The sequence below is a fragment of the Gossypium arboreum genome, chromosome 7, assembly GCF_025698485.1.
Source record: "Gossypium arboreum isolate Shixiya-1 chromosome 7, ASM2569848v2, whole genome shotgun sequence".
In the NCBI taxonomy this organism is placed as follows: domain Eukaryota; kingdom Viridiplantae; phylum Streptophyta; class Magnoliopsida; order Malvales; family Malvaceae; genus Gossypium; species Gossypium arboreum.
Window position 1 is genome coordinate 20319812 of NC_069076.1, and position 72089 is coordinate 20391900.

At 35.6% G+C, this 72089-nt stretch overlaps 1 protein-coding gene and 1 long non-coding RNA gene across 10 annotated transcripts; both read left to right on the forward strand.

The window, feature by feature from the left end:
• The first annotated feature begins 26817 nt into the window (after positions 1–26817).
• Positions 26818–28187, forward strand: LOC128295118 (uncharacterized). Its single transcript, XR_008285431.1, has 2 exons — positions 26818–27170; positions 27890–28187. It is a non-coding gene; the product is annotated as an uncharacterized LOC128295118 (long non-coding RNA).
• An 8051-nt stretch (positions 28188–36238) lies between these two features.
• Positions 36239–39891, forward strand: LOC108471058 (uncharacterized). 9 transcript variants are annotated; one of them, XM_017772630.2, is made up of 9 exons: positions 36239–36639; positions 37265–37293; positions 37422–37668; positions 38051–38122; positions 38220–38290; positions 38386–38536; positions 38799–38879; positions 38986–39081; positions 39473–39891. In XM_017772630.2, exons 3-9 carry the CDS (start codon positions 37423–37425, stop codon positions 39578–39580), a joined length of 825 nt encoding a protein of 274 aa, XP_017628119.1. In that variant the 5' UTR covers positions 36239–36639; positions 37265–37293; position 37422; the 3' UTR covers positions 39581–39891. The 9 variants fall into 9 exon arrangements, with proteins under 9 accessions (XP_017628119.1, XP_017628167.1, XP_052886873.1 ...); XM_017772678.2 differs by having other exon boundaries at positions 36239–36413; XM_053030913.1 differs by having other exon boundaries at positions 36239–36403.
• Positions 39892–72089: the final 32198 nt, after the last annotated feature.

The following is a 72089-nucleotide window of genomic DNA, read 5'->3' on the forward strand; positions in this document are numbered from 1 at the left end:
TACACTCCACCGTACCAGCCCTACACTCCATGTGGGAATAGCTCAACCCACCCACCCTACACTCCACGATTGCGATATTGTTTGCTCGATTATCGATATTGTGTGAGTCACAGATCTGAATATTGTGGCGAGCCACCGAATAGATATTTGTGGCATAGCCACTAGAAACAGATAATGTGGCAAAGCCACTTAATAGAATACGTGGCACAAAGCCATCGATAACTGCATTATGTTAGGCACATAGCCGTCAACTAGAGTAACATAACCCACACACGACCCTAGGTAAATGTGATCGACACAGTCGTCAATAACCATATATTGGCACATAGCCTTAGGCAAATCGTTTGGCACACATACCATAATCGAGTTGGCACAGAGCCATATATAGGTTGACACAAAGCCATAATCGAAGGCTTTAAGCCATCGGTAGCTGTATCATGTTAGGCACATAGCCATCAGCGACGGTAATATAGTCGGCACACAGCCTCGGGTAAATATGATCGACACTCACCATTGATCATCCACAGTCATCTTAGGCGACCCGACGACCTTATCAAATCGAGACGAATATCGGCTCTTAAGCCTTCGGTGGATCCACAGTCGTCAAGCAACCATGCGATCCTAACAGATCAGATCTTCCTCCGTACAAAATCCCAACCCATGCAACATGTTATGTATGCAGAATGTCGTGCCCATATTTGAATCAAACAATCACGATCAATTCATTCATATACCAACATATATTCACAATCAAATTAAATCAACCACACGGTCCAAGTTAGTCACTTGGCCACCAGGGCAAAACAGTCATTTAACACCTTAGGGGCAAAATGGTAATTTTTCCCCACAAGGTATCTCGGTAATTCTACCCTACAGGGGTATTTTGGTAATTCTACCCTACAGGGGTATTTCGATAATTCTACCCTATAGGGGTATTTCGGTAATTCTACCCTACAGGGGTATTTCGGTAATTCTACCCTACAGGGGTATTACGATAATTCTACCCTACAGGGGTATTTCTGTAATTCTACCCTATATTTCGGTAATTCCACAAATCAGGGGTATTTTGGTAATTTTACAAACTAGGGGTATTTTGGTAATTTTATTAATCGAGGGTATTTTTGGTAATTTTGTAAACCAAGGGTATTTCAGTAATTTTGTAAATCGTGGGTAAAATGGTAATTCTATAAATCGAGGGTAAAACGGTAATTCTGTAAATCAAGGGTAAAATGGTAATTCTATCTTACAAGAGTATTTCAGTAATTTTACAAATCGAGGGTATTTCAGTAATTTTGCAAACTGAGGGTATTTCGGTAATTTTACAAATCGAGGATATTTAGGTAATTTTATAAATCGGGGGTACTTTGGTAATTTTACAAGTCGAGGGTATTTCAATAATTTTACAGGTCGAGGGTATTTCAGTAATTTCACAAATCAAGGGTATTTTGGTAATTTTACAAACTAGGGGTATTTTGATAATTTTACAAACCATGGGTATTTTGGTAATTTTACAAACTAGATGTATTTTGGTAATTTGGTAAACTAAAGTATTCTAAACAGGGATAACAATACGAATGGGCCTAAAGCCTATTCTCGGCCCAAATGGGCCTACACACTCGTGTGGGCCTTTTAGCCCAAATCTAGCCACAAATATGAGATTCACCTAGCCTAGCCCAATATTTACTACACAATCAAACAACTTATCCAATTGGGCCCATAGGCCCATTAGGCCCACATGGCCCCTTTCGGCCCATCGCGACCCGAAGTAGCCATCCTACAGCTAGAGTAGTAAGAAATACACACCTGATTGGAGACTGGAGTTAATCCACGCTGCGAGCACTCTTAGCCGACGCCCAACCCAAACGAGCACGTCACAAAGCGAAAGGGATCAGCCAAGAAAGGTACCTTACTCTCCTCAAGGTTCTCTCTATTTAAAGCCAGCTTCGCATCCACTCTTATGTTAGCTTCCCGATGTGGGATCCCTCCATCATCAGAGTTTAAATTCAACACCAACTCTTGCTGCCCCCTGTTAGCAAAATAAATGCTCTTTGCTTGCCATGGGATTCACACCCATGCCTCCCCTTAAATGCTCCACACGCTACTTGCCACTAAGCCACAAGGCTTTTTGTGTCACAATTTCTCCAACAATATTCTTAAGGCCTACCTACTACACCCGTGGTTTGATTCACCTTAAACCAAAATTTTGCTAGAGTCCGTGTTTGAACCGGGACTTCTCCAACACTTCTCAAAGACACTTAACCACTAAAATAAGCCTTCAACTACGAAATTTTCACGTACAACAGAATATTATAAGTTGCCTTCAACCGCTCCCATGCTCAAGGCCCAAAACTTCTAGGCCCAAATTCAGGGTGTTACAATACCACATTTATTGCCATACACTTTAATCAAATTTCATCCATCACACTCATTATCACAAACAAGCATAAACACATTTGCATGCATGCATAACTAATTAGGGTTACAACCCAAATAATCAATATGAGCCACCTCTAATGGCCATATACAAAATGAATCACAATATCATCATGAGCCAACACACTTGGCTAATCAAATGACACATAATAAAAAGACCAAGTCCCTATACATGTCGTATTCAAGATGTTGAATCTAACTATATCAAATTTTCTAGTTGATAGTGAGATCAAAAACTCCGACGTCCTCCGATCCTTGAGCTAGCTTGGCGACACTATAAAAAGAAAGGAAGGGGGTAAGCTTTAAAGCCTAGTAAGTTCACATGCAAATAATAAGCAACATAATCATACAATTAACATAAGGCAAAGTTTCATAAATGTCATCAAGTCTCATAAGCATAACCTTCTCATATGCATCCTTGCCACATGTTCATAGCATACTGAGATCTTTAATCATGAGTTTCTGTACATACCTGTACCAACTTGCACATAATACTTGCTTTCTCGTCTTGACATGTTCATTAAGATTACCCATGGAACATCTGTGACAGCCCTAAATTGACCCTAGTCGGAAAGTGGTTTCAGGACCGCTAAACCAAGTCATAAAAATAATTAACTGTCATAGTTGATGCTCATTATATGTACATATGCATGTGTGAAACTTTCATGTTTGGATTTTGTTAATTGTAAGTGAATTTTATCAAATAGGACTTGTGTGAGAAAATTTAGAAATGTGCTAGGCAAATGTAAAGTGGTCTATTAATGCATGTTGTGAAAATGATGGGTTTGCATGTCAATTTACCCAAAATTTAAGCATGGTGGCCGGCCATGCTATGAGTGGAAACATGTTGCAAACATGTTGGGTTAGTGGTTATGTTAGAAAGAATAAAATAATGAAAAAAAGGAATATGATGAAAACAAAGGAAAAAAAAAGTGTCCATCCTTTTCACATTTTTCTTCCTTGGCCGAATGTTCTAAGAAGAAGGGGGGGGAGAGCTTGAGAAAATCATCTATGGTAGTTTGCTAGACTAAGGTATGTTTGATGTTGTCCATGAGATTCATGCATGTTTTTAGTTGTTAGTTTGAGTTCTACCTAGCCCATGGTTTAAATCTTTGCTATGGGATGGAGATGATATTCGGCCATGGGTGTTGTCTTCTTGGTTGATGTTTGATGTTGTGGTGATGAGGCATGAAGATGAGTTAAGTTTGGCTAAGGTGGATTTGTGTTGATGTCATTTGCATGCTAAGTGTGAAGCTTTGTAATGATACATGTGTATGGTGCTTTTGATGTTGTGAATGGAAGTAGTGGAAAAGTAAAAGAAAATTTATGTAGAAATGTGGTATATGTGGATTTGTAGGATGTTATAAATATATGTGAAGCCATGTTAGGTTAGGAAGAATTCGGTCAAGTGTTCATGAGATGAAATTTTGTGTTTAGGTGAATTAAAGATGATAGTATAGTTGATATCATGTATATATGTATGCATATTCGGCCATCAAATTAAGAGCATATGTGATGTTGAGTCTAAGCTTTGTACATTCGGCCATATATATATAAATGCATGTGTGATTGAATTATTGATAGTAGGGCGATAGCATATGGTTATTAGTCGAATAGCTCAAAAACATATGGTAGGAAGATAAGAATTAGTCATGTGTCTCCTATGATATGAAATCATTAGTATTTTGATATAAATATTTAGAAAGACGGTTAAACTAGTTAATTTGTTGATTAAGCTCAAGAAGTTAAAGGAGGAGAATCAAGCAAAGGCAAAGGAAAGGACATCGAGTAGCTGAGTTAGAACCGTTTTACCCAACACAAGGTAAGTTATTAAGCATATATTTTGTATTGATATAAATAATCATAATACCTATGTACTTATGCCGAATGGAATGATATATAAATGCATGAAGTGACAAAATTTATCGAGTGAAAAAAAAAGAAGTGAGATGAATTGAGTTGCTGATTTTGGCACTAAGTGTGCGGGTATAAACGTTTACTATAATGAGATTGGCACTAAGTGTGTGAGTTTGAATTGTATAGCACTAAGTGTGCGGGTTTGAATATTAAGCACTAAGTGTGCGGACTTACTGTATATTTTCGAATAATCATTAACGTTAAGTGTGTGACTTTATCGAGTAGATGTTATGTTTATATTTGGAACTGAGCTTGGTAAGTCTTGAACCTATGTGGTGATTATATTTGAAGTAGGAACATAATATTATTGTGGAGTAGATGAAATGCTATTATTAGTATAATTTAAATGAAGATAAAATGATGTGTGGAGATGCATCAAATATCATATCGAATATCATACGAGATGTCAATGGAGGCTTGGCTAGTTGAGAGCATGTAATCATAAATGTGCGTGAAATTATGGCATAGTCGGTATGGATGAAGTACCTAATCTTGCATTATTTGATTTCTTTTATGATATTTTATAGATGGACAGTAGTGTAATGCTTATGACTTCTGAGTTATATACTCATTCGGTGTGTTTATTTGTCACTTGTTTAGGTTCCTTTGATTCATTTTTGTGTGCTCGGGACCATCGTCAAGTCATCACACCGACTTGCAACTTTTGGTATCTTCTTCCTAGTTGGTCTAAGAGAACATTTCGGCATGTATAGGCTATTATGTTTTGTTTGAACTTTGGTATGTAAAATTTTGGATAGCCATGCGAAAATGGCTTATATACGTTTTGAGCATAATGTTATAGTCATCTTGAATGTATATGTTCATTAAGAGGCATGGAAACTATGTAATAGGTAAAGTCTACCTTAAAAATGGATGCTGATAGCAGCAGTGGCGTGGATGTGAAAAATCACTAAAAATAGTAGGAATGAAATTAAATAGTGAATAAATTATGTAATCGAACCTTGATGAATCTATTTTCATAGGAAAGTAACGAAATGATCATATGAACAGTATATTAGGAGATATTTAAGTTTTCGCGAAACAGGGCCAGGACGGTTTCTGGATTCCCTGTTCCGACTTTGGAAATTCATTATAAATTAACCAGAGATAATTAGAAGTTTTTCCATATATTTACAGATTCCTTTTCGAGTCTAGTTTCTATATAATCAAACGGCATCAGTATTGAAGCCCTGTGCAGGGAGATATCCAAGTCGTAATGCCTGAAGGTCAGTGTGGTCGAACCCTGAAACAGGGGAGACTTTAACTAATAAACTATACTAATTGGCTCAACCAAAAATTCTAGAAAAACATTTTTAGATGGATATATGAGTCTAGTTTCAGGAAAAATTTACAGAACTGGTTTTCAAATTTTGGAACTCGAGATATGATTTTTAAGGTGACAGTGACGCAGTTAGCCAGCTCGTCTGGAAATTTAAAATGGACTGTGCAATAAGTGATTTAAGTCTGCGAACCCCTCGTGTCTGAATCCGGCAACGGTCTCGGGTACGGGGTGTTACAACATCTCTTTGAACTACCTGTTGAACACTTGAAATACTACCGAATACATTAGAATCTCACACCTAAGTCCCCATATGTAGACAACGCTACCTTATATCACATATCACATGTTGCTCACTTTCGAGCTACTCACGGGTCTGCTCTTACAAGCTGACGGTCAGGATATAGCTACATGGGCTACTCACACAAGCTGTCAGGTATCCGCAACACGTGCCAGACTACCCAGCCACCGGTAGAACATACAAGACCAGTACCCGGAACGCCAAAACATGTGTAAAATTTATCATGAACTCAAACCATAACTTATGAGCTCAGATCACATAGTTCCTAGTGACATGTTACTTGTATTCTAAGCTATTCCTAGGGTTCAAACGGGATTCTTCGATACCATATTTCTATTGAGCTTGCTCGTGATGTCGATTTCAATATCCATAGCACCAATCACATACTCATGGAATAATCAAAGCATAATTCATAATAAACTTAAGCATTAGCACATGATACAACATCACATTAATTATATATATACTTACCACACATGCAATATTAAAGCATTTAAAGTATGGTACATGTTGCATAATTTGCAAATGAACTTACCTTGGTACAAAATGATGGAAACGAGCTTAATTCTCGTAAACTTTGTTTTTCCCCCGATCAAGACCCGAATCACGTTTTTCTTGATCTATAATGCCAAATTTAACTTGTTCAATACATACATTGTTTGAATTGACCCATAATTTATACTTTGGTAAAATTACCTTTTTGCCTTTAACTTTTCACTTATTTACACTTTAGTCCCTAGGCTCGTAAAATGAAATGCACGCATTTTCTTGGTTAGCCAAGCCTAGCCGAACCTATACCATGCTCATATCAGCACACATTTTCCTTTCTTTCACATTTTTTACTACTTATTTTTACAACTTTTACAAACAAGTCCTTTTTAGGTGTTTTCACTAAAAATCACTTAGTAAAAGATGTTCATCACACATCAAACTTTCATAATCTTCCATTAATCATCAAAATACAAACATTTCACACATGGTTCAAATTTCATACATGAACCCTAGCTTAGAATATGGTTAGAAATGGTTAGATCATGCTTCAAGGACTTTAAAAATGCAAAGAATATAAAAAACGGGGCTTGGGAGCACTTACAATCAAGCTTGAAAAGTTGAAAACACTAGCTATGGAACCCTTGCAAATTTTGGCACACTAGAAGGAAGATAGACACAATTTTTGACTTGTTTTTTCCCTTTTTATTCTTTTATTTACCAAATGACAAAAATGCCCTTTAAGCCTTTCTTTCAAAATTTTCCTATTCATGCCCATTTTTGTCCAAAATTTTAGAACTTGGTGAAGTTGCTATTTAAGGACCTCTAATTAATGATCCAATGCAATTTCTTGATTGAAGCTTCTAGAACACAAGTTTTACAACTTATTTAATTTAGTCCCTAAAGTCAAATTTGTAACACCCCTTACTCGTATCCGACGTCGAGACAAGGTTCAAGGCGTTATCAGACTTAAACATTCACAAACATGGAAAACCGAGTCACAAAATTTTGCCCAAAATTAAAACTTTTCAAATATATGTATATCGTCCCTTATACGAGCCTTCGAGGCCTAAAACATACATCGGGGTGATTCAGGACTAAACCGAGAACTTTCGATGAACTTGGACAACTTAACAAATTTTCTTGCTTTGGAGAGTCACACGCCCGTGTGGGTTGGGCCGTGTGGTCACACACGCCCGTATCCTCAGCCCATGTAACTATCTGTTTGTGACGTCAATAAAACAGTTTGAACCACATGGCCAGGCCATACACTCGTGTGCTAGGCCTTGTCCTCCAGACGGCTGAGACACATGGTCGTGTCTCTACCCGTGTGACTAACACTTAGGCTATTTTCCAAGCCTTTTTGTTAGTTTAATCCTTCACATGCTTAAACACTTTATAGACACATACTATAAATTCAATTTGATGGTTTCATATCTGTTATTAAAACTCAAAGTAATATTCCTATGATTACATACATATGAATCACATACTCGTATAATATCTAGTCTAAACACACCCATTCATATTCTTTGGCTTTACCATTTTTATCACTCTCTATACTCTTACACCATGTTCAATAACATACCATTTACTCTCAACAAAGTAGCAATCATACATATCATGATATCATCTAATCATAGCAATCAAGCCAAGTCATATAACCACTTCATAGGGTAATATCACATAACTTGGATAATTAGGCTTACAAGGCATAACCATCATAAGCCACATCTCATGGCTATATACAATGTACTAATATAAGCCAACATCTTGGCCAAAACATCAGAGCACATATCAATAACTAAGTCCCTAAACATGCCACTCACTTGAAGACATTAAGATTCATCAATACTCCAAATGTGGTAGCTTGATAGTGTGATGTTGCCTCCGACGATCTCCAACCCCGAGCCGACCTGACAACACTAAAGAAATGGAGAGGAGGGAGTAAGCTTATAGCTTAGTAAGTCCATATGAAAATTGTAACACCCCTTACCCGTGTTTGACTCTGGAACACGGTACGAGGCATTACCGGTCTTAATCACTAATCATCGTATAAAAACCGATTCATAATTTCACTCTAATTTAAAACTTTTTCAAACACATTCAAGCTGTCCCTTAAAAGATTCAATATCTTTTCTCAAAATTTCTTAAACATCTCCAAACAAATTTTCTTCAAAAGCAGTACTTTCAAAATCACCTCACTATCAAATTGAAATCCAATATAACTAAGTTTCAACTCGGTATGACCTCTGTATTAATCAAAAACTATTTCCAATTCTCACATTTGCTTTCACTTTTTTTTAACCAAAACTCGCATTCACTATTAATACTGACTCAATCATTATTCTTACATCTAATTTTATTATTACTAAATCCACATTATCTCATTCACAATCAAAATTTATTTTTAAAAAGAATCCAGCAATCATATACTTTAAGCATCATACCTGGATGAGTTAATTAACTAAGTCTAATCTTTCTTTAACTGTAACATTTCAGAATTCAAAAAATCTTCATATTAACCTGACATCTTTTTTGCAACTGAGTTCATTTATTAAACCATTCTCAAATGCTATCACATTGTCAATTAATCTTATTGGAAGGGGGTGAGGCTGTAACACTTCTAACTTGCCTCTTATATATTCATGCATATAACTCAACACTCATCAATATATATATAATTTGCTTCAAATAACTCAATATGCATATTCATTTTACACAACCCTCCTATCATCTTATACAAACAAATACACTTATACATGCGTTCATAATTCTCAAATAGAATTACTCATAACATTCATTTAATTTCACAAGTTACACTCATAGCATCACACAATTGCCAATCAACATGTACACTTATCATATTATAAAATTTCCCTTCATCTCATCTTTCATATTCCAAGAGAAATTCTTATTCACGACTCATTCATTATCACATAAACATCATGAACTAGTACTCTTACCTTTTACGAGTCTCATTTCATCTTAATAATATCACAGTTATATAACTCACTTTAGACAGACTTACACACATATTAATATTTTAAAACAAATGCACTCAAACATACATTCCACAAATTTGAGTAAATATATTTATCACATTCACTTAGTCAAATAAGTTAGACACATAATATCATGTCAATGTCAAACGAACGTGGATGAGTTTATAACGAGGTAAACTTTCATTTCTTTTCACTTTTCTATATTTCTCCACCTATGTCTATTTCATTTTACACTTGATCTCACACATATCATCACAAGTCACCAAGATCAATTTAAGTACACCAATATATCCACCAAATTATACGGACTTACTTAACACCTTTTTACACTGTCGATGGTAGCTCGGTTGGAAAACACTTCTGTCTCAACAGAACTATTTCCAACTCGAGCTAACATATGCGACACTATAGGAAAAAGGAAAGGAAGCGAGTAAGCATTATAGCTTAGTAAGTAAGTATGTAAATATTAATAAACAATACATTATCATACTTTAAACAAAGTCACAATATGTTCCCGGAATATTACCATCACAAACACAGATACTTTCACTATTACAATCATAAACAGGTTCAAAATAAGCTGTCTAGTAGAGTACCAGCAAGTAAAGTATTTATTTCTAGAGCTACAGAACTCCAAATTACAAACCGTTAATTTTCCTTGAAACTAGATTCACATATATTCTTACCATAAAATTGTCAGAATTTTTGGTCTAGCCAATTGGTACAGTTTATTCATTGAAGTTACCCCTATTTCACTGCTCAACTGTTCTGACCACTCTTCACTACGAATCAATTTTCTCCTTGTAAAGAATTCAAAGGATGTTCTAATTTATTTCATTTGAAACTAGACTCATTAAGGATTTCAATAATATAAATTATATCCCCTAATTATTTTTTTACAATTTTTAATGATTTTTCCAAGTCAGAACAGGGGATCACGTAGGCATTCTGAACCAGCCTCTCAAAAACTTAAATATCTCATAATATAGAATTCCTTTTCTTGCTCTGTTTCTGTTATATGAAAATAGACTCATTAAGCTCTAATTTGATATCTCATTCAGTCTCTGATTCAATTTCTACTATTTTTGGTAAATTTTTAGATTCACATTACTGCAACTATCCAGAATAGTTTTATTGTCAATTTTGATCTTTCACACTTCAATTGTATTCATCACTTTCCCATAACAATCTTTCCAATTTCCAATCACATATCGAGCATATTTCTCATAAGTTACACACATATATACTTACACTTATCATCACAAAGTCATACACAATTTCATTTAATCAATTTCCCAGTTGAACGCTTCGGAATAATAACTGATACGCGATGGTATCACACACAGCCCACCTTTAAAATTGAAGCTCTCTTGTACACATAGTGGCCTTCACTTAGCACCACTCATGTGACCAAGCTCGATTGTACATATAATTTTGGCTTTCTTGTACACATGGTGAACACTTAGTACCACCCATGTGACCTAGCCAGTTTATCTCGTAGCTCTCTTGTCTACATGGTGTCCTTCATCTGGAACCACGCATGCGACCTAGCTACATATATCCCGTAGCTCTCTTGTCATGCTGTACACATAGTATCACCCATGCGACCTAACTACATCATAGTTGTAATGGCCTAAATTCAAGGTTATCGGAACAATGGTTTCGTAACCATAGATCCGATTTAAAGAAAAATTTATTTTAATATTTTTGCTTGAAAATTTATATGATAGGAAAATCGTATGAAAATATTGATAGGAAAATTTTATCGATTTAGTGATTAGTTCGAAAAAGAAATTATTGAAGAAATTGGGTAAAATAAGGTATCGGGACCTCTATCTCGTAAAACCGAGTCAAAAATAATTTTATAAATATTTATGAAATGTTATTAATGTGGTATTAAAATTTCGTTAGGAAATTTTAATGTTTGGGTAGTCAATTAAATGAAAAGGACTGAATTGTAATAGGTGTAAAAGTTGCTAGAGTGATTAAATAGCTTATTAGTCTAATGAGAAAGGATTTAAAGGTAATTAGACCCAAAAGTTATTTGGGCTGGCGGCAAGGGTATACAATCGCAGAAAAATTGATAAATTAAGGGTAAAATTGGAATATTGCAAAATTAACTAAATAAAACTAGGACTAAATAGGAAATATCTAGATTTCTCTTCATTTCTCTTCAATTCCAGCAGCTAAAAACGCCATAGGAGGGTTCTCTAAGCTGTTATTTCATAATTTTGCACCAAATCCAGAAGATTCAAATACGAAGCTAGATCGAGGAAAGGAAAAAGTTAGGGATTAATAGATTTTTACTTGTTTACAATCAAGTATCAAGGTAAATTCGTAACTTGAATTATATTCTTAAATTACTTGAGATTGTATGTTTTGATATGAATATTATTTGAATGTTCATTGTATGAAAATTTATGAAACATTGATATATTTGATAAAATGGGAAGAAATCCCGTTTGAATGAAAGGAAAATTCGATGGATTTACGAAAAGGAATTGACGGTAAAAGGATCTAGCCGGACGGGTGATCCTATCTGATATAGCCCTCCGAAGAATATGTGTAAAATGGATTTAGCCGGACGGGTAATCCGAATTAGGGTCTCAATTTAGCTTTGACTGTAATTCAGATCCAAGCTCATTAGAGTAATTGTCGTTGCAGGATTTAGCCTTGGTGGTAATCCCGACAATACTCTATAAGTTTATATTGCAGGATTTAGCCTCGACTGGTAATCCCACCGCAAGGTTGAGGTTCAGTGAGTGTGCTCTCTGAAATGGAAATGTGCGCACATGAATATGAATTGACAGATTTTAATTGTACACTAAAAGTGTACCTCGAAAATCCATTGAAATTCGATAAATTCAACGGGATAAATATGAAAATAATAAGGAATGAAAATCATGGTATTGATGAGTACATCAATCATGGTATATATATATATTATTGATACATGGAAATTATTGTACTAACTTGAATGTTGAGTTTGTGCATGTTAGGGTAATAATGCATTGAATGGATATATGAATGTTTATTATATTGTATTGAAAATATTAGGTAAGTATAATTCTTGTTACATGAGCTTACTAAGCACAAAGTGCTTACCCGCTTCCTTTTCCTGTTTTGTAGTGTTAAGAGCTCGGAGGTCGGATTTGGTGGGAGACACATCACATCATCAACTTGAGATTTCGGTATATAAAGAAACTTTATTTTGGAAATCAATGGCATGTATAAGCTAACAAAGTAAATGTTAACATGAAATGAATGTAAAGTTAGCCATTAGTATGGTTAACAAACCTGGTTATAGATATGTGATGACGTTATTTTATATAAATGCATGAATCTATCATAAAAATATGTTGAATTGATTTGGTTGATGTGGATTGGTCTCGATTTAATATTACAGGGAAGGTTAGATATTTATAAAAGGGCTATATTGAATATAAAAAAAAAATTAATTCGTAAACTCCGGTAATGCCTCGTACCCTATTCCAGCAATGAATACGGGTAGGGGTATTACATTTATTGGTATTAGAGCTACGATTTAGCTGGTTCTAGGACCGATGTAGCAAATACGGGATTAGCTATACATGCCATTTAAATTATTATTGATAGTGTGATATCTCCCGACCATTTAAAATGTGTTTTCTTATAGTAATGTCATCCGACCGAGCTCAATCTGAGGAAGTGGGAGTCATGCTAAACTTGAGACAAAGAGAAGAAACTAGCGAGAGAAGGCCCGAGAGCGGAGGGTCGAGGGAGGAGGCAAAAACAGCCTTCTTTCAAATGATGAATGAATGGTTTAATCAATACTTAAGAACTAACCTCAGAGTGCAGCAAGTTCAAGCTTCCTCCTGCTCCTTCACGGTTCCGAGATCCCACAAGGTAGAGGTCTTGAATCTGTCGAAAAGGAAAGCTCCAGAGATAAAATTGGAAAATATGGGTAGAAGAATTTGAGCAGTTGATGATGATTCGAGCACAGTGAATTCGGTTAGAAAATAATACTCGGGTTCGGAAGAATTATCTTGTACACCGAAGAATGTCCGAAATGTGCCGTCTCTTCGCTAAAAGATACTGACTTACCATTGGTGGAATACTAAAGCTTCAGTTGTTCGAAAGAAGAAATTACATGGGAATTCTTTCGAATCGAGTTCGAAAAAATATATCACCAGAGGTTCCTTGACCGTAAAAGAAAAGAATTTCTTGAGCTAAAACAGGCAATAGATCGAAGATCTGAATATGAAAGAGAATTTGTTCAATTGAGTAAATATGCTCGAGAATGGGTACAATCGGTGAAATGTGCAAACGATTGAAGAAGGGTTGAATGAAGACATTAAGTTCTTGATCGAATTCTTGAAATTCGAGAGTTTGCTACATTGGCGAGAGAGCTTATAAAGCGAAGAATTGAGCAAAGAAAAGAAACAGTGAGAGGAAGCTCGAATTTTAGTAAAAGACCGATGGGAAAATCCGGTTTTACGCTTCAAAGAAATTGAAGAAATATCGGATCGTTCTACTTGACCATTGGGTATTCGACCAAAGAGCGAGGTTCTCAACGCACTAATCCAAGGCCTTCTACTCCATCGGTGACCGGTGTTGGCGGTGTTGGCACTCCTAAACCGAGATGTCGATCTTGTAATAAAGCTCATTTTGGTGAATGCCGATTTAAGAGTGGGGCTTGTTACCGATGTGGTTCTTTTGACCATTTCCTCGAGATTGTCCGAAAGGGTTGAAAAGAAGTTGAACATATATCGAAGCCGAGTAATCTAGTTTCGAGGGCGGACCACCTCGACCATCCGGTAATGTCGATTGGTAGTCGAGGAGCTACAAAAGATACTATAGGTAGGCACGAGGTACGAGCACTGCTAGGACATATGCCATTCGTGCGGAGAAGATGCTTCAAAGACACCGATGTTATTCTTGGTACATTTTCTTTACTTGATTTCGATATTCTTGCATTGATTGATCCCGGTTCTACGCATTCATATATATGTGTTAAACTTGCAATTGTTAAAAATTTATCTGTTGAACCTCTTGAATTTGTGGTTAAAGTCTCAAACCCCAGGCGACTCGTGTTAGTGGATAAAATTTGTAAAATTGTCCACCGATGGTAAGAGGTTATTGTTTCGGTGATTTGATGTTCCGCCATTTGATGAATTTGACGTGATATTGGGTATGGATTGGTTAACCCAAAGATGATGCGATAGTAAATTGTAAACAAAAATATATTGTGTTAAAATGTCGAATGGTGAGTTGCTCGGGTGAAATCGATCGACGGAGGGTTATCGATATGATTTCGATAATGGCAGCATGAGGTATGTCAAAAGGGTATGATGCTTACTTGGCTTATGTACTCGACACCAAGGTATCTCGAGTCAAAGATACTGAGCGATTCGATGGTATGTGAATTTTTCGATGTGTTTCGGAAGAATTACCGAGATTGCCACCGAAAGAGAAGTGGAATTTTCTATAGATTTGACTTCTGAACTACTCCGATCTCCATAGCTCCGTCTGGATGGCTCCTATAGAATTAAAAGAGTTAAAGACACAATTGCAAGAGCTTGTTGACTGGGGTTTTGTTCGACCGAGTCATTCACCTTGGGGTGCTCCGGTTCTATTTGTGAAAAAGAAAGATGGGTCTTTGAGATTGTGTATCGACTACCGGCAGCTTAATAAAGTAACCATAAAGAATAAGTATCCGTTACCCCGGATTGATGATTTATTTGATCAGCTGAAAGGTTCTACTATGTTTTCAAAGATTGATCTTCGATCAGGTTATTATCAGTTACGGGTAAAGGAGTCAGATGTGCCAAAAACAGCCTTTAGAACCAGGTACGGGCATTATGAGTTTCTAGTTATGCCGTTTGGGCTAACTAATGCACTGCGATATTCATGGATTTGATGAACCGGATATTTAGACCGTGCTTAGACAGATTTGTAGTAGTATTCATTGATGATATTTTGGTTTATTCTCGAGATGAAGAAGAACATGCAGAATATTTGAGAATTGTGTTGCAAATTCTACGAGAGAAGCAGTTGTATGCTAAATTCAGTAAATGTGAATTTTGGCTTCGAGAAGTGAGTTTTCTTGGACACATTGTATCTGCCAAGGCATCGTGGTAGATCCAAGTAAAATCTCACTATTGTCAATTGAGTCCACCAAGAATGTATCCGAAGTTAGAAGTTTCTTGGGTTTAGCTGGTTATTATCGGAGATTTGTACAGGATTCTCTATGATAGCTTCTCCAATGACTCGATTATTGCGAGAAAGATGTAAAGTTCGAGTGGATGATGAATGTCAACAAAGTTTCAACCGATTGAAAGACCTATTAACGAAAGCACTGTATTAGTGTAGCTCTGAACCGGGTAAGGAATTTGTTATTTACTGGTGATGCCTCATTAAATGGTTTAGGTTGTGTTTTGATGCAAGAAGGTAAAGTAATAGCCTATGCTTCAAGACAACTTAAACCACATGAAAGAAATTACCGAAGACATGATCTTGAATTAGCTGCTATTGTATTTATACCAAGATATGGCGGCATTACTTGTACGGTGAGAAATGTCATATTTATACCGATCATAAAAGCTTGAAATATTTGATGACACGAAAGATTTGAATTTGAGACAGTAGCAGTGGCTTGAACTAATAAAGGACTATGATTTGATTATTGATTACCATCCGGTAAGGCTAATGTTGTAGTGATGCTTTGAGCGAAAATCTCTGTTTGCTTTTACGAGCTATGAATACCCGGTTATCATTGATGATGATGGTTCAATCCTAGCTGAATTGAAAGCTAAACCGACATTTTTACAACAAATATGTGAAGCTCGGAAGAATGATGAGAAGTTACAGTTAAGCAGACACAGTGTGAGTCGTAATGATTCGAATTTGATTGGTTCGATGATTGTTTATTATTCGAGGTAGGGTATGTGTACCTCGAATTGAGCTCATCTGTAAGATTCTACGCGAGGCCCACAAGAGTACTATGTCGTACATCCGGGAGTAATAAAATGTATAATGATCTGAAAAAGATGTCTTGGTGGTCGGGAATGAAACGTGATATCTCCGAGTTTGTATCAAGGTGTTTAATATGTCAACAAGTTAAAGTGAACATTAGGTACCTTCGGGTTACTTGAAAGAAATTACTATCCGGAATGGAAATGGGAAAGAATCACTATGGATTTTGTATCGGGCTACCTTTGTCTCAGGAAAAAGATGCTATTTGGGTGATTATAGACCGATTGACAAAGTCACTCACTTTATTCGATGACGTATGGATTATTCTTTAGATAAACTAGTTTGAACTGTACATATCTCGAGATTGTCGGGTTACATGGAGTGCTGTCTCCATTATATCGATAGAGATCCCGATTTACGTCTCGTTTCGGGACAAATTGCAAGAAGCCTTGGGTACTCGGTTGTATTTCAAAGACCTTGCATTTTATCCTCGACGGATGGTCAATCTGGCGTGTAATTCAAGTATTGGAAGATATGCTCCGATGTTGTATACTAGAGTTTGAAGGTAATTGGGAGAGGTATCTACCTTTGATTGAATTTGCTTACAATAACGATTATCGGTCTAGTATTAAAATGGCTCGTATGAAGCTTTGTATGGCGAAAATGTAGAACACCGTTATATTGGACAGAGCTCAGTGAAAGGAAGATACATGGGGTTGATTTGATTCGGGAAACAGAAGAAAAAGTAAAGGTTATTCGAGATAGTCTAAAAACAGCTTCCGATCGTCAAAAATCATATGCCGACCTTAAGCGAAAAGAGATTAAATTTCAAGTCGGTGACAAGGTATTTCTGAAAGTGTCTCCTTGGAAGAAAGTTCTTCGATTCGGTCGAAAGGGTAAATTGAGTCCAAGATTTATCGGGCCATATGAAATCATAGAAAGAATTGGACCGGTCGCTTATCGATTGGCATTACCACCGGAACTTGATAGAATCCATAATGTTTTTCATGTATCTATGTTACGACAATATCGATCAGATCCTTCACATGTTATTTCTTCGACAGAAGTAGAGATTCAACCGGATATGACTTACAGTGAAGAACCGGTCAAGATATTGGCACGGAGACAAAAGAGCTTAGAAATAAAAAGATAAATTTGGTGAAAGTATTGTGGCAAAAGCAGGATTGAGGAAGCAACATGGGAACCGGAGGAGGCAATGAGGAAACAATACCCAAACCTCTTTATGGTAAGATTTTCGAGGACGAAAATCCTTAAAAGGGGAGAGTTGTAATGGCCTAAATTCAAGGTTATCGGAACAATGGTTTCAGAACCATAGATCCGATTTAAAGAAAAATTTATTTTAATATTTTTCTTGAAAATTTACATGATAGGAAAATCGTATGAAAATATTGATAGGAAAATTTTATCGATTTAGTGATTAGTTCGAAAAAGAAATTATTGAAGAAATTGGGTAAAATAAGGTATCGGGACCTCTATCTCGTAAAACTGAGTCAAAAATAATTTTATAAATATTTATGAAATGTTATTTGTGACATCCCAAAATTGACCCTAGTCGGGATGTGGTTTCGGGACCACAAAACTGAGGCATAAAAATAATTTATAATTTATTTTGATGCCTATAATATGTGTTAATTCATGTGTGACATTTTTGATGTTTCGATTTAGAGTTATAAATGTGAATTTCACTAGAAAGGGCCTAGTAGTAAACATTGAAAGTATGATGGGGAAATGTGGGATGACTAGTTGATAATGCATGCAAAAATAAGGGATTTGCATGTCAAATTTCCCCTTAACATGAAGTGGCCGGCCATGACAAGGAATCATGGGCTAAACATGTCATGAAACATGTTTTGTTGGTGCACTAGGAGAAACAATAAACAAATGAGTATGGGTAATAAAGAAAAAAAAAAAAAATGTGTGTGTGTGAGTGAAACCCCCCCTTGCCGTGCATTGTGGAAGAGAAAAGAAAAATTTTGTTCATCCATTTTCTCTTCTTTGGCCGAAAATACTAAGGAAAAAGGGAGGATTTTTGCTTCATGCTTGGTTTAGAAGAGAACTAGAAGGAGATTTGGCTATACTTGCATCAAGATTAAGGTATGTTTGAGGTTGTGTCATGAGATTCATGCTTGTTTTGGTTGCTAACTTGATGTGCATGTTAGCCATGGTTCAAATCCTTGTTATGCCATGGAAATGGTATTTGGCCAAGGTGGATTTTGTGTTAATGCCATTGCATGTTAAATATGAAGCTTGTTAATGGTGTATGTGATGGGGGATTGATGGCTCTTGGACTTTCTTTTTAGTATTTTTGAGTGAGACATTAAGTTCTTTGCTTAATCATGACCAAAATGATGGTGTTGTGATGTATTCGGTCATGGTATATCCACAAGTATGATTCATGCATGTTGCATGGTAGGTAAGATTTGAGCTTTGAATATGTGTTTGCACATGATGAATTGGTATGACATATATACTATTTCAAGGTATATATTTGCTTGGGATGATGTTTTCGGTTATGTAGTACATGAGAGATGTGTATTGAGCTACAATATGTAATCGTTAGTTAGTAAAATGCATGCTGTTTTGTGTGGTATTAGTGCATAATCGGCCTCAACATGGGCATGCATATTCGGCCACATGAGGGGAAATTGGTGTGCATGCATTCGGTTAGAGGCAAGCATATTGATGCCTATTCTTGGCTTAGAAAATTCGGCTAAGAGGAATACTAACTAAGGTGTTGAGTTCGATTCATGATTTTGTACATATGCGACTTTGATGCCTAATGAGTAGATATTTATATATTGGCTAGGCATCTTGAATTCCTCTTCCGATGCTCAAATGATAAAACCAATTTATTTGTTAAATTTAGCTCAAGAAGCTAGAGGTGGAGAATCAAGCAAAGGCAAAGGAAAGATAATCGAGTAGTCGATTGGAAATCGTTTCATCCAATATAAGGTAAGTCATAAAGCATATATTTGGCATTGATTTAAATGATCATAATATATATATGCAATTGTGTTTAATGAATTGATGTGTAAGTGGAAATGTGTGTGTATGGAATGATGCCATTGTTGAATGTATAAAGGTAGTAAAATGCATAACGATTGGTCTTGGCACTAAGTGTGCGGGTATAAATGGACACGGTGACAAGATTGGCACTAAGTGTGCGGATTTAAAATTTGTACAGCACTAAGTGTGCGAATTTGATTATATAGCACTATGTGTGCGAGCTGATTATATAGCACTAAGTGTGCGGACTTATTATATGCTTTTGCATCACTATTGGCACTGAGTGTGCGATATTATCGAGTTGATCACGGACAGCGGATCGGGTAAGTACCTCGAGCTCATGATGAATAGAAAATACGTCCATGCTTGGGGTTGAATTGGTAAGCCTTAAATCTATGTGATGATTGAAATTGTATGGTTGTGCTGGAAAATGAGTTAATGTGTAAAAAATGCTTCGATTATCTTGTTGTGTAGAATATGAAATGTGGATGTATGAATTGGTACGAGATTGGACCGAAAGGTTCGAGGTATTATGGTATGGATTCGATATGGACGAGTACCTAGTTTCATTTGTTGTACATGTAGTAGTAATTTTATCGATGGATTGACGAATGCTTATGACTTCTGAGTTGTAAACTCACTCGGTGTTTTCTTGTCACCCATTTTAGGTCTTTGGGACTCGTCTTGTTGTGTGCTCGGAACCGTCGTTGAAGTCATCACACCGGCTGAAATCTTGTGGTATTACTTTTTTTTTTGTTGTTGAAGAACATTTGGCATGTATAGGCTATTATATTTTGTCGATTTGTGGGATTGTAAACTTTAAGCCATGTGAAAATGGCCTATGTGGTCGTCGAGTGGGATGCTAGAACCTATAGCCACGAGTCTTAGAAACTCAAATTTTGTTAAGGTGGCCATAATTTGTGTCATGTATGATGGATGATTAAGGCCAAGGAAAAATTCATGAAATTGGCATAGTCTACTGCAGTAACTGTTGCGGACAGCAGCAGTGAGATGAGATTGAAAATCACTAAAAATAGTATAAGTAGAATTAAATAGTGAGTAAATTATGGAACTGATCCTTGATGAATCTATTTTATATGGACGAAACGAAACGACCATATGAGCAGTATACTGGGAGATATTAAAGTTCTCGTGAGACAGGGCCAGAACGATTTCTGGGTCCCCTGTCGTGACTTTGAAAATTTACCATAAATTATCCAGAAAGAATTAGGAGTCATGCCTTATATGTACAGATTCCATTTTGAGTCTAGTTTCATTAGAAACAAACGGCACCAGTATTAAAGCCCTGTACAGAAAGATATTCAAGTTGTAACGCGCGGAGGTCAGAGCAGTCGATCCCTGTAACATGGGTGACTTTAACTAATAAACTGTACCAATTGGCCCAACCAAAATTCTAAAATAAATCCATGGATGGATATATGAGTCTAAATTCAGGAAAATTTACGAAACCAGTTTCCGAGTTTTGGAACTCGAGATATGATTTTTAAGGCGACGGTGACGCAGTTTTCCAGCCTGTCCAGAAATGCCAAATTGGTCGGTACTTTAAGAGGATTTGTCTCGTTAACCCCTCGTGTCCGACACGGCGTCGGTCACGAGTTAGGGTGTTACAATTTTATTGGTATCGAGCTATGGTTTAGTCGGTTCTAGGACTACCATAGCGCGTGTGAGTCTAGCTATACATGCCAAATTGATAGTGCTTAATAATGTGATGACTTCGACGGTTGAAATTTTTGTTTTAATTAGCGATGGAACCCGGGTAGAGACCCTTGGCGGATGACGTTGAAAGTGTAGCGGCTGCTCCTGCGCAAGGACACCGCCTGTTGAGCCTCGGTCATCCGCGAATAATCAAAATGAAGGCGAAACAAGCCTTCTTCACTATGATGAATGAGTGGGTCGCATAATATGCCCGAACCAACCCGGCTGTCCAACCATTCCGAATTTAAACACTCCACCCCAAGAGCCCGCAATGCCTCCGATTCATCGATCACGTGAGGTGAGTAAACCACCGTGGACTTGATTAGGAAGCGTGGGGCCGAGGAGTTCAAGGCCATAGTTCTTGATGATGCCGAAAAGGCCGAGTTTCGCTCGATAACACCATTAGAGTGTTAGATGAACTATCATGCACCCCGACGAATGTCTTAAGTGTGCTATATCCTTGTTGCGAGACTCACTTACTATTGGTGGAGGACTTTAATTTCCATAGTCCCAAATGAACGAGTTACTTGGGATTTCTTCCAATCCAATTTGAAAGAAATACATTAGTCAACAGTTCATCGATCGAAGCGTAAGGAATTCTTGGAACTCAAGCAAGGCGGATGATCAGATGTCGAATCGAACATGAGTTCGTAAGACTTAGTCGGTATGCTCGGGAGTGTGTGGCTGATGAGGTTGCGATGTGCAAAAGATTTGAAGAAGGATTGAATGAAGAGTTAAAGTTACTAGTGGGAATTTTGGAGATAAAGGAGTTCGTGACACTAGTCGAACGAGCACGCAAGGCGGAAGAACTTGGGAAGGAGAAGAAGAAGGCTGAATTTGAAGCAAGAGATTACCGTAAAAGATCGACGAGTAAAGCTCCGTTCTCGGCTACAAAGAGGTTCGTGGAGGACACCAAGAAGTCGAGAACGATGCGGGAATTTCCATTAGAACCCGACCATCGACGGACTCGAGCTACTTGATAGCTAGTGTGGGCAATAATCGTCAAGAGAGACTGAATGCCCCCAATGTGGAAGACGACACCTAGGTGAATGTTGGGGTAAGTCTCATTAATAGGGCTGTTATGGATGCGGTTCAAGGACCACTTCATTAGGGATTGCAGAGCTAGATGAGAAGAATAAGATGCAAGGTGCGAGATCTAGTGGGCGACGACTAGAGGTAGACCCCAGGGTTTCAGGAGGTAGGGCGGTAATCGAGGGGAGCCAACGACACGGCTGTTCGATCCGAGACCCGAGCTCCTGCTAGAGCATATGCCATCCGCGCACGAGAGGAGGCATCCTCCCCGACGTTATCAACGGTACTTTTACTCTCTTTGATACTAGTGTGATTGCATTGATTGACCCGGCTCTACTCATTCATATGTATGTGAAACTTTAGCATCCAAGAAGACTCTACTGTTGAGTCTCTCGAGTTCGTAATTCGAGTGTCAAACCCTTTGGGTCAATACGTACTCGTTGATAAAGTGTGCAAGAGATGCCCCTAATAATTCGAGAATCTGTTTTCCTACCGATCGATGCTTTTACCATTTAATGAATTCGATGTTATTCTTGGTATGGATTGGTGACCGTACATGATGCGATGGTGGATCGCAAAAGGAAAACCATTGATTTGAGGAGTACAAATAATGAGGTAGTCCGAGTCGAGTCTCATTGATTTAAAAGGGCGCCAATGATGATATCTTCTATGACCGCTCGAATGCGTGAAAAGGGGTGTGAAACATACCTTGCGTATGTGTTTGGAAGTAAAGAGACGGAAAGGAAACTCGAATCGGTACCAGTGGTTTGTGAGTATTGGATGTTTTTCCGAGGAGTTACTGGGATTGCCACCGGTTCGAGAAGTGGAATTCGCATCGAAGTTGTACGGGTACTACGCCGATTTCAATAGCCCGTGTCGTATGGCATTAACGGAATTAAAGGAATTGAAGGTTCAATTGCAAGAACCGGCGGATAGAGGTTTCGCTCGATCGAGTTTTTCTCCATGGGGCGCTTTGTATTGTTTGTGAAGAAGAAGGACGGAACCATGAGGTTGTGCATCGACTATCGTCAACTCAATAAAGTGACGATAAAGAATAAATATCCATTGCCACGAATTGACGATTTGTTTGATCAATTAAAGGGAGCCTCGGTGTTTTCAAAGATAGATTTGAGGTCGGGTACTATCGGTTGAGGGTCCGAGAATCGGACATACCAAAACCGCTTTTAGAGCGAGGTATGGTCACTCTGAATTCTTGGTGATGCCGTTTGGGCTCACTAATGCCCTGCGGTGTTTATGGATTTAATGAATAGAATTTTCAGGCCATACTTGGATCGGTTCGTAGTTGTATTTATCGATGACATTCGGTCTATTCGAGAGATGAAACCGAGCATCTTTGAACACCGAGGCTAGTGTTGCAAATCTTACGAGATAAGCGATTATCACGCAAAGTTCATAAATGTGAATTTTGGTTGAAAGAGGTTAGCTTTTGGGGCACGTGGTGTCCGTCGGGTGTCGAGGTGGACCGAACAAAATTCGCCATAGTCGATTGGAAACCACCAAGGAATGTTACCGAAGTTAGGAGCTTTTTGGGGCTTGCCGGTTATTACCGACGATTTGTAAAAGGTTTCTCGACAATAGCCACGCCAATGACAAAGCTACTCCAAAAGGATGTTAAGTTTGAATGGACGGAGAAATGTCAGAAAAGTTTCGATCAACTGAAAGCTTATTTGACTGAAGCCCCAATTCTAGTGCAACCCGAATCGGGCAAAGAGTTTGTCATTTATAGTGACGCATCCCTACTTGGGTTGGGTTGCGTATTGATGCAAGAAGGGCGAGTTGTGGCCTATCGTCGAGGCAACTAAAGCCACATGAGAAAAATTATCCGACCCATGATCTCGAATTGGCTGCCATCGTATTCGCCTTAAAGATATGGCGACATTACTTATTTGGTGAGAAGTGCCATGTGTATTCGGATCACAAAAGTCTCAAATATTTGATGACCCAAAGAGACTTGAACCTGCGACAAAGGCGATGGCTCGAGTTGTTAAAGGATTATGAGCTCGTCATTGATTATCACCGGGAAGGGCTAATGTGGTTGCGGATGCCTTAAGCCGAAATCACTATTTGCTTTATGACGATGAATGTACACTTGTCTATTCTACCCGACAATGTGTTAGTAGCCAATTGAAGGCCAAACCATTGTTGGCTCATCAAATTCGGAAGCTCGAAAGTTGATGAGGAGTTGCTTGCAAAACGGGTGAGTGTGTTCGAACAAGGAATCGAGTTTCAAATTGATGATGACGATTGTTTGAGGTTCGAAGTCGTCTGTGTGTTCCAAAGAATTGAACTTATTTCGATAATTCTAAATGAAGCCCATTGTAGTCGAATGTCAATCCACCGGGTAGTACTAAAATGTACAATGACCAAACGCCAATTTTGGTGGCGGTATGAAACGAGACATTTCAATTTGTTTCAAGGTGTCCGATATGTCAACAAGTGAAAGCGGAACATCAAGTGCCATCGGGATTACTTCACCGATCATGATACCCGAATGGAAATGGGATCGAGTCACAATGGACTTTGTATCCGGACCGCCATTGTCGTGAGTAAGAAGGATGCGATTTGGGTCGTTGTCGATAGACTAACTAAGTCGGCTCACTTTATCCCCGCACGCACGGATTTTCAATGGACAAATTAGCGGAATTGTACGTTTCTCAGTTGTGAGATTACACGGGTGCCTATTTCTATCGTGTCGGATAGAGACCCAAGATTTACGTCGCGATTTTGGAAGAAATTGCAAGATGCTTTGGGTACCAAGTGCATTTTAGCACCGCTTTTCATCCCCAAACCGATGGTCAATCCGAACGGATAATTCAAATACTCGAGGATATGTTGAGATGTTGCATCCTTGAGTTTAGTGGTTCATGGGAACGGTATTTACCTTTGATTGAATTCGCCTACAACAATAGCTTTCAATCAAGCATTAAGATGGCGCCTTACGAGGCTTTATACGATCGTAAATGCCGTACCCATTATTCGGATGAACTTAGTGAAGGTAAATTCTTGAGGTTGATTTGGTTAAGGATGCCGAGCAAAAGTTCGAGTAATTCGTGAAAGTTTGAAAGTCGCCGGATCGCCAAAAGTCGTATGCGGATTTGAAAAGAAAAGATATTGAATATCGGGTTGGAGACAAGGTCTTTCTCAAAGTTTCACCTTGGAAGAAGGTGCTTAGATTTGGTCGTAAGGGCAAATTGAGTCCGAGGTTTATCGGGCCATATGAAGTATCCGAACGAGTTGGGCGATCGCATATCGATTAATTTTGCCCCCGAGCTCGAAAGGATTCACAACGTTTTCATGTCTCGATGCTTGACGATCTGTGGTCGATCCATCACACGTAATTGCTCCATCCGAGATTGAGATTCACCTAATTTGAGCTATGAAGAGGAACCGGTTCGCATTATGATGCGTGAAGTAAAGGAGTTACGCAATAAGAAAATCCCGTTAGTGAAGGTGTTATGGCATAAACACGGAATTGAAGAAGCCACTTGGGAACTTGAGGACTCTATGAAAGAGCGATACCGAGCCTATTTTGGGTAAGATTTTGGGGACGAAAATTTCTTAAGTGGGGAGAGTTGTGACATCCCAAAATTGACCCTAGTCGGGATGTGGTTTCGGGACCATTAAAAGCGAGGCATAAAATAATTTATAATTTATTTTGATGCCTATAATATGTGTTAATTCATGTGTGACATTTTGATGTTTCGATTTAGAGTTATAAATGTGAATTTCACTAGAAAGGGCCTAGTAGTAAACATTGAAAGTATGATGGGAAATGTGGGATGACTAGTTGATAATGCATGCAAAAATAAGGATTTGCATGTCAAATTTCCCCTTAACATGAAGTGGCCGGCCATGACAAGGAATCATGGGCTAAACATGTCATGAAACATGTTTTGTTGGTGCACTAGGAGAAACAATAAACAAATGAGTATGGGTAATAAAGAAAGAAAAAAAAAAATGTGTGTGTGTGAGTGTAACCCCCCCTTGCCGTGCATTGTGGAAGAGAAAAGAAAATTTTGTTCATCCATTTTCTCTCTTTGGCCGAAAATACTAAGGAAAAAGGAGGATTTTTGCTTCATGCTTGGTTTAGAAGAGAACTAGAAGGAGATTTGGCTATACTTGCATCAAGATTAAGGTATGTTTGAGGTTGTGTCATGAGATTCATGCTTGTTTTGGTTGCTAACTTGATGTGCATGTTAGCCATGGTTCAAATCCTTGTTATGCCATGGAAATGGTATTTGGCCAAGGTGGATTTTGTGTTAATGCCATTGCATGTTAAATATGAAGCTTGTTAATGGTGTATGTGATGGGGGATTGATGGCTCTTGGACTTTCTTTTTAGTATTTTTGAGTGAGACATTAAGTTCTTTGCTTAATCATGACCAAAATGATGGTGTTGTGATGTATTCGGTCATGGTATATCCACAAGTATGATTCATGCATGTTGCATGGTAGGTAAGATTTGAGCTTTGAATATGTGTTTGCACATGATGAATTGGTATGACATATATACTATTTCAAGGTATATATTTGCTTGGGATGATGTTTTCGGTTATGTAGTACATGAGAGATGTGTATTGAGCTACAATATGTAATGCGTTAGTTAGTAAAATGCATGCTGTTTTTGTGTGGTATTAAGTGCATAATCGGCCTCAACATGGGCATGCATATTCGGCCACATGAGGGGAAATTGGTGTGCATGCATTCGGTTAGAGGCAAGCATATTGATGCCTATTCTTGGCTTAGAAAATTCGGCTAAGAGGAATACTAACTAAGGTGTTGAGTTCGATTCATGATTTTGTACATATGCGACTTTGATGCCTAATGAGTAGATATTTATATATTGGCTAGGCATCTTGAATTCCTCTTCCGATGCTCAAATGATAAAACCAATTTATTTGTTAAATTTAGCTCAAGAAGCTAGAGGTGGAGAATCAAGCAAAGGCAAAGGAAAGATAATCGAGTAGTCGATTGGAAATCGTTTCATCCAATATAAGGTAAGTCATAAAGCATATATTTGGCATTGATTTAAATGATCATAATATATATATGCAATTGTGTTTAATGAATTGATGTGTAAGTGGAAATGTGTGTGTATGGAATGATGCCATTGTTGAATGTATAAAGGTAGTAAAATGCATAACGATTGGTCTTGGCACTAAGTGTGCGGGTATAAATGGACACGGTGACAAGATTGGCACTAAGTGTCGGATTTAAAATTTGTACAGCACTAAGTGTGCGAATTTGATTATATAGCACTATGTGTGCGAGCTGATTATATAGCACTAAGTGTGCGGACTTATTATATGCTTTTGCATCACTATTGGCACTGAGTGTGCGATATTATCGAGTTGATCACGGACAGCGGATCGGGTAAGTACCTCGAGCTCATGATGAATAGAAAATACGTCCATGCTTGGGGTTGAATTGGTAAGCCTTAAATCTATGTGATGATTGAAATTGTATGGTTGTGCTGGAAAATGAGTTAATGTGTAAAAATGCTTGATTATCTTGTTGTGTAGAATATGAAATGTGGATGTATGAATTGGTACGAGATTGGACCGAAAGGTTCGAGGTATTATGGTATGGATTCGATATGGACGAGTACCTAGTTTCATTTGTTGTACATGTAGTAGTAATTTTATCAGTGGATTGACGAATGCTTATGACTTCTGAGTTGTAAACTCACTCGGTGTTTTCTTGTCACCCATTTTAGGTCACTGGGACTCGTACTGTTGTGTGCTCGGAACCGTCGTTGAAGTCATCACACCGGCTGAAATCTTGTGGTATTACTTTTTTTTTTGTTGTTGAAGAACATTTGGCATGTATAGGCTATTATATTTTGTCGATTTGTGGGATTGTAAACTTTAAGCCATGTGAAAATGGCCTATGTGGTCGTCGAGTGGGATGCTAGAACCTATAGCCACGAGTCTTAGAAACTCAAATTTTGTTAAGGTGGCCATAATTTGTGTCATGTATGATGGATGATTAAGGCCAAGGAAAAATTCATGAAATTGGCATAGTCTACTGCAGTAACTGTTGCGGACAGCAGCAGTGAGATGAGATTGAAAAATCACTAAAAATAGTATAAGTAGAATTAAATAGTGAGTAAATTATGGAACTGATCCTTGATGAATCTATTTTATATGGACGAAACGAAACGACCATATGAGCAGTATACTGGGAGATATTAAAGTTCTCGTGAGACAGGGCCAGAACGATTTCTGGGTCCCCTGTCGTGACTTTGAAAATTTACCATAAATTATCCAGAAAGAATTAGGAGTCATGCCTTATATGTACAGATTCCATTTTGAGTCTAGTTTCATTAGAAACAAACGGCACCAGTATTAAAGCCCTGTACAGAAAGATATTCAAGTTGTAACGCGCGGAGGTCAGAGCAGTCGATCCCTGTAACATGGGTGACTTTAACTAATAAACTGTACCAATTGGCCCAACCAAAATTCTAAAAATAAATCCATGGATGGATATATGAGTCTAAATTCAGGAAAATTTACGAAACCAGTTTCCGAGTTTTGGAACTCGAGATATGATTTTAAGGCGACGGTGACGCAGTTTTCCAGCCTGTCCGAAATGCCAAATTGGTCGGTACTTTAAGAGGATTTGTCTCGTTAACCCCTCGTGTCCGACACCGGCGTCGGTCACGAGTTAGGGGTGTTACATTATTAATGTGGTATTAAAATTTCGTTAGGAAATTTTAATGTTTGGGTAGTCAATTAAATGAAAAGGACTGAATTGTAATAGGTGTAAAAGTTGCTAGAGTGATTAAATAGCTTATTAGTCTAATGAGAAAGGATTTAAAGGTAATTAGACCCAAAAGTTATTTGGGCTGGCGGCAAGGGTATACAATCAGCAGAAAAATTGATAAATTAAGGGTAAAATTGGAATATTGCAAAATTAACTAAATAAAACTAGGACTAAATAGGAAATATCTAGATTTCTCTTCATTTCTCTTCAATTCCAGCAGACTAAAAACGCCATAGGAGGGTTCTCTAAGTGTTATTTCATAATTTTGCACCAAATCCGAAGATTCAAATCTGAAGCTAGATCGAGGAAAGGAAAAGTTCAGATTAATAGATTTTTTCTGTTTACAATCAAGTATCAAGGTAAATTTGTAACTTGAATTATATTCTTAAATTACTTGAGATTGTATGTTTTGATATGAATATTATTTGAATGTTCATTGTATGAAAATTTATGAAACATTGATATATTTGATAAAATGGGAAGAAATCTCGTTTGAATGAAAGGAAAATTCGATGGATTTCGAAAAGGAATTGACGGTAAAAGGATCTAGCCAGACGGGTGATCCTATCCCGATATAGCCCTCCGAAGAATATGTGTAAAATGGATTTAGCCGGACGGGTAATCCGAATTAGGGTCTCAATTTAGCTTTGGACTGGTAATTCAGATCCAAGCTCATTAGAGTAATTGTCGCAGGATTTAGCTTTGACCGGTAATCCCGACAATACTCTATGAGTTTATATTGCGTGATTTAGCTCGACCGGTAATCCCGCCGCAAGGTTGAGGTTCATGAGTGTGCTCTCCGAAATGGAAATGTGCGCACATGAATATGAATTGACGGACCGAATTGTACACTAAAAGTGTACCTCTGAAAATCCATTGAAATTCGATAAATTCAACGGGATAAATATGAAAAATAATAAGGGAATGAAAATCATGGTATTGATGAGTACATCAATCATGGTATATATATATATTATTGATACATGGAAATTATTGTACTAACTTGAATGTTGAGTTTGTGCATGTTAGGGTAATAATGCATTGAATGGATATATGAATGTTTATTATATTGTATTGAAAATATTAGGTAAGTATAATTCTTGTTACATGAGCTTACTAAGCATAAAGTGCTTACCCCGTTTCCTTTTTCCCTATTTTGTAGTGTTAAGAGCTCGGAGGTCGGATTTGGTCGGAGACACATCACACTGTCAACTTCAGGATTTCGGTATATAAAGAAACTTTATTTTGGAAATCAATGGCATGTATAAGCTAACAAAGTAAATGTTAACATGAAATGAATGTAAAGTTAGCCATTAGTATGGTTAACAAACCTGGTTATAGATATGTGATGACGTTATTTTATATAAATGCATGAATCTATCATAAAAATATGTTGAATTGATTTGGTTGATGTGGATTGGTCTCGATTTAATATTACAGGGAAGGTTAGATATTTATAAAAAGGGCTATATTGAATATAAAAAAAAATTTAATTCGTAAACTCCGGTAATGCCTCGTACCCTATTCCAGCAATGAATACGGGTAGGGGTATTACAATAATGTCTCGTAGCTCTCTTGTACACATGATGTGCACTCAGCACCATACATGTGACCTAGCTACATACCATCTGTATCATCCAATCTTTCCGAAGGTTCAACCGGGATTTCTCTCTCTTTCTAATACTTGATTCCATACTTCTAATAGTCAATTATGATTCAAAAATCAGCTACAATACATAAAATATGCTGAAATACAAAAACATAATAAAGATAATGTATTATTTACATACAAACTTACATACTTTCTCATTTCCATGTCGAATTAATATTGAACATTTAAATCATCATAATTATACTTACTTTCAACACCTCGGCAACCATAGTAAATATATCAATTTTACATTGAAACATGCATAAATTAATGATTATTATACGTATGAACTTACCTCGATACTAAAACGGCCATTTTACCAACTTTCTTAATTTTTTATTTTTCTCCCATTCTAGATTCAAATCTCGTTTTCCGAGATCTAAAACATCATATTTTACTTATTTAATTAATGTACTATTTAAAACAGTCCTTAACTCAAACTTTGGCAAAATTACAATTTTGCCCCTAAAATTTTACATATTTACACTTTTGCCCCTAGGCTCGAGAATTAAACTTCATCCCTTATTCTTATGTATTATGACATGCTGATCATTTTTCCCTTCTATGGCAATATCAAATTCTCACTCTAACACATAGTTATGAACAATAACAACTTTTTTCGATTAAGCCGTTTTACTCATTTTTGCTTAAAACCGCTTAGCAAAAGTTGTTTAACATAATTTCAGCCTTCATATTATACCATAAAACATCAAAATAAACACATTTCACCTATGGGTATTTTTCCAAATACGAACCCTAGCTTAAATTATTGCTAGAATAAGCTTAATCAAGTTACCGGGATTCCAAAATCGTAAAGAACTTGAAAAACGGGGCTAGAACGGACTTACTATTGGGCTTGGAAAGCTTGAAAACCCTAGCCATGGCTTCTCCCATGCTAATTTCGGCCTCCATGAAAAAGATGAGTCAATTTTGGCTTTATTTTCCCTTTTTATTTCTTTTAATTACCAAATGACTAAAATGCCCTTAAGGCCTTTCTTTAAAATTGTCCTATTCATGCCCATTTTTGTCCAAACAAAATATAATGGTCTAATTTCCATTTAAGGACCTCCTCTTTAAACCCCCATTTCAATCAAGTACTTATGAATTAGAACACATATTTTGCAACTTTTGCAATTTAGTCCTAAAAGTCCAATTAAGTACTTTATCAGTAAAATTACTTAACGATATTTTTACACAATATTTTAATCAATAAATAAACCTTAAAACTTAATCGGAATAAATTTTTCGACTTCAAATTCGTGGTTCTAAAACCATCGTTCGTTTAGGCCCTAAATTGGTACATTGAAGAACTTCGCAAATAAGCCCTAATAGGCAAATTAAACATGCAATCTATAAAATTTCTTATCAATACTCTAACACATGCATCTAATCACTCGGTAAATCATAAAATTAATCGAAATAAACTTTTTTATCTCAGATTTATGGTTTCGCAACCACTATTCCATTTAGGCCCTATTTCAAGATGTTACAAAAATAATAAGCAATTTATCCACATGACTCCATGGTAATATAATCATAATTGCATTTTTACTATGTTCTAGTTAAGCTGTTTACTTGAGTCATAGTAATTCAGTTACTCATAACTTGAGCTATGGAACTCCAAATCAAGACCCACTAATTTTTTATAAAATTAGACTCACATATCTTCTTATCATAAAATTTTCAGAATTTTTGGATTATCCAATAAGTACAGTTTACTCTTTAAATTCTCCCCTATTCTGCTATTTGATAGTTCCGACCTTTCCTTACTAAATATTTACTATCTCTTAGTACGGGATTCGGATGATGTTCTCATCTATTTATCTTAAAATTATACTCTTTAAAAATTTAGTCATATAAATTCTAACCCATTATAATTTTTGTACAATTTTTAATGATTTTCCAAAGTTAAGATAGGGGAGCTCGAAAGCACTCTGACTCTGTCTCACAAAAGTTCAAGTATCTCATAATATGAAACTATTTTGCATACACTGTTTCTTCTATGTGAAAATATATTCAATAAGCTTTAATATCATATCTTATTCAGCCTCTAATTCAATTTCCACCATTTTTGATGGATTTTTGAAATCACACAACTGTTGATGTCCAAAATTGTTTTAGTGCAATATCATGATAACTATCATATGATGGCATAATAACATAATCACCAAGATTATTCATCATTCAAGCATTCTAGCTCATTAATCAAATATTCATACACATATACGTGAATATACCTTTTCGTCATATATCATCCTGTAACAAAGCATCACTCATGAGTATAACTTACGTACCTGTACATATCTGTAGCATATCGAATAACTTTACCTTTATTACCATGCCCATCTCGGGACTTTCATCGCATCATTCATTATAATACCCGTTGAACACTTGGAATACTATTAGATACACAGAAACTTGCACATAAGTGCCACATAAACATATGGAGCCAAAGCTAACTTATAACATGTAACACATCCATAATGAACTCAGACCTCTCAACGAGCTCGGATGCTCGCATCCATAATGAACTCGGACCACTCAACGATCTTAGGTGCCACATATATCATGAACTTGGGCCACTCAACAAGTTCAGATTCTCACATATATCACGAACTCGGACCGCTCAATGAGCTCGGATTTCTTAATTCCTAGTGACATGTCACTTGTATCCTAAACTATTCCTAATGTTCAAATAGGGTTTTCCAAACTTGCACATAGCATCCTTATCGCACTTGCTTGTCATGTCGTGAACAATGACCATAATACCTTTCACGCTTACAAATTCACCATTCTCATATTCATGAAATAAACATGGCATTGCTAATAATTACATTTAGGCATTTGTCACATAATACAATCATCATATCAACTATATAAATATTCACCACATAATGTTAACACATCAATTTAATTTCAAGCATAAACAATGATATTAGTGCATTATTACTGACATACAAACTTAACTCGAATGCGAGCACGGCTATTTATTCCGATTTAGTCTATAATTTCATTCATTTCCAATCTATGCCCGAATCTCATTTTCCTTGATCTAACATTACAAATATAACTTATTTATCACTCACATTATTCAAATGGGTTCATAAATCATACTTTTTCACATTTACATTTTGACCCCTAAACTTTCACATATTTACACTTTGGTCCCTAAGCTCGTAAAATGAAATGTGCTCGATTTTCTTGTACTTTAAGCCTAGCCAAACCTTTATTGCTCTTATAGCAGCCCACATTTCTCTTTTATTCACATGATTACTACCCATTTTACAACTTTTACATTTTAGTCCTTTTTATGCATTTTCATGTAAAATCACTTAGTAAAAGTTGCTAATATGCTTTAATCTTTCATATTCTTCCATTAATCTTCAAAATACTAACATGTCATGCATGGGTAAATTTTTAAACATGAACCCTACCATAAAATATAGGTAGAAATAGGTAAATTGAGTTACCCGGACTTCAAAAATGTAAAGAATATTAAAAACGAGGCTAGGATGCACTTACTATGGAGCTTGGAAGCGTGAAAACCCTAACCATGGCTTCCTTCTTGCTACATTTGGCCAAACGAGAAGATGGGAAAGGGTTTTTGGCTTTTATTTTGTCTTTTAGTCCATTTAATTACCAATTTACCAAAATGCCCTTTTTACTCATCTTTAAAATTTTACCCTTCCATGTCCATTTTTGTCCAAAAAATAATCCAATGGTCTATTTACCATTTAGGGACCTCCAATTTAAAATTTCATAACAATTAGACACTTCTAACATGTAGAACTCAACTTTTGCACTTTTTTACAATTTAGTCCTTTTGACTAAATTGAGTGCCCAAACATCAAAATATTTAAACGAAATTTTCACGAAATCATTCCGTGAAATTTTAGACCATAAAAATATAATAAAAATAAACTTTATTATGTTGGATTTGTGGTCCCAAAATCACTGTTTCTAACTAGGCCCTAATTCGGGATGTTATAAAATTGGACACCTTAGGCATAGAATTTCTTCATGAAAATTACACACAAACATGCAATCATATCATGGACCATAAAATAATCATAAAATAATTATTTCTATTTCAGATTTGTGGTCGCGAAACCACTGTTCTGACTAAACCTTAATTCGAGATGTTACATTAGCATCAGTAAATTGTGCTTCTTTGATCTGACCAAACAACACTAGTCTGACTTTCAACTCGACCAAAAAACTGCCTTTATCACAAATATTGAGTTGAGCAAACATTTCTCAGAAGTCAACTTCTGCTTTTCTACGTCAACAACAACATTAGCTTTACCAGGGTGGTGATTGATAATGCAATCATAATCTTTCAAAAGTTTAACCTAATGAAATTGTCTCAAATTCAACTCCTTTTGAGTTAGGAGGTATTTAAGACTTATGTGATCTATCAAAATATGGCATTTTTCACCATAAAAATAATGTCTCCGGATCTTTAAAGCAAAAACCATATTAACTAGCTCTAAATCGTGTGTCGAATAGTTGTGTTCATGCGTTTTTAGCTGGAGAAACAAGTACGCAATCACTTTTCCATCTTATATCAAAACGCAGCCTAAGTTTCCCCACAAAGTTTTTATATTAGTAAGGTTTTAACGAGATACATTATCTACCGATGGACATCCAATAGGGAGTATTATGAATATCTTATTAAGTGATGTCCATCAAGATCAAGATAAGTTTTTATGTACTTTAAATTATAATGGTTATTAGAAGTAGATCTCTACTTCATTTATACTTCTTATGCCTATAAATAGAGACTTTGGAGAAGTACTGTAAACATTCTCATTGATCAATAAAATACAATCTCTCTTTTGCTCTCTCATTTTCTTTGTTCTTTACTCTCTATCTATTTATTTTATAACAGTTAGAAAATTACGAAATTTATTTTAAAATATATAAAAATCATTTTAAAATATTAAAAGTTGTAAAAATTATTAAAAATTATTAAAATTTAAAAATTATAATTTTTAAAAAATGTAAAAAAAGTTATAATAAAGAGCACAATATTCTTCAAACAAAGAGATTAAATATTCACCCCTATGCCCATAGGTTGAAAATGATAGATTTGATGCATTATTTGATTAAGTGAGCTTCATTGTCTAATTGAAAATTTTTCAATAAAATGCTTGGAAAATTTTGAAAATATATTAGACCTTGTATTGGAAAGCAAGCATTGAATTTGAATATTAAAACATACTTTTAAGAAAAATTGTGAAAATTATTATAATATTTAAAACTATAATTTTTAAATTTTTTAAATTCTTATGATTTTCACAAATTTTAAATAAAATTTAACCATTTGTAGAAAAATGATTTTCACATTTTTTTACATTTTAAAATTTACAATTTTATAAAAAATATTAAAATTTTATATAAAATGTAAAAGAAATTGAAAATATTTTTACAATTCTCTAATATATTTTCAATTTTTAAAATTATTATAATGTTTACTATATTTAATCAATTTTAACATATTTTACATTTTAAATATTTTTACAACATTTTAATATTTTGATTGGTCAACTATTTTTTTAATGTAGTTGGCAGTTAGGTAACAAAACGGGCAACAATCCAAAATTCAGCACTAAAATGAAACAACAAAAAGTTTAAGTAGTAAGGTAAGAAAACAGGTATAGTTTAGGGACTAAATCAAAAAAATCTTATCTTTCGTCATTTTACATCGAGCAAAGATTCACCAAATCTACGGAATCTCACTTCTTTCACGGTCCCATGGGATAATTCTATTCCTCTTTACTTCCCTCGGCTTGTAATAAAATGGAAGCCATTGTAAGAACCGGTAAAGAAACTTTGAAGGCAAACAAGCAACGGTGCTGCCATTGTTGCAGTTGGAATCTTGTTTTTCCTTTCCTTTTTTTTTTTTTTTTCTGTTCTGAAGCAACCGGATTCAGTCTCTTGCTTCATTTCTAGAAACAACAACCCAACAAGTAAAACAAAACAAAAACGAAAACAATAATAAAAAGATGGTTGCTTTCTTCTTTAACAGAAAACCCAATTCCCTACTTGTAAGCCTTTCCTTCTTTTTCTTTTCCATTGCATTAATAGCATCTATATCATGTTAAGCATGATATTTTTGTTTCTATTTCAAAGCAGCTTTATTCATTTATCAAGTTGGTACCTTTCTGGAACATGGGTCTCTTTCTCTTTCTATGTCATTTTCTTTGGCTTTAGATTTCTGGGTTTTTCTTCTTTTCCAATTTCCTCTCTAGATTTTCCATTTTCATCTCATTCCTTGCTTTACCATCTTCGTTTCCTTCGCTTTAGCTTTGATGGTTTCCATCTTCTGTAGCATATCTTTGATATCTTTTGTTTTTCCTTTTATTTTTGTTTTTCTCCTCTGTCTAATATACCTAAAAGTTATTCTGTTTGATTTTTATCACTTTTTTTTATGCTCAATTTGTTTTTAAGTAAATCAAGACAGAACTTTATGCTATATGTTATTTATGCTTCCAGATTAAGAACAATTTGTTGATAAGTTATGATGGTTGAGACTTTCATTTGACATCCTTTTAAAGCGGAAGCTTTTTAGTTTTCAGTTATTGTTTTATACCCTTTGTTAATCGTATAAACTCTTTCTTTTCATTTATTTTTTGTTAATGAAATTAAAAAGGGTTCTTATTTCCATTGCAGTTTCAGCTTTTACCATAACTCTGGTAGAGGTACTCTCACTATATCTTTTCTGGTTGTGGTTGTATTGGATTCTCTAACAATACATGTGATTTTAGTATCAATTGAAGCTTCTGCATGTTTATTCTATAATTGCCCTTTTAACTTGTACGAATTGAAGGATGGGAGATCATTTGGTGTTGCTGGTGGACCGGCTGCTAACTGAATCCACCCTTGAAGCTGCTAAAAACCAATCACAACAAGGCATTACCCCAGAAAGCAAAGTTGATATAATCAAATTTTCGTCTCATAGGATGGAAGGGAATGTTGGTTCATCTCCAAGTAAATTGGTGGAGTGTAGGATTTGTCACGACGAGGAGGAAGATTTGAACATGGAGATACCATGTTCTTGCAGGGGCAGCTTGAAGGTCAGTTATACATCAACTGGTTCTTTTTACTTGGAACTTTAATATCATTACTGAATAGTATATTACTTTTCTCGAAAGCAGTATTTATCACCTTAAAATTTTGCTGTGTGACTTGTTTTGGGACATTGTAGGAGCAATGTCTTGTGTCTTAAGATCCAATGTTACCTTGCATGTAAGATAAAGAAGAGGTACTTATGCCTTTAAATCAGATATGGGAGTCATTAGAATATGTGGTTCAGAAGCTCTTTTACAATTTGAGAGGGTGCATAGTTCCCTTTTGACTTGTGTCTCAAGGAAACTAGGAAAAATTTACAGTGGACAGCATTTTACATGTACGATATAACCCATACATCAATTGATAACTTCATCCTGACTGTTGCAGTATGCTCACCGCAAATGTGTTCAAAGGTGGTGCGACGAAAAGGGTGACACAATCTGTGAGATTTGCCGACAGGTCCAACCATTTCTTTTTTGTCAATTTATCATCTGCACCCTTCTTTTTCCATGAAACCAATTAATTCTCTTTTGCTGGAATATTTGCACAATTGCAGCAATATAAGCCTGGTTATGTAGCACCATCACCTACTTTATTTCGTTACGGAGGCTTTCCTATGAACTTCAGGTATATCTTGAGCTCCCTAGCTATATTCTATGCTTCTTTGTATAATTAAGGTGTTTTTACATCACTCATAATGAAAAGTTGTGATATCATCTCAGAGGAAACTGGGGAATTTCCGGGAGAGACTCGCCAGCTCCTCAGTTTATAGCAATGGTTACTCCTGATCATGATTTTCTGGAGTCAGATTTTGATGATTACTTGGCTCCCAATTCTCGAAGTGTGGTTTGTTGCCGTGTGGTTGCTATAATTGTATGTCTCTCTTCCTCCCTATATAGTTTGAATTGAAGATTCGTTTGTCTTTTACATGTTTGGTTTGTTTGATGAAATCTTCAAACTAGTCTGAGAAAGACAAAGTTAGAGGGAGGGATTTTGCATTTAATGTCAATGGTATTCATTGAAACTTGTCATGCAAGATTCAATATCTAATTTCTTTGTTATTATTATTAGAATGAGTTAATCTGAATTCCACCATTTTAACAACCAAGTTATTGATTCACATTCTTATATGCAGTTCACAGTTCTAGTGGTTCTGCGGCATGCTCTACCGATCATCATCAGTGGAGCTGAAGACTATTCTTTGACATTGTCTACTGTAAGAACACATTAAACTAGTTATTTCATTCGTAGAATGAGCAAAATGGGTCCATTTCTTTAGGCACACTGATGCAAATGAGTAACTTTTCGGCTTTATGTTGCAGTTAGTATTGTTATGCACCATTGCGATTTTGTTGCCTATATATATCATGGTTAAGGCATTCTCTGCTGCTATCCAACGTCGTCGTCGACAGCATCAGGTTTGGAATACATTCACTTCATCGATGTTTTTGGTAAATCAGTATATAAGCTGGTGAAAATTACTTTTTATCACTTCACCTTGTGACATTTTCAGCCAACAAAGCCATATTTATTTTGTTGTAGGCTTCTTTTTTTTGTCTTCAAACAAACATAATACATATTCCTTGAATGCACTAATTGGAGACTGTCTTTGGTCTGCGTTTTTTCGATCTTCTTGAATTCGATCGAGTTGTAAAATAATATCCGGTTAAACATGCAATAGTCACATAACATAACCTGAAAACTTAACTGTACTGAATTGCTAGATAGATGCATTTTCATCTGCTTCTGCTTGCTTTTCTATCTGCCAAATCAGCATTTGATCATGCATTGAGTTTCACTGTTTTCTAGGAGCCTCGTTTTTCCCTGGCTGCTTCAGATGAAGAAAGTGATTTACCGCAACTGGAGCAGCAGCAGCAGCAGCAACAGACACGGTTGCGATCTGTTCGTGTACATTAATCTAGTCGATATTGAATCATATGAATGGAAGAAGTGAACATTCAGTAGTCAAATTGTGTTTCCGGCAAGCAGGAAGCATATCCGATGATGGTTTGACTTCAACAGTTTCTATCATTATCAAAATCATGAATCTGAGATCAACAAAAGGACGTTCATGTTTCATCAGAACACGAAGTTTACTGCTAATAATGTGTACAGTCATGAAAATAGCAGCAATTGTATATATAACACTATGCTTGTAAATATGGATGATCCATTTATCATTTATGAAAGAATATTTATCCCTTAAGGGCTTGTGCAATGCTAAATAATCAGCTTTTACCTTTAAACTGATTTTTCCAAGCCAAAAAAAAAAAAAAATTAGAAATTTAGTTTTTCAACAAAGTTACATTAATCTAATACTGCATTATGTTATCCATTAACTTATACTCTTAATTTTAGTAATAATATTTTACATTTGAGTTAATTATTTCTATCAAGTATGGAAATTTTATTAATTTGTAAAGATTACCTTTATAAGTGATTTTAATATCCATAATATTGTTTTTATATTGAAATTAAATTTTTATAGATAATTTATATATTTTTATAATATATTTAAAAATATTTAAATTTTGTATTTTCTATATCAATATTAGTGAATTTAGATATCATTTAAATTAATTTATATTTGTTTTTCTTCTAAAGGTCACCTTTAAAATAAATATTTTGGAGTAGTAATGGAAGAATTACACTTTGATCATTCAAAACTGATAAAATTTTAATTTAATCTTTTAAAATTATAAAATATAAATTACTAAAATAGTCATAAAATATATAATTTAATTCCACCCAAATTTTTTAGGTTTATCCTGTAAATAATATCTTTTGGTACAATATTCTTATGGGTCACCCGTTTCATGATTAGACAATTTGGGTTAACATTTTTAATATAATTAATTATTATAAGCATTAAAATAAGAAAAAAATCAACTGTAATTAGCCGAATAAACAATCTAAACATATATAAATAATGTAAGAGTGGAACGCCATTGAAATGGAAGTTGATTATTAAATAAAAAGGAACTAGTATTGTTTTCTAAGGACGAGAACTTGTGGCTGATAGCTTGAAGTTGAAATCTCAAAAAAATAATCATCAATTTGTTATTGCCGATGTACCAAAAACCAAATTGTTATAGGGAGATTGTACCAAAGCAAACGCCGATTCAGGTTGTTAGTCTCCTCCATGTGATTTTTCTTAGTCCAAATCTAATCCCATTTGTTTTATTCAACCAAGTTTTCAATTGTCATCAACTCTCTCTCTATAAACTATACCCTCGTCCTTTTCATCGCATATAATAAACCCTAATATGCATCCGGTATAGTAAATGAAGACCGTAGTGAAAAGCAAAATGGCTTCTTCTTTACCATTTTACACCACAATTAGACCCACTTTCAAGCATTATAATAGGCCTCAAGCATCGCAAATCTACAGTAAAACAAGTTTTTAGCGGCGTTTGTACAAAAAACGCCGCTATAGATCGACCACTAGCGGCGTTTTTAGAAAAGCGCCGCTATAGATCAAGCATTAGCGACGCTTTTTGAAAAACACCGTTATAGATCGAACATTAGAAAACGCCGCAAAATAATTCATCAACACGCTGTCGTTTTTTGTTGAGCCTTAGTGTCATCAGCGGCGCTTTTTGAAAAACGCCGCTATAGATGAGCATTAGCGGCGTTGCAAATTATTTCATCAACACGTCGTCTTTTTGTTAGCCTTAGTGGCATTAGCAACGCTTTTTGGAAAACGCCGCTATAGATCGAGCTTTAGCGGCGCTTTTTGAAAAACGCTGCTATAGATCGAGCATTACCGGCATTTTTTAAAAAACACCTCAAATTAATTCATCAACACGCGGTCGTTTTTTGTTGAGCTTTAGTGGCATTAGCGGTACTTTTTCGAAAACGCCGCTATAGATCGAGCTTTAGCGGCGCTTTTAAAAAACGCCGCAAATTAATTCATCAACACGCCCTTTTTTTTTTTTTGCCTTAGTGGTATTAGCGGCGCTTTTTGAAAAAAGCCGCTATAGATCTAGCTATAGCAGCGCTTTTTCAAAAACGCCGCAAAAAATATTTTATCTGTCTATTTGTTATTGAACTGGTTTATTTATATTAATTAAAATATAATTTATTTTAATTGATTATTTAAATTCTTCAAAAAAATAATGACACATAGAAAAATTTGAAAATAAAACATATAAAAATATATGTTAAAAATGAAAAAATTAAAATACTATTATTTAAAATAATTTTAAAGCTTTTTGGGTATATGACTGATTGTTTGTCAATTTATATATTAAATAAATTCTTATATAATCGTAAAAGAGATAATATTAATTTTAAAATATTAAATTAATTATCATTATAGTCTAAGGTTTATGGTTTAGGGTATATGGTTTAAAGTTTATGGTTTATGAGTTAATATTTTAGGGTTTATGAATTATGAGTTTAGGGATTATGGGTTGGGGTTTAAGGTTTAGGGATTTATGGTTTATGAGTTAATATTTTAAGGTTTATGGATTATGGATTATGGATTGTGGGTTTATGGATTATGGTTTATGGTTTAAGGGTTGGGTTTAGGAGTTTAGGGTTTAGGGTTTAAGATTTAAGGGTTAATATTTAAGGGTTAAGGGTGGGTTAAGTGGACATGGTTTTAGGGTTAGGGGTTTAAGGATTAAGAGGGCATGGGTTAGGGTTAGGGTTTAGGGTAATTAGTGTGAAAATATATGTTAAAATTTTGAAATACTATTATTTAAAATGATTTTAAAGTTTTTTGGGTATATCACTAATTTTTTAATTTATATATTAAATAATTTCAAATTTTAAAGATTTCAAATTTTCAATAATTTTCAAGATTTCAAATTTTATCTAATTCTTTTAAATATTAGTTAAATTTTAAAAATTATTTATTAATGAAAAAATAAAATACTATTATTTAAAAAAATTAAATTTTTTGAATATATAACTGATTTTTTAATTTATATTGTTTTTAATTTATATATTAAATAATTTTAATTTTTAAAGGCATTAGCGGCGTTTTTTAAAGGAATTTGTAAGCATGAATGGTATTATGGTCATTGTTCACGACATGACAAGCAAGTGCGATAAGGATGCTATGTGCAAGTTTGGAAAACCCCATTTGAACCTTAAGAATAGTTTAAGATACAAGTGACATGTCATTAGGAATTAAGAAATCCGAGCTCGTTGAGCGGTCCGAGTTCGTGATATATGTGAGAATTTGAACTTGTTGAGTGGTCTGAGTTGTCCAAGTTCATTATGGATGCGATACGTGTAACATTCGAGCTCATTGAGAGGTCCGAGTTCATTATAGATGTGTTGCATGTTATAAGTTTGCTTTGACTATGTATGTTTATGTGGCACATATGTGCAAGTTTCCGTGTATCTAATAGTATTCCAAGTGTTCAACGGGTATTATAATGAATGACGCGATGAAAGTCCCAAGATGGGCATGGTAATGAAGGTAAAGTTATTCGATATGCTACAGATACGTACAGGTACGTAAGTCACACTCATGAGTCATGCTTTGTTACAGGATGATATATGACGAAAAGGTATATTCACGTATATGTGTATGAATATTTGATTAATGAGCTAGAATACTTGAATGATGAATAATCTTGGTGATTATGTTATTATGCCATGAATAATCTTGGTGATTATGTTATTATGCCATCATATGATAGTTATCATGATATTATATTAAAACAATTTTGGACATTAGCAGTTGTGTGATTTCAAAAATCCATAAAAAATTGTCGAAATTGAATTAGAGACTGAATAAGATACGATATTAAAGCTTATTGAATATAGTTTCACATAAAAGAAACAGTGTATGCAAAAGAGTTTCATATTATGAGATACTTGAACTTTTGTGAGATAGAGTTAGAGTGCTTTCGGGCTCCCCTATCTTAAATTTGGAAAATCACTAAAAATTGTACAAAAATGATAATGGGTTAGAATTTATATGAATAAATTTTTTATGAGTCTAATTTCAAGATAAATAGATGGGAACATCATCTGAATCCCGTACTAAGAGATAATAAATCTTTAGTAAGGAAAGGTCGGAACTATCAAATAGCAAAATAGAGGAGAATTTAAAGAATAAACTGTACTTATTGGATAATCCAAAAATTTTGAAAATTTAACGATAAGAAGATATGTGAGTCTAATTTCATAGAAAATTAGTGGATCTTGATTTAGAGTTTCATAGCTCAAGTAATGAGTATCTGAGTTACTATGACTCAAGTAAACAGCTTAACTAGAACATAGTAAAAATGCAATTATAATTATATTACCACGGAGTCAAGTGGATAAATTGCTTATTATTTTCATATGGACTTAATAAGCTATAAGCTTACTCCCTCCTCTCCATTTCTTTAGTGTTGTCAGGTCGGCTCGGGGTTGGAGATCGTCGGAGGCAACATCACACTATCAAGCTACCACCTTTGGAGTATTGATGAATCTTAATGTCTTCAAGTGAGTGGCATGTATAGGGACTTTGTAACACCCCTCGCCCGTATCCCTTGCCGGAATAGGGTTCGAGGTGTTACCTGACTTAAACTTAGCCAATCACACAAAAACCGTGCCAAAAAATTTCAGTCAATTTAAAACTTTTCTTTTCATATGTAATCTGTCCCATATATGGGCTTACGAGGCCTGAAACATCACTAGCAAACATAGGCCAATTCACATGGCCAAAACACTTTATCAATACAAGGCAACACCTTTAGCTAAATTATAATATCACATACTCAACATTAAAACCCTATACATGCCATAGACTCGAAATACTAGGATTTACTTACACCAATAGCGTGAGCTCGACAATGTGATAATATCTCCATGAACTCCAACCCGAAAGGTGTAATCGAGTCAACAATCTATAAAACAGAGGAATGTAACAACGGAGTAAGCTTTTATAAGCTTAGTAAGTTTTAAGCAATGCAAACAAATAAACGCAGTTATACTTCGATTATTCAATTTCTCAAGAGGCCATATTCTAGGTATATTGCCATCCGCCGAATATACACAAGCACATAATGCACGTTCAGCATTCTTATCACACTTAATCTGAATTCATATAACATAATTAAATCAAATACTTTCACATACTTTCACACCCCGACCAGGTGTATCATGATCATAGATATAGTTATAACATTTATTCACATATGTATCACATCACACTTATGATTCAATTCAAATCAAACTCACATATGAGTACATAATGCGATTTGGCCCTCTTAACATATTGAATGTATTCATTTGTCAATCTAACACGAGGTGCCTTAACCTTAGACTTTTATTCATTCACGGCATTTACCGCTAGGCTCAAGGCTCGATATCATGTCACCCAGCATTATAGCCTAGTAGGCTTAAAGGCCCGAATAGTATCTCACCGCATAATAGCTCGCTAGGCTCAAAGGCTCGAATATAATACCAAGATTAGGCTGCGAGATTTAACCGGATATAATACCAAAGACGAAGCTCATGGATTTAACCCGGATATATTACCAAAGACGAAGCTCATGGATTTAACCCGATATATTACCAAAGACGAAGCTTATGGATTTAACCGGATATATTACCAAAGACGAAGCTGCGAGATTTAACCAGATATAATACCAAAGACAAAGCTCGGGTCTTTAAGCTCGGATATATTACCAAAGACGAAGCTCATGGATTTAACCCGGATATAATACCAAAGACGAAGCTCATGGATTTAACCCGGATATATTACCAGCATGAAGCCTGTGGGTCTTTAAGCCCGGATACACATCAAATATCATGCATATTTAATCATATATTAACACATCTCAAATAGTTTTCTTTAATCTCATTTTCACACTTAGCATTTGATAGCTTATGCATAACATTTCACTCACATTCATTTCAAACTTATCAATCGATTATAAAAACACATTGCATATTTACCAACATGTTATACTTACCATTAGGCCATATAAGCATGATACAATACACTATCATTTCATCTTTAACATTCGCTAAATCCCTATCTTACAAGGAACACCGAACTCACATAACATTTCATTTCACCAAGCATTATAGCCTGCTAGGCTCAAAGCCCGATATCGTCTCATCGGCATTATAGCCTCGCTAGGCTCAAGCTCGAATATCATATTTCGATAGACAATTCACCTGTTCTTTCCCACTTTCATAACTTACACTTCAATCATGTATAACTGAAACACATATCTATGAACAAAGATTTTCATCCTTTCAACCACATAGGGTTTAATTTCCACATTGGAACACATATCTTAGTACATCATTTGATAGTATCAAATTCGACTAGATATGCTAGTCACATACGGCTCATAACTTTAATTTAATATTCATTCAACACAAAGAACATATGTATATTTTCACTGAAGGATCATCTCAATACAATACATCTTGCTCACTGATTTGCACACAACTATTCAAATTAGCAATTATAAGATGGTTCCGCACATAGCCCATCCTTATCGATAATTTACGATGATTTTATCCTTACTCACATATATGACATAGGCATTTTCACCTATGCTTCTCAATTCACATTCATGATTCAATTTCAATCGATTTAACATGCATAAGTACATATCGTATGCCTGACCAACTTAATGTATTGAACGAAATCGATTGTCGATTTAACACAAGGTCTCATAGTTGAACATAAACATGAAACCATTTCTTATATGTTCGATTCACATCAATCACTTTAGTACCAAGCCACATTCGGCTACCAGAAAGGACTAATAAAAATAATTTTATACACATCATGGTTTCCTTTAGATATTTAATAATCACAAATTGTGATATCTCTACCAGCACATATACGGCATAGTTTATTCATTGTAACACTCATTTAGTGCATCAAATTTCCAAATCCAATTCAACTTAAGCATAATAGCCATAATCGGCTTATAGCCTTAAATCATTACATATTCGACACATTAACTAAATAAAATTTACATTCTCTTTGCCATATTAATTTAACTCTTAGGCATATAAAAAGGAATCAAGCTTAAACACTTAAGAACTTACCTCGAATATTGTCGAAAAATTACAATGGCCATTCGATTACTTTCTCTTTTCCCTTATCCGAATTTGCCCCTCTATGCTCTTGAGCTTAAATTCAACAATTTTAAACTTAGTCATTATTCAACTATTCAAGCATCACTTTCAGAATATATAATATATATATATATATATATTCGAATTTCACACATACAGATCATAGTAAGCTTATAAGAAATCAATAAGCAACTCATTAACAAATTTTTGTCAATGTTTACCACATAATCATAATTTCACTGTAAGCTGTCTTCCCGAGCAACAATCACTAAATCATTTATAACTGGAGCTAAGAAACTCCAAATCAATTACCGTTAATTTTCCCTAAAATTAGACTCATATATATTATATCCAAAAAATTTTCACAATTTTTGGTTTGGCCAATCAATACCAGAGTTTTCTTAAATTTTCCCCTGTTTCACTATTGGATTAATCTGACCACTCTTCACTACGAATCAAATTTCTCATTGTACAGAATTCAAAATATGTTCCCATTTATTTCATTTGAAACTAGACTCATTAAGGAGTCTAAGAATATAAACTTCATCTTATAACCATTTTTTGACAATTTATAATGATTTTATAAAAACAGAATAGAGGATCTAGAAGTCATTCTGACCCTATTCCACATCACTTCAAATATCTCATTATCGGAAATTATTTTGCTTACACGGTTTCTTTTATAAGAAACTAGACTCATTAATATTTAATTACATAATTTATTATGCTTATAACTCATCTCCCAAAATTTATGGTGATTTTCCAAAATCACATTACTGCTGCTGTCCCAAGCAGATTTATTACCAAATCATTTTTTTCACACATACCTTGCATGCATGTTATTTAAACATGCATATCACAAATCAATCATCACATACCTATAAATTCACTTAAGAATAATCTCCATTTCATCATTTTAAAGCACAAACATTACTCAATATTGTCAAAGTTCACATTCGGCCATAATACACACAACATGTTAGCCGATTTTTCCCCTTAGCATCTAATGCACATGCATGCTCATCCAACTCATATTTTTCATTAACAACCTCCTTAACTTCAATTTATTCACATCTTTAATCATGCTACATTTGACCATTATTTAACAACAATTCATGTATCCTTTTTATTAAACACTCAAAATCAACCATCTTCATACCTCATCACCAAAGACATCAAAATACCAACCAAGAATGTAACATTCATGGCCGAATATCATCTCCATCAAATAACAAAATTTGAACCATGGCTAGGTAGATTTCAAACTTACAACTTAAAATATACATGAATCTCAAAGAATAATATCAAACATACCTTAATCTAGTTACATGCATGGCCAAACTTCTTAGAAACTTTTCCCCTAGGCACCAAATATTCAAGAGCTTCTTAATCAACTTAAAGGTGACCAAATGCCTTAACTTCAATTTCTTCTTTTTCTTTCTTTAGGTATGGCAATGGAAGAAGAAAAGATGAGCCAACTTTGTTTTTATCACCCTTTTATTTTAATAAAAATTCATATTTCATAATATTAATCCATTAAACATTTAATTATTTAATATAAAAGATATGAAATGCCCATCACCCACTAACTATTATAATGCTAAAATGCATATATTATCTATTACCCATCACCTTGGCCGGCCACTACATTAAAAGTGGTCCATTTGACATGCAAGTCCCCCATGTTAATAATTCATGCATTAATAGGCCACTTCGAAATTCACCTATCACATTTTCAAATCTTATCACATGAGTCATTCCTTATAAATTAATACCTAATCGATAAAATAAAGGCATGAAATATTCACACATACAAATTCCACATACAATAAGTACAGAATATAACATCTAATTATTTTTGTGATTCAATTTTGTGGTCTCGAAACCACTTTCCGACTAGGGTCAAATTAGGGCTGTCACAACTCTCCCCCCCTTAGGAATTTTCGTCCCCGAAAATCTTACCGTAAGAAATAGTTTCCACTCTAAAAACGTTTTCACAAAATTCTCGTAATCAAAATTTTCCATTCTTCACATGTATCTCTTTTTACCAAAAATCCGGAACTTTGGTCTACACCAACAGATCACATTATAGATACTTCAGTCACTTCATCAAATAAAATCTTATACATGCAAACCCCATCTTACCGATCTTTTCTTGTCAGATGAGAAATCATAATCCAATAATATTTCTCTCTTAGAAAATAATAAAAATTTTGATTCAATTTGGATAGAAATTCTATCTCACAACCACTTCTATAATACCACTGATTTCTTTTATTCCATATACTTGCATAATATATTACAACTCAGATAAACAAACATTTCACAATCGGAGTTCATATAAAGATCCTTTACGTAACCTTTAACCAATCTGTATACTTATTCCATACCAGAACAATAATAACGCTGATAAGGGGGTGAGGTCGTTAAGCCTCGAAAGGAACTTTCATATTTGTATACATAGATAACTTTATCACTCATCATCATAATATTACGCACATTGATTCAAACATTTCAAATTTCCAACTCGTTACAGATACATTTTCACATATCTCAGTAATACACGCAACTTTATTTCATGTGAATATTAGCAAAACATAAGTGAATTTATCACAATTCAAACTTTCATTTCTCTTACTCAAATTACCAATAATGTCTTATCAAGTTTCCACATTTAGTATTGATCACTTGTCAATATTTAACAAATCAGAAAACGTCTTACGATTTTGAGTACATCGCTTATTTGATGCCATAGTCCAACTATGGTCTTATACTAGCTCTGCTCTGCCCGTACTGATGCCTATTCCCGATAGGTTTTACACTAGCTCATCTGTCTCATGTATTGCCATGGTCCAACCATGGTCTTTTCTGTCAATTCATTAGTGAACGATCATACTTATTCCCTACGTTCCACCCAATTTGATCTTTCATTACCACTTACTTTATACAATCTTATACATATCTTTACACTAATGCACACATATCATAAACTTCTTTTCGTACCCTTCAATTCTGTCATATCACAAATATATTACAATCAGTTCATTAGCATTTTCGGATCAATTAATAATAGCTCGATTGGAACACATCATTACCTGAGCAAAACAATTTATAAGAGTTGAAAGATATCACACTATCACGCTTTACTTATGGCATGTATATCTAGACTCTTATTCTTGCTATGTTAGTCCGAGAACCAACTAAACCATAGCTCTAATACCACTAAATGTAACACCCCTCGCCCGTATCCCTTGCCGGAACAGGGTTTGAGGTGTTACCCGACTTAAACTCAGCCAATCACACAAAAATCGTGTCGAAAAATTTCCGTCAATTTAAAACTTTTCTTTTCATATGTAATCTGTCCCATATATGGGCTTACGAGGCCCAAAACATCACTAGCCAACATAGGCCAATTCACATGGCCAAAACACTTTATCAATACAAGCCAACACCTTTGGCTAAATTATAATATCACATACTCAACATTAAAACCCTATACATGCCATAGACTCGAAATACTAGGATTTACTTACACCAATAGCGTGAGCTCGACAATGTGATAATATCTCCGTGAACTCCAACCCGAAAGCGTAATCGGAGTCAACAATCTATAAACAGAGGAATGTAACAATGAGTAAGCTTTTATAAGCTTAGTAAGTTTTAAGCAATGCAAACAAATAAACGCAGTTATACTTGATTATTTAATTTCTCAAGAGGCCATATTCTAGGTATATTGCCATCCGGCGAATATCTGTAAGCACATAATGCACGTTCAGCATTCTTATCACACTAATCTGAATTTATATAACATAATTAAATCAAATACTTTCACATACTTTCACACCCCGACCAGGTGTATCATGATCATAGATATAGTTATAACATTTATTCACATATGTATCACATCACACTTATGATTCAATTCAAATCAAACTCACATATGAGTACATAATGCGTACTTGGCCCTCGTAACGCATTGAATGTATTCATTTGTCAATCTAACACGAGGTGCCTTAACCTTAGACTTTTATTCATTCACGGCATTTACCGCTAGGCTCAAGGCTCGATATCATGTCACCGCATTATAGCCTACTAGGCTCAAAGGCCCGAATAGTATCTCACCGACATAATAGCTCGCTAGGCTCAAAGGATGAATATAATACCAAGATTAGGCTCATGGATTTAACCCGAATATAATACCAAAGACGAAGCTCGGATTTAACCGGATATATTACAAAGACGAAGCTCATGGATTTAACCGGATATATTACCAAAGACGAAGCTGCGGGATTTAACCCGGATATATTACCAAAGACGAAGCTCACGGATTTAACCGGATATAATACCAAAGACGAAGCTGCGGGTCTTGAAGCTCGGATATATTACCAAAGACGAAGCTCATGGGTCTTTAAGCCCTGATACACATCAAATATCATGCATATTTAATCATATATTAACACATCTCAAATACTTTTCTTTCATCTCATTTTCACACTTAGCATTTGATAGCTTATGAATAACATTTCACTCACATTCATTTCAAACTTATCAATCGATTATAAAAGCACATTGCATATTTACCAACATGTTATACTTACCATTAGGCCATATAAGCATGATACAATACACTATCATTTCATCTTTAACATTCGGCTAAATCCCTATCTTACAAGGAACACCGAACTCATATAACATTTCATTTCACCGGCATTATAGCCTGCTAGGCTCAAAGCCCGATATCGTCTCACTGGCATTATAGCCTGCTAGGCTCGAAGCTCGAATATCATATTTCGATAGACAATTCACCTGTTCTTTCCCACTTTCATAACTTACACTTCAATCATGTATAACTGAAACACATATCTATGAACAAAGATTTTCATCCTTTCAACCACATAGGGTTGAATTTCCACATTGGAACACATATCTTAGTACATCATTTGATAGTATCGAATTCGACTAGATATGCTAGTCACATACGGCTCATAACTTTAATTTAATATTCATTCAACACAAAGAACATATGTATATTTTCACTGAAGCATCATCTCAATACAATACATCTTGCTTACTGATTTGCACACAACTATTCAAATTAGCAATTATAAGATTGTTCCGCACATAGCCCATCCTTATCGATAATTTACGATGATTTTATCCTTACTCACATATATGACATAGGCATTTTCACCTATGCTTCTCCATTCACATTCATGATTCAATTTCAATCGATTTAACATGCATAAGTACATATCGCATGCTTGACCAACTTAATGTATTGAACGAAATCGATTGTGTGACATCCCTAATTTGACCCTAGTCGGAAAGTGGTGTCGGGACCACTAAACCGAGTCTTATAAGTAATTAAAAGTTATATTCTATGTTTATGATGTTAGCAAATGCATGTGTGAAAGTTGCATGCATTAATTTGATCATTTCTATGTGAATTTATTAAAATGGACTTATATGAAACATTGTTGAAAGGTGATAGGCTAATCTTTCAATGGTCTAATAGTATATGCATGCAAAAGAATGGTTTTTCATGTCAATTTACCCAAAGAAAAGGAAGTGGCCGGCCATGGTAATGAAGATGGGCAAAAGAAAACATGTCTTAAACATGTTTTGCTAGTGGTGGATGTTAGAAATAATAAAATAAGATCATGGGTAAAGAAATGAAAAAAAAAAGAGTGTGGATGCTTCCCCCCCCTTTGCCGTACATGAGAGAAACAAAACAAAGAAAGAAAGAAAAAAAAAAGTGGTTGTTCATCCTTTGGTTTTCTTGGCCGAATAGAAGAAAGGGAAGAAGGGGGAAAGCTTGAGAAAATCAGCCATGGGAGCTTGCTAGACTAAGGTATGTTGAAGTTATCCATGAGATTCATGCATGTTTTTAGTTGATAGTTTGAGTTCCACCTAACCCATGGTCTAAACCTTTACCATGAAATGGGGATGATATTCGGCCATGGGTGTTGTCTTCTTGGTATCATTGATGTTTGATGTTTGATGTTGTGGTGGTGAGGTATGAAGATGAGTTAAGGTTCAGCTAAGGTGGATTTGTGGATGTTATTTGCATGCTAAAAGTAAAGCTTGTAATGATGCATGGTATGGTGTTGTATGGCATTCGCCATGGTAGGAAATAAAAGGAAACTATGTTCGTTGTTCATGTCATTTGAATGAGAAGTGCTAGTAAGGTGAAGTACAAATGTTAGTGTTTGATTTACTAGTGTATATGTGCATATTAGCCTAGTTGTGAACTTGAATCAAATTGGTGTTTAGTCGATACAAGCGACCTTACTTGTAGAATGTATCAAGTGTGGAAATCGGCCTTAACATGGATGTGTATGTTCGCCACATGAACGAATACATATGTTGATGTGTATATTCGCCTTAGGTAGCCTATTGATGGCCTTAGCTTTTCCTTGATGCTTGAATGAATTGTATTGAATTGCTTGATGTAATATAAAATGTGCATGACCATTGTGTATTCAAGCTAAAGGGTGGCCATATGACCATTTAAACTCCTTGTCATATTCGCCATAAGCTAGCATAATGAGGTTTTAATAAGTTAAATTTGTGTGAACTAGCTCAAGAACTCAAAGGATCAAAGTTGGACAAGGGAAAGACAAAGTAATTGAATAGCCGTTGAAAACGCATGCGACAACATCCGAGGTAAGTCATCAAGCACATATTTGATATTGCTTAAATGATTGTAAAATCTATGCAATTGTGTTTAATGGGATGATATACATATATAAATGAAAATGTATGTGTATGGAATGATGACATTTGTTGAATGTAAAAGAAATAGTGAAATGTGTAGAAAGTTTGCTTTCGGCACTAAGTGTCGGGCAATACGTGTGTACGGTGACGAGATTGGCACTAAGTGTGCATGCTGGAAATATATGGCACTAAGTGTGCATGCTGGAAATATATGGCACTAAGTGTGCGAGCTCAAGGGTATGGCACTATGTGTGCGGGCTTAAATCGCATGGCACCGAGTGTGCGAAATCGAGTATTAAGCATCGTCGTGTGCGTATTATATATATATATATATATATCTCCGATCGAACAATTATATGGAGGGTGTGTCTCCATCGAGTTGAGTATGGACAGCGGATCGGGTAAGTACCTTGAGCTCATGACGAATAGGAAATATGATCATGCTTGGGGTTGAGCTTGGTAAGCTTTAAATCTATGTGATGATTGCAGTTGTATGATTGTGGTGTGAATGAGTTGGTGTGTAAAAATGCCTCAAATATCTCATTGTATAGAATATGAAATGTGGATGTATGACTTGGTATGAGATTGAACCGTAAGGTCCGAGGAATTATGGTATAGTTTTGATATGGATGAGTACCTAGCCTCGTTTATTGTTTCATGTTGTGGTAACTTTATTAATGGATGGTTGTTGAATGCTTATGACTTACTGAGTTATAAACTCATTTGGTGTTTTCTTGTCACCCATTTTAGGTCTCTTGGACTCATATTGTTTGCGTGCTCGGAACCGTCGTTGAAGTCATCACACCGGCTGGAAATCTTTTGGTATTGTCTTCGTAGTTGAACTAGGAGAACGTTTGGCATGTATAGGCTATTTTGTTTTGTTGAATTGTGGGTTGTAAACTTTAAGCCATGCGAAAATGGCCTATGTGGTCGGTTGAGTGTGATTCTAAAACCTATGGTCACGAGCCTTAGAAACCTTAATTTTGATAAGGTGGCCATAGTTGCATTACGTATGATGAAATAGTTGGCCATGGAAAAATTATGAAATAGTCATTGTTTGCTTTAGTAACAGATGCTGCCAGCAGCAGCGAGGTGAGATGGAAAAATCACTAAAAATAGTATAATTAGAATTAAATAGTGAATAAATTATGAAATTGAACCTTGATGAATCTATTTTCATATGGATGAAACGAAATGACCATATGAGGCGTATTTTAAGAGATATTCGAGATTTCGTGAGACGGGGCCAGAACGGTTTCTGGGTCCCCTGTCGCGACTTTGAAAATTTACTATAAATTATCTAGAAAGAATTAGAAGTCATGCCTTATATGTGAAGATTCCATTTTGAGTCTAGTTTCATTAGAAACAAATGGCACCAGTATTAAAGCCCTGTACAGAGAGATATTCAAGTTGTAACGTGCGAAGGTCAGTGTAGTCGATCCCTATAACATGGGTGACTTTAACTAATAAACTGTACCAATTGGCCCAACCAAAAATTCTAGAAATAAATCCATGGATGGATATATGAGTCTAAATTCAGGGAAAATTTACAGAATCAGTTTCCGAGTTTTGAAACTCGAGATATGATTTTTAAGGCGAAAGTGACGCAGTTTTCCAGCCTGTCTGGAAATGCCAAATTGGTCAGTACTTTAAGAGGATTTGTCTCGTTAACCCCTCGTGTCCGACACCGGCGATGGTCTCGGGTTCGGGGTGTTACAATTTTATTGGTATCAGATCCAGGTTTAGTCGGTTCTAGGACTACCATAGCGCGTGTGAGTGTAGCTATACATGCCAAATTGTTAGTGCTTAATAATGTGATGACTTCTGACGGTTGAATTTTTTGTTTTGATTAGCAATGGAACCCGGTATAGAGAGACCCTTGGCGGATGACTTTGAAAGTGTAGCGGCTGCTCCCGCGTAAGGGACACCGCCTGTTGAGCCTCAGTCATCCGCGAATAATCAAAATGAAGGGGCGAAACAAGCCTTCTTCACCATGATGAATGAGTGGGTCGCATAATATGCCCGAACCAACCCTACTGTCCAACCATTCCGAATTTAAATACTCCGCCCAAGAGTCCGCAATGCCTCCGATTCATCGATCCCGTGAGGCTAAGCAAACCACCAGACTTGATTAGGAAGCGCGGGCCGAGGAGTTCAAGGCCATAGTCATCGATGATGCCGAAAGAGCCGAATTCGCTCGATAACACCATTCGAGTGTTAGATGAACTGTCATGCACACCGATGAATGTCTTAAGTGTGCTATATCCTTGTTGTAGACTCACTTACTATTGGTGGAGGACTTTAATTTCCATAGTCCCAAATGAACGAGTTACTTGGGATTTCTTTCAATTCAATTTCGAAGAAATACATTAGTCAACTGTTCATCGATCGAAGCGTAAGGAATTCTTGGAACTCAAGCAAGGCCGGATGATCAGATCTCGAATCTGAACATGAGTTCGTAAGACTTAGTCGGTATGCTCGGAGTGTGTAGCTGATGAGGTTGCTATGTGCAAAAGATTTGAAGAAGGATTGAATGAAGACTTAAAGTCGCTAGTGGGTATTTTGGAGATAAAGGAGTTCGTAACACTAGTCAAACGAGCTCGCAAGGCGGAAGAACTCGGAAAGGAAAAGAAGAAGGCTGAATTTGAAGCAAGAGATTATCGTAAAAGATCGCGAGTAAAGCTCCGTTCTCGCAAAGAAAGAAGTTCGTGGAGGACACTAATAAGTCGAGGGCGATGCGGGAATTTCCATCGAGCCGACCATTGACGGACTCTCGAGCTACTTGTAGCTAGTGTGGGCAATAATCGTCAAGAGAGACCCGAATACCCCAATGTGGAAGGCGACACCTAGGTGAATGTTGGGGTAAGTCCATTAATAGGGCTCATTATGGATGCGGTTCAAGGACCACTTCATTAGAGATTGCACGAGCTAGATGAGAAGAATAAGATGCAAGGTGCAAGACCTAGTGGAACAACGGCTAGAGGTAGGCCCCCGAGAATTTCTGGAGGTAGGGGTGGTAATCAGAGAGGAGCCTCTAATACGGCTGTCCGATCCGAGACCCGTGCTCCTGCTAGAGCATATGCCATCCGCACACAAGAGGAGGCATCCTCCCCTGACGTTATCACTGGTACTTTTACTCTCTTTGATACTAGTGTGATTGCATTGATTGACCCGGCTCTACTCATTCATATGTATGTGAAACCTTAGCATCCAAGAAGACTCTACTTGTTGAGTCTCATCGAGTTCGTAATTCGAGTGTCAAACCCTTTGGGTCAATACGCACTTGTTGATAAAGTGTGCAAGAGATGCCCCTAATAATTCGAGAATCTGCTTTTTCACCGATCCGATGCTTCTACCATTTGATGAATTCGATGTTATTCTTGGTATGGATTGGTGACCGTACATGATGCAAGTGGTGGATCGCAAAAGGAAAACCATTGATTTGAGGAGTGCAAATAATGAGGTAGTCCGAGTCGAGTCTCATCGATTTAAAAGGAGTGCCGGCGATAATATCTTCTATGACCGCCGGAGGTATGTGAAAAGGGTGTGAAACATACCTTGCGTATGTGTTTGAAAGTAAAGAGACGGAAAGGAAACTCGAATCGGTACAGTGGTTTGTGAGTATTCAGATGTTTTTCCGAGGTGTTCTGGGATTGCCACCGGTTCGAGAAGTGGAATTCGCATCGGTTGTATCGGGTACTACGCCGATCTCAATAGCCCCGTATCGTATGGCATTAACGGAATTAAAGGAATTGAAGGTTCAATTGCAAGAATTGACGGATAGAGGTTTCGCTCGACCGAAGTTTTTCTCTATGGGGCGCACCAAGATTGTTTGTGAAGAAGAAGGATGGAACTATGAGATTGTGCATCGACTATCGCCGCTTGAATAAAGTGACGATAAAGAACAAATATCCGCTGCCACGAATTGATGATTTGTTTGATCAATTAAAGGGAGCCTCAGTGTTTTCAAAGATAGATTTGAGGTCGGGTACTATCGGTTGAGGGTCCGAGAATCGGACATACCCAAGACGCTTTTAGAACGAGGTACGGTCACTACGTAATTCTTGGTGATGCCGTTTTGGCTTACTAATGCCCTGCGGTATTTATGGATTTAATGAATAGAATTTTCAGCCATACTTGGATCGGTTCAGTAGTTGTATTTATCGATGACATTTTGGTCTATTCGAGAGATGAAACCGAACATCTTTGAACACCGAGGCTAGTGTTGCAAATCTTACGAGATAAGCGTTATACGCAAAGTTCAAGAAATGTGGATTTTGGTTGAAAGAGGTTAGCTTTTGGGGCACGTGGTGTCCGTATCGGTGTCGTGGTGGACCCGAACAAAATTTCGACCATAGTCGATTGGAAACCTCCAAGGAATGTTACCGAGGTTAGGAGCTTTTGGGGCTTGCGGATACTATCGACGATTTGTGAAAGGTTTTTCGATGATAGTGCACCGATGACAAAACTACTTCAAAAGATGTTAAGTTCGAGTGGTCGAACGCTGTCAAGAAAGTTTCGATCGACTAAAACTGTTTAACCGAGGCTCCAGATTAGTACACCCGAGTCCGGTAAAGAGTTTGTCATATCTGATGGACGCATCCTTGCTTGGGTTAGGTTATGTGTTGATGCAAGAAGGTCGAGTTGTGGCTTACGCGTCGAGACAACTAAAGCCGCATGAGAGAAACTATCCGACCCATGACCTTGAATTAGCGACCATAGTGTTCGCCTTGAAGATATGGTGGCATTACTTGTTTGGAGAAAGGTGTCACATTTATTCGGACCACAAGAGTCTAAAATATTTGATGACTCGAGAGATTTAAACCTGCGACAAAGACGTTGGCTTGAGTTGTTGAAAGACTATGAACTCATCATTGATTATCACCGGAAAGGCCAACGTGGTGGCCGATGCTTTAAGTCGCAAGGCACCGGTTGCTTTGAGAGCGATGGATGCTCATCTATCCGCTTTCACCCGATGAAGTGCTAGTAGTCGAATTAGAGACCAAACCGTTATTGATTCATCAAGTACTTGAATCTCGAAGGTCGATTTGAATTGGTCGCTAAGCGAGCGAATGTGTTTTGAATGAGGAATCAGAATTTTAGATTGACGACCATGATTGATTGACGTTCAAGGGTCGATTATGTATTCCAAGGAATTCGGAACTTGTTTCGATGATTTTGAACGAGGCTCACAGTAGTCGAATGTCAATCCACCCGGTAGTACTAAAATGTACAATGACCAAACGCCAATTTTGGTGGCCGGTATGAAACGAGACATTTCAATTTGTTTCAAGGTGTCGATATGTCAACAAGTGAAAGCGGAACATCAAGTGCCATCGGGATTACTTCACCGATCACGATACCCGAGTGGAAATGGGATCGAGTCACCATGGACTTTGTATCCGGACCGCCATTGTCACGAAGTAAGAAGGATGCGATCTGGGTCATTGTTGATAGATGACCAAGTCCGCTCATTTTATTCCTGTCCGCACGGATTTTTCGCTGATAAATTGGCGTAATTATACGTCTCCCAAATTATTCGATTGCATGGGTGCCTATTTCTATCGTGTCGGATAGAGACCCAAGATTTACATCGCGATTTTGGAAGAAATTGCAAGAGGCTTTGGGTACCAAGCGCATTTTAGCACTTCGCCACCCCCAAACCGATGGTCAATCCGAACGGATAATTCAAATACTCGAGGATATGTTGAGATGTTGCATCCTTGAGTTTAGTGGTTCATGGGAACGGTATTTACCTTTGGTTGAATTCGCTACAACAATAGCTTTCAATCAAGTATTAAGATGGCGCCTTACGAGGCTTTATACGGACGTAAATGTCGTACTTCACTATTCGGATCGAACTTAGTGAAGGTAAAATCTTCGGGGTTGATTTGGTTAAGGATGCCGAGCAAAAAGTTCGAGTAATTCGTGAAAGTTTGAAGGTTGCTTCGGATCGCCAAAAGTCGTATGCGGATTTGAAAAGGAAAGACATTGAATATCAGGTTGGAGACAAGGTATTTCTCAAAGTCTCACCCTGGAAGAAGGTGCTTAGATTTGGCCGTAAGGGAAAATTGAGTCCGAGGTTCATCGGGCCATATGAAGTATCCGAACGAGTTGGGCCAGTCGCATATCGATTAATTTTATCCCCTGAGCTTGAAAGGATCCACAACGTTTTCCATGTCTCGATGCTTCGACGATATAGGTCTGATCCATCGCACGTGATCGCTCCGTCCGAGATTGAGATTCAGCCTAATTTGAGCTATGAAGAGGAACCAGTTCGCATTATGATGCGTGAAGTGAGAGAGTTGCGCAATAAGAAAATCCCGTTAGTGAAGGTGTTGTGGCATAAACACGGAATTGAAGAAGCCACTTGGGAGCTTGAGGACTCTATGAAAGAGCGATACCCGAGCCTATTTACCGGTAAGATTTTCGGGGACGAAAATTTCTTAAGTGGGGGAGAGTTGTGACATCCCTAATTTGACCCTAGTCGGAAAGTGGTGTCAAGACCACTAAACCGAGTCTTATAAGTAATTAAAAGTTATATTCTATGTTTATGATGTTAGCAAATGCATGTGTGAAAGTTGCATGCATTAATTTGATCATTTCTATGTGAATTTATTAAAATGGACTTATATGAAATATTGTTGAAAGGTGATAGGCTAATCTTTCAATGGTCTAATAGTATATGCATGCAAAAGAATGGTTTTGCATGTCAATTTACCCAAAGAAAAGGAAGTGGCCGGCCATGGTAATGAAGATGGGCAAAAGAAAACATGTCTTAAACATGTTTTGCTAGTGGTGGATGTTAGAAATAATAAAATAAGAGCATGGGTAAAGAAATGAAAAAAAAAAGAGTGTGGATGCTTCCCCCCCCTTTGCCGTACATGAGAGAAACAAAACAAAGAAAGAAAGAAAAAAAAAGTGGTTGTTCATCCTTTGGTTTTCTTGGCCGAATAGAAGAAAGGGAAAAAGGGGGAAAGCTTGAGAAAATCAGCCATGGGAGCTTGCTAGACTAAGGTATGTTGAAGTTATCCATGAGATTCATGCATGTTTTTAGTTGATAGTTTGAGTTCCACCTAACCCATGGTCTAAACCTTTACCATGAAATGGGGATGATATTCGGCCATGGGTGTTGTCTTCTTGGTATCATTGATGTTTGATGTTTGATGTTGTGGTGGTGAGGTATGAAGATGAGTTAAGGTTCAGCTAAGGTAGATTTGTGGATGTTATTTGCATGCTAAAAGTAAAGCTTGTAATGATGCATGGTATGGTGTTGTATGGCATTCGGCCATGGTAGGAAATAAAAGGAAACTATGTTCGTTGTTCATGTCATTTGAATGAGAAGTGCTAGTAAGGTGAAGTACAAATGTTAGTGTTTGATTTACTAGTGTATATGTGCATATTAGCCTAGTTGTGAACTTGAATCAAATTGGTGTTTAGTCGATACAAGCGACCTTACTTGTAGAATGTATCAAGTGTGGAAATCGGCCTTAACATGGATGTGTATGTTCGCCACATGAATGAATACATATGTTGATGTGTATATTCGCCTTAGGTAGCCTATTGATGGCCTTAGCTTTTCCTTGATGCTTGAATGAATTGTATTGAATTGCTTGATGTAATATAAAATGTGCATGACCATTGTGTATTCAAGCTAAAGGGTGGCCATATGACCATTTAAACTCCTTGTCATATTCGCCATAAGCTAGCATAATGAGGTTTTAATAAGTTAAATTTGTGTGAACTAGCTCAAGAACTCAAAGGATCAAAGTTGGACAAGGGAAAGACAAAGTAATTGAATAGTCGTTGAAAACGTATGACAACATCCGAGGTAAGTCATCAAGCACATATTTGATATTGCTTAAATGATTGTAAAATCTATGCAATTGTGTTTAATGGGATGATATACATATATAAATGAAAATGTATGTGTATGGAATGATGACATTTGTTGAATGTAAAAGAAATAGTGAAATGTGTAGAAAGTTTGCTTTCGGCACTAAGTGTCTTGGCAATACGTGTGTACGGTGACTAGATTGGCACTAAGTGTGCATGCTGGAAATATATGGCACTAAGTGTGCATGCTGGAAATATATGGCACTAAGTGTGCGAGCTCAAGGGTATGGCACTATGTGTGCGGGCTTAAATCGCATGGCACCGAGTGTGCGAAATCGAGTATTAAGCACTGTGTGTATGCATTATATATATATATATATATATATATATATATATATATATATATCTCCGATCGAACAATTATATGGAGGGTGTGTCTCCATCGAGTTGAGTATGGACAATGGATCGGGTAAGTACCTTGAGCTCATGACGAATAGGAAATATGATCATGCTCGGGTTGAGCTTGGTAAGCTTTAAATCTATGTGATGATTGCAATTGTATGATTGTGGTGTGAATGAGTTGGTGTGTAAAATGCCTCAAATATCTCATTGTATAGAATATGAAATGTGGATGTATGACTTGGTATGAGATTGAACCGAAAGGTCCGAGGAATTATGGTATAGTTTTGATATGGATGAGTACCTAGCCTCGCTTATTGTTTCATGTTGTGGTAACTTTATTAATGGATGGTTGTTGAATACTTATGACTTCTTGAGTTATAAACTCATTCGGTGTTTTCTTGTCACCCATTTTAGGTCTCTTGGATTCATATTGTTTATGTGTTCGGAACCGTCGTTGAAGTCATCACACCGGCTGGAAATCTTTTGGTATTGTCTTCGTAGTTGAACTAGGAGAACGTTTGGCATGTATAGGCTATTTTGTTTTGTTGAATTGTGGGTTGTAAACTTTAAGCCATGCGAAAATGGCCTATGTGGTCGGTTGAGTGTGATTCTAAAACCTATGGTCACGAGCCTTAGAAACCTTAATTTTGATAAGGTGGCCATAGTTGCATTACGTATGATGAAATAGTTGGCCATGGAAGAATTATGAAATAGTCATTGTTTGCTTTAGTAACAGATGCTGCCAGCAGCAGCGAGGTGAGATGGAAAAATCACTAAAAATAGTAGAAGTAGAATTAAATAGTGAATAAATTATGAAATTGAACCTTGATGAATCTATTTTCATATGGATGAAACGAAACAACTATATGAGGCGTATTTTAAGAGATATTCGAGATTTCGTGAGACGGGGCCAGAACGGTTTCTGGGTCCCCTGTCGCGACTTTGAAAATATACTATAAATTATCTAGAAAGAATTAGAAGTCATTCCTTATATGTGCAGATTCCATTTTGAGTCTAGTTTCATTAGAAACAAACGGCACCAGTATTAAAGCCCTTTACAGAGAGATATTCAAGTTGTAACGTGCGAAGGTCAGTGTAGTCGACCCCTGTAACATGGGTGACTTTAACTAATAAAATGTACCAATTGGCCCAACCAAAAATTCTAGAAATATATCCATGGATGGATATATGAGTCTAAATTCAGGGAAAATTTACGGAATCAGTTTCTGAGTTTTGAAACTCGAGATATGATTTTTAAGGCGACAGTGACGCAGTTTTCCAGCCTGTCCGGAAATGCCAAATTGGTCGGTACTTTAAGAGGATTTGTCTCGTTAACCCCTCGTGTCCGACACCGGCGATGGTCTCGGGTTCGGGGTGTTACAGATTGTCGATTTAACACAAGGTCTCATAGTTGAACATAAACATGAAACCATTTCTTATATGCTCGATTCACATCAATCACTTTAGTACCAAGCCACATTCAGCTACCAGAAAGGACTAATAAAAATAATTTTATACACATCATGGTTTCCTTTAGATATTTAATAATCACAAATTGTGATATCTCTACCAGCACATATACGGCATAGTTTATTCATTGTAACACTCATTTAGTGCATCAAATTTCCAAATCCAATTCAACTTAAGCATAATAGCCATAATAAACTTATAGCCTTAAATCATTACATATTCGCACATTAACTAAATAAAATTTACATTCTCTTTGCCATATTAATTTAACTCTTAGGCATATAAAAGGAATCAAGCTTAAACACTTAAGAACTTACCTCGAATATTGTCGAACGATTACAACGGCTATTCGATTACTTTCTCTTTTCCCTTATCCGAATTTGCCCCTCTATGCTCTTGAGCTTAAATTCAACAATTTTAAACTTAGTCATTATTCAACTATTCAAGCATCACTTTCAGAATATATAATATATATATATATATTCAATTTCACATATCTGAGATCATAGTAAGCTTATAAGAAATCAATAAGCAACTCATTAACAAATTTTGTCAATGTTTACCACATAATCATAATTTCACCGTAAGTCGTCTTCACGAGCAACAAATCACTAAATCATTTATAATCTGGAGCTAAGAAACTCCAAATCAATTGCCGTTATTTTCCCGAAATTAGACTCATATATATTATATCCAAAAAATTTTCATAATTTTTGGTTTGGCCAATCAATACCAGAGTTTTCTTAAATTTTCCCCTGTTTCACTATTGGATTAATCTGACCACTCTTCACTATGAATCAAATTTCTCATTGTACAGAATTCAAAATATGTTCCCGTTTATTTCATTTGAAACTAGACTCATTAAGGAGTCTAAGAATATAAACTTCATCTTATAACCATTTTTTTACAATTTATAATGATTTTATAAAAATAGAATAGAGGATCTAGAAGTCATACCTTGCATGCATGTTATTTAAATATGCATATCACAAATCAATCATCACATACCTATAAATTCACTTAAGCATAATCTCTATTTCATCATTTTAAAGCACAAACATTACTCAATATTGTCAAAGTTCACATTCGACCATAATACACACAACATGTTAGCCGATTTTTCCCCTTAGCATCTAATGCACATGCATGCTCATCCAACTCATATTTTTCATTGACAACCTCCTTAACTTCAATTTATTCACATCTTTAATCATGCTACATTCGACCATTATTTAACAACAATTCATGTATCCTTTTTATTAAACACTCAAAATCAACCATCTTCATACCTCATCACCAAAGACATCAAAATACCAACCAAGAATGTAACATTCATGGCCGAATATCATCTCCATCAAATAACAAAATTTGAACCATGGCTAGGTAGATATCAAACTTACAACTTAAAATATACATGAATCTCAAAGAATAATATCAAACATACCTCAATCTAGTTACATGCATGGCCAAACTTCTTAGAAACTTTTCCCCTAGGCACCAAATATTCAAGAGCTTCTTAATCAACTTAAAGGTGACCAAATGTCTTAACTTCAATTTCTTCTTTTTCTTTCTTTAGGTACGGCAATGGAAGAAGAAAAGATAAGCCAACTTTGTTTTTATCACCCTTTTCTTTTAATAAAAATTCATATTTCATAATATTAATCCATTAAACATTTAATTATTTAATATAAAAGACATGAAATGCCCATCACCCACTAACTATTATAATGCTAAAATGCATATATTATCTATTACCCATCACCTTGGCCGGCCACTACATTAAAAGTGGTCCATTTGACATGCAAGTCTCCCATGTCAATAATTCATGCATTAATAGGCCACTTCGAAATTCACCTATCACATTTTCAAATCTTATCACATGAGTCCTTCCTTATAAATTAATACCTAATCGAAAAATAAAGGCACGAAATATTCACACATACAAATTCCACATACAATAAGTACAGAATATAACATCTAATTATTTTTGTGACTCAATTTGTGGTCTCGAAACCACTTTTCGACTAGGGTCAAATTAGGGCTGTCACAGACTTAATTATTGATATGTGCTCTTATGTTTTGACCAAGATGTTGGCTTATATTAGTACATTGTATATAGCCATGAGATGTGGCTTATGATGGTTATGGCTTGTAAGCCTAATTATCCAAGTTATGTGATATTAGCCTGTGAAGTGGTTATATGACTTGGCTTGATTGCTATGATTAGATAATATCATGATATGTATGATTGCTACTTTCGTTGAGAGTAAATGGTATATTATTGAACATGGTGTAAAAGTATAGAGAGCAATAAAAATGGTAAAGCCAAAGAATAAGAATTGGTGTGTTTAGACTAGATATTGTACGAGTATGTGATTCACATGTATGTAATCATAGGAATACTACTTTGAGTTTTAATAACAGACATGAATCCATCAAATTGAAGTTATAGTATGTGCCTATAAAGTGTTTAAGCATGTGAAGGATTAAACTAACAAAAAGGATTAGAAAATAGCCTAAGTGTTGGCCTGAATCCTATCACTTGTTGAAGAAATAAATACAGTGGCAAAATAAGGGGATTTGAGGGTGGGGGTGAGAGATCGAGGGCTGTATATGTGACAGCCTTAAAACGACCCTAGTCGGAATGTGGTTTCGGGACCACAAAACCGAGGCATAAAAATAATTTAAAATTTATTTTGATGCCTATAATGTGTTAACTCATGTGTGACATTTTGATGTTTTGATTTAGAGTTATAAATGTGAATTTCACTAGAAAGGACCTAGTAGTAAACTTTGAAAGTATGATAGGAAATGTGTGATGACTAGTTGATCATGCATGCAAAAATGAGGATTTGCATGTCAAATTTCCCCATTTAAGAACTAGTGGCCGGCCATGACAAGGGGATGGGCAAAACATGTCATGAAACATGTTTTGTAAGTGGTTTATGTTGGAATAAATAAAATAAGTTGTATGGTAATAAAAAATGAAAAAAAAGTGTGTGAAGGCTTCTCCCCTCCCTTTGCCGTGAGTTGAAGAAAAGCAAAGAAAAAAATTGTTCATCCTTTTCACTCCTTTTGGCCGAAAATACTAAGGAAGAAGGAAGGAGTTTTGCTTCATGCTTGGTTTGGAAGAGGATTAGGAGGAGGTTTGGCCATACTTGTATCTAGATTAAGGTATGTTTGAGGTTGTGCCATGAGATTCATGCATGTTTTTAGTTGATAGCTTGATGCTCTTATTAGCCCATGGTTCAAATCTTTGTTATATCATGGGGATGGTATTTGGCCAAGGTGGATTTTGTGTTAATGCCATTGCATGTTAAATATGAAGCTTGCTAATGATACATGTGATGGTGGATTGATGGCTCTTGGACTTTCTTTTAGTATTTTTGAGTAAGACAATAAGTTCTTTGTTTAATCATGACCAAAATTATGGTGTTGTGATGTATTCGCCATGGTACATCCATAAGTATGATTTATGCTCATTGCATGGAAAGTAAGATTTATGTTTTGGATTTATGTTCATGTTTAGTTACAATCAACTCGAGATTCGGCTCTAGCATATATATATGTATATATGTTTGCACATGATGTATTGGTATGACATATATACTATCTCAAGGTATATATTTACTTATGATGATGTTTGGTTTTGAAGGAAATGATAGATGTGTATTGAGTTACAATATGGAATCGTTAGTTAGTAAAATGTATGCTGTTTTGTGTGGTATTAAGTGTATAATTGGCCTCAACATGGACATGCGTATTCGCCACATGAGGGAATTGGTGTGCATGCATTCGGTTAGAGGCAAGCATATTGATGCCTATTCTTGGCTTAGAAAATTGACTAAGGAGAGTACTAACTAATGTGTTGAGTTGATTCATGATTTACGTACATATGTGACTTTAATGTCTAATGAAAATATGTGGGCTAAGTACCTTGAATTCCTCTTTCGATGCTCAAATGATTAAATCAATTTATTTGTTAAATTAAGCTCAAGAGCAAAGGGGAGCTAAATCCGATAAATGGAAGGAAAAAGTAGTCGAATAGCCGTCGAAATCGTTCGACCACGTCCGAGGTAAGTCTTGAGTAATGACCCTACTTGAATTATATTGAAATGATTTGTCATATTATGGCGGATCGCCGAATGTGCGTAGGGACTAAGTTATAAAGTCAATTGAAATCATGCTTTTGTGTGTGGCTATTGAGCCGAAATTGGAAAGGTTTGATAAATGTTTTGTGTTTGAGCCTTAGTAACGAGAATGAGATATGGATGTGTCGTGATTATTGATATATGTGTACATGAGCATTTGAATGATACCCGGGCTAAGTCCCGAAGGCATTTATGCTAGTGATTATATCCGGCTAAGACCAAGGCATTCGTATGAAGTTGTTATATCCGGCTAAGACCAAGGCATTTGTGCAAGTTACCAAATCCGGTTAAGACCAAGGCAATTGTGCTTGTGGTTATATCCGCTAAATTCAAGAAGCTCGGTTGAAGGTGAGCATTTTGGTGCTGTAATAAATTCAATTAATACGCTCGAAAAACCCATACGATAAGGTATGTTTACATGTGCATCGAAAAGTCGATTCGTTTGAAATAGTGTTCGATTCGATCGACTAACGAACTTTCGGCTCTTAGATAGGTTGATACCTTGTGTGTGTATATGTTGATGAAGTGTGAAGTAAGTATGATTATGAGAATGTGTATTAATAAAGTGATTCATTTAGCTATGTGAATGTAATACTTTAGTCAAAGCTGATTTCTTTACTTGAGACTTACTAAGCATTAAAATGCTTACCCCGTTGCTTTGGCTCTCTGTTTTATAGATTTTGCTCGTTAGCTATCGGATTTGGGATCATCGAAGTCGAAGTCATCCATACTATCAAAGCCCCCTTTTTGGTACAAATTTTGGTTGAACTTTGAAATGGCATGTATAGGATTACTTTTTCGTTTGTTGGTCATAGACCCCTTTGATTTTGTATAAATTTGGATAGCCATGCGAAAATGGCTTATATACACTTTGGCATGGTATCATAATCATTTTGTATGTTGTTCATTAAGAGGTATGGAAATGTTTGGAAACGATTAGCCATTGGAATGGTTAACCATGATCATTCCTTGTGCCATGTATGCTAAAAGGGCTAGTTGAATCAAAGAAATTATGAAGTAGGTAAAGGTTACCTTGAAAACAGATGCTGACAGCAGCAGTGATGTGGATGTGAAAAAATCACTAAAAATAGTAGGAATGGAATTAAATAGTGAATAAATTATGTAAATGAACCTTGATGAATCTACTTTCATATGGAAGAAACGAATCGGTCATATGAGTTATATGTTAAGAGATATTAAAGTTCTCGTGAAACAGGACCAGAACGGTTTCTGGATCCCCTGTTCCGAATTTGGAAATTCATTGTAAATTAACCAGAGATAATTAGGAGTCATGCCATATATGTATAGATTCCTCTTTGAGTCTAGTTTCTATAGAAACAAACGGTATCAGTATTGAAGCCCTGTACAGGGAGATATCTAAGTCGTAATGTGCAAAGGTCAGTGTAGTCGATCCCTGTAACAGGGGAGACTTTAAATAATAAAATGTACTAATTGGCCAGACCAAAAATTCTAGAAAAAAATTTGTGGATGGACATATGAGTCTAATTTCAGGGAAAAATTACGAAACTGATTTTCGAGCCTTGAAACTCAAGATATGATTTTTAAGGCGACAGTGATGCAGTAACCAGCTTGTCTGGAAAATTTTAAATGGACTGTGAAAATGATTAAGTCAAGTTTGTGTGCACCTTGTGTTCGACTCTGGTAACGGACTCGGGTACGGGGTGTTACAGTATAGAACTACACTTCTTCTATTTTACATTGTTTATAACATTGTTTTTCAACTTTTAAATAGATGTAGTCAAAACTCCTCTTATATCATTCAGTTTTCAACATTAGTGAATTTCTCCTTCTCTGCCCGTGGTTTTTTCTCAAAAGGGTTTTCACGTAAAATCTATGTGTTTTATTTTTCTTCTTGTTTTACGATTGTTCAATTGTCATTATCGATGTCTATTATAACAATTATACCATAAATTCTTTTAGTTTTCAAGAAGACATCATTGATAGATGTATATATCAAAAGATTAGTGGGAGCAAGTTTATTTTCTTAGTGTTATATGTTGATATGTTGCTTGCTCCAAATTGTTTTGGTATATTGCCTGAGACAAAAGTTTTCTCTCAACTAATTTTTAAATGAAAGATATGGAAGAGACATCCTATGTTATAAGAATTGAAATATTAGGTGATATATCATAAGGTTTATTAGTATTGTCTTGGAAAAACTATATCAAAAGAGTTCTAGAAAGATAATTTAATCTCAACAGAATGAAAAAAAGAATCGAATCAATCCCTTATGATTATGTTTGGGCAGTTTGAATAAGGAATTACATGCTCATGTATAGAAGATCCAATTGGTTGATAGTGATGGGATATTTGGATTTAGATTTTGCTAGATGCCTTGATAGTAAGTGCACTTTTGGCTATTTGACACATCATATCATTAAAAAATGCTAAATAATTTTTCATTGCATCATTTAAGATGAAAGCAAAATTCATAACATGTTTTGAGGCTACAATTCACGCATTATGGTTGTGGAGATCTATTTAAGAACTTAAGGTAGTTGACACTATTACCTAGCCGTTGGAAATTTATTGTGATAATTTGGCGATATTATTTTTCTCCAAAGAGCAACAAATATTTTAATGTGCAAAATGTATGGAATTAAAATATATTGTCATTAAAAAGAAAGTTCATAAACAAAAGAACGTCTATAAAACACATTATAATTGATCTCATGATTTCAAATTCGTTAACTAAAGTTTTACAACCAAAGATATTTAAATAAAAGTTACTTAGAATGGGTCTTGGCTGTATTGATGAATGATATGTTATGATCATGTGACACTTTGAGCTCAATTATTGTGTTGTTAATATAAAATTGACATGTTTTCTATTTATCATGATCGTGTGCACATACATTTTGAAATTATTTGAAACAGAAAAATTGTGATATGATACTTAATGTCCTATTATATTTAGTTGTATTATTGTCGTATATGGAAGGAAGTATGTGACTTAAGCTATATCTAACCACCATAACTCACATTTGCAATTAACTATAGTATGATAATAATGATAAGTGTTATTTTTTGTTATGAGCGCTTAATGTTTATTCTATTAAAATTTATGTTTTATCACATTGGACTAAGTGGAAGAATGTAAGATTTTTATCCCAAATTTATGGACCCAATTAAGTGTAAAATAATGTGGCCGAATTTAAAGGGATCAAGTGTTTTACTTTAATAGAAGTTAAATCCTATCCGTTCATTCGGTTACTTGATGGACGTATCAGATTAAAGATTGATCATTATATATTGAGCCTCCCGGTTACAGAAACAAAACACATATAAAAATTATAGCCTCCATCGGTTTGTATAATTAAGGGGAAAGTTCAAGAGGGAGAAATCAATTTTTTCATGGTGTTCATCAAATTTAATGGCCAACTCCATTTCCGTCTTAGGTAATTCTTAGACCTTTGAAAATCATATCATTCTAAATATTTGTGCAACATTAAGGTTTTGGTTTGCATAATATCAATATCATAAAGATTTTGTAGATAAATCTAGAAAATATATACATGTGATAAGATTTGAACCCAAGACACTTTTAATATTCACTTCCAATAGTGTACCTGTTAAACTAAGCTTTATTTGATAAAAGATTTTGATATAACAAATTAAAAGTGTTTTTGAATATAAACTAAAATTGACAAAATAATTTTTAAATTTGAATTCTAAGCAATAAAACTTTGAATACTTACAATAAACTCTAAAAAAATTTCGAAATAATTTTAAAATCAAGTGAAAATGTTTTGAACCAAGTCAAAATGATCTCAATTAAGTTAAAATCATTTTAACACACCAAAACGATTTTCAAACAAGTCAGAATTGCTCCAAGCCAAAAAGTATCGATACCATTTGGCCAAGTATAGATAATTTTTAAATTAATCGGTACCCTTAGAAAAATCGAGACCAAAAAGGCATTTTGTCGAAACCCTAAAAATTATTGATACCAACATTTTCGGTATCGATACTTTTTGAAAATAATCGATACCTTTCTTACAAATGATACTTTTTGAAGAAGTATCGATAAAATATTTTTGAAGTATTGATTATTTCATTCCAACGGTCACTGAATTAGCATTTATGACAAAAAAATCGATACCCTTTTTGGAGGTATCGATATTCGTAGTTGCAGGTGAAATGAAAGCTCTGGTTTTACATCCCCAATAGCCATATTAATTTCACCAACAACCTCAACGGCTGGAAATCTATTAGGGGGTATAAATACCATCTTTTAAAGTCCTACAACAACTAAGAAAGTACTTTTAAGAAAAAATCATTAATCAAACAATCTTAGAGCTTAAATTTTCATATTATTCTTACATACACTTGTGAGCCTTATCTATTTTCTTTTGCTTAAGTGTATCTCATTGTATTTTTTCTTCAATTTGCAAACAATTTTATCTTGTAAGGATTGTTTCTTTGTTTGCTCATTTGTATCTCTTTGAGAGGTTTTAAAACTTAAGATTTGGGGTAGAAATCTTAAGGAGTTGTAAGGTTAAACCTTGTCCTCAAAGGTTGAATAAATTAGTGAATTTGGGAAAAATACTTAGTGGTGGAAAGCTAAGATAGTGGGGTAGGTAATTGGGGTCGAACCACTCTAAATTTTTTGTGTTCTTTGTTTCATTCTTCCCTTTGCTTTCACCAATTTTTTAAAGGCTAATTCACCCCCTCTTGGCATTTTCGGTTTGCTTCATCAAGCTTTCATTACCCCTTCAATTAAAGCTATAGTTAACTTTCATATCAATTTTTTTAATGAAACAAACACAATATGT

Bases quoted from the DNA above. Each gene is read 5' to 3' on its own strand.
- LOC108471058 (XM_017772630.2), top strand. From the start codon at position 37,423: ATGGGAGATCATTTGGTGTTGCTGGTGGACCGGCTGCTAACTGAATCC. The intron at 37,669-38,050 runs GTCAGTTATACA...TGACTGTTGCAG, and splicing joins CTTGCAGGGGCAGCTTGAAG to TATGCTCACCGCAAATGTGT. The intron at 38,123-38,219 runs GTCCAACCATTT...GCACAATTGCAG, and splicing joins TCTGTGAGATTTGCCGACAG to CAATATAAGCCTGGTTATGT.